This window comes from Eublepharis macularius, chromosome 6 (assembly GCF_028583425.1).
Source record: "Eublepharis macularius isolate TG4126 chromosome 6, MPM_Emac_v1.0, whole genome shotgun sequence".
NCBI lineage: Eukaryota > Metazoa > Chordata > Lepidosauria > Squamata > Eublepharidae > Eublepharis > Eublepharis macularius.
In genome coordinates this window covers 28,736,700-28,808,788 of record NC_072795.1, presented here as the reverse complement: position 1 = coordinate 28,808,788, position 72,089 = coordinate 28,736,700, and the positions used below count along the sequence as shown (strand labels likewise).

The following is a 72,089-nucleotide window of genomic DNA, read 5'->3' as shown; positions in this document are numbered from 1 at the left end:
AACATGTGAATTCTACAGACACATCTAATAATTTAAGCTTAGTATACTCGGCTGGATCCTGACTAAATTTCCCACTCACAAAGCGAATTTTCATCTCTGGAAAGGAATTTCCCTGCCTCCCCATTCCAATCCACTACTCTCCTTGAAATGCTGCCGCTGGGGGACAGGAAAATTGTCAGGAAGCTGTAGGATGGGAGGAAACAGGCAAAACAATGTCCACACGCCTCTTTTCATTATTGGAAAATTTAGCTGGGATCCAAATCCCTGTAATGGTTTTCAATATTAATGTACATTATTCAGAGGCCCAGACAGCTGCACATACAAATCCACTGTGGTAATCACTTGGCATAGATGGTAAGGATTTAGGGCACAACATGCCAATCCCATTAATGGAATTTGATCTTACAGAGATAGATGGGGACTACTGGCTGTGCCAAACATGAAATTGTCCCATAGCTGGAGAAATAAGACATGTTATATACAAACGTATTTCACAGGACTCAACTTTCCTTCCTTGGGCTGCAAAGGTTCATATGGCATGAGCAATAAAGGGCTCCTCAAAGTGCAGACAGTTGTTCAACAGTGTTTCAGAGCTCCAACCACTTGAAAGGATAATAGGAACTTATTGGCTCTCCTTTGCCTAGCAGTTGCTCAAAATAACCCAAAGAACAGTGCCACAATCACTGGCTGGCAGCTGTTAAAAGTGCTCTTTTCTCAAGCTGCTTTTCTTACAGAGCATATCCACTTCTCCCACAGCAACAATGCATTCCACAAAGATTATTTTCTTCAATGGGTCACTTTGAGGCTGGAGATAGACAAAGAGCCTTAGCTAAACACTCCATGAGGAAAGTTGTCGGGAAGCCTTTGTCTCCCCATTGGCTCTCTGAAGAAGCCATTGCGGTGAGCGATAGGGAAGGAGCTTGGCCTCCAATCAATCATGTCTCTGCAGATCTCAAGTTAAGGTTGTGAGGGACAAAAAGTGTGATATGAATGGTTGCCCCCTGGCCCCAGAATTGGGGCTTCATATAAAAACACCCTGAAAAGGGCCTGTTAAGGTGCTGAAGACATTTAGTACCTTTCACATTGTTTGCAGAATTGAACAATGACTTGCTTAGGGATTCCTTCTGTGATGTCCACCTGGGTCCGTAAACATGCTACGCACATGTTAGCTGGGTTTGGTGGGATTGCAGTACCACACTGGCAGCACAGGCTGGAATACAAAAAAATAAAAATAAAGCTACCGTTAAAGCAAAAAACATTTTTACTTCCACTAACAAAATAGTGGAGAACAAAGGTCAATTCCAGGCAACAAATAAAATATAAGCATTGCAGGTTAGGTTGGCTTCAGACAAATTTAATGAACACTGATCTGTACCATTTTTCTAGAAAAATAGGTAATGCCAAAGTTGTTACAGCTCTCTGGATGCAATCTTAGTGTTAAACCAAGAGACCAGAGTTCAAAATCTCTATTGAACCATCACTGTTGATGACCTTCAGCAAGTTAGATCTCAAGTTAAAATGTCTGTGATAGGTACACCAACATCTTTTCAAATAATGTTTTACAGGATAAACAAAGTCTGAGCGTACTGAATGGTGATAAACTAAACCTGTTTCAGCACTTCACATTTCCACTACAAACTGATTTAGATTCTCACTTTCAATACGTAATCAGAAATATTCAAGATACATTACTTATTCCCACCATGTCTAACCCATGTAGTTCTAGGCCACTTACAGTGCTGCTCTTTGTACCTGTTTCTACTTGCTGAATTACCAAATTCATTTCAAAAACACTGGAAACGTCTCCCCTTTGGGATAAGAAACTTGCATACAGTAACTGTAACAATACAATTCCTGAAAGTTTGATACCTGAGATTTTCATAAATTATGATAATAGTATTCAAATGATAAAGAACAGAACACAGCCAATCCAAACATACAGGGAGTCACATGATACCACCTCTAAAAATGGCACATGGAGAGAACTGTTTGTTTCCGAGGACTGGATCAGGCAATGTGCATGAAACTTCAATACATGCTGGGGAAGTAAGGGTGTGCCAGACTTCCGATATTACTCCATGTTCACCAGTCGCAAATGATTTTGGGAAATCAACTGTGTAGTCTGTAGACCCAATTCAGACATTACCCCCACATGGATAAGATCGTAAGACAAGCATTTTTGGAATAGACCAATTGACCCGTACGAACTCTGTAAGAATGCTCAGAAGTAGGGCAGATGTACTAAGTAGAAAAGAATTTGGATCTCACTGACACTCACATGTTTCCCTGGCTGTAGGTTGCAGGCTCCTTCATGTACTCCATTTATTGCCCCACTTGTGGCTCCTGAGAGAGAGACACACATACAGACACCTAGACAGCAAAGACTGTATGTTAAGAGTGCAACTGAAACCAAAAGAGTTGAAGACTGTATTTTAATAAGAGTCCTAGAAGTTGGTATGGAAGATAATGAGTGTGTATACACACACGCGTGCACACACACAAAGCTAACTCATACCAAGTCAGATAATTGGTGTATCAAAGTCTGTGTTGTTTACTATGACTGACAGTGGCTCTCCAGGGTCTCAAGCAGAGATCTTTCACATCACCTACTGCCTTTAACTGCAAATACCATGGACTGAACATGCAAATCAGATTCTCTACCACCAAACCATGTCCCCACTTCACATGGTCAGGGGATGGAGGATCAGTTCTATATTGTAGGAGCAGAGGAAAGAAAAAAGGAGCAAGCAGGGAGGCAAAATTCAATTATACAATGAAGTGGTAGGGGAAACTAAACATTGTATAAAGTAAGTTTAGTTACATATTAGTATCACTTTCCAAGAGCAGCAATGAAGATCACTGCTAGGGAATGAAAGGCGTACAACAGCATACTGGGGTTACAGGCGCTGATAAGCAACATAGATGGAGCTACAGAGCTCAAGATGCAGGATTCACTAATGAAGAAAGTAGGAGGAAGCATATTTAACGATGTTAGCACTGAAAACTCACTGTACAGAAAAAAAGAATTGAGAAAAGTGCTTGTATATTGCAATAACAAAGGCTTACTGGCATGTCACCCAGCTGGCTTCAAGGAGAGGAGTGGGGAATCAAACCTGGTTCTCCAGATTAGAGTCCCACTGTTCTTAACCACTACATTACACTGCCTCTCTCAATTCATTTCTCTCTCTCTCAAAAAAAGGACTACTTATATTGATACCTTCTTCCTTCATGAAACTCAAGATGGCAATATTTGATTGCTGTCACCAAGGATACTGAATCAAGTCCCTTCAAAACCATTTATTAGGATAATGTGGAGAGTACATATTTATAGTGCTTATCAGAGAGCTATTTATAGGGTTGCTAGCTCCAGAATGGGAAACTACAGGATATTTTGGGGTACAGCCTGGAAAAAGTAGAGTTTAGGGAGGGGAGTAACCTCAGCAGGGTGTAACGCCACAGTCCACCCTCCAAAGCTGTCATTTTCTCCGGAGGAGTTGATGTCTGTAGCTTGGAGATCCCTTGTAATTCCGGGAGATCTCCAGCCAGCACCTGGAGGTTAGGAACACTGTCTCTGAAGCACCCCAATACAAGCCATGTAAGTGGCCTGAGCCTCGTGGCTGCCCGGTGATGAAAAAGCGGCATTCTCCACCTTTTCCAAGGCAGGCTTGTTACATTCACACGTTCCACGTCAGACACGTTGAAACAACAAGCGTCAGGGCATAAATGGAGGGTTGAGGAAGCGGAAGCGGGGCCAGAATTGGAAAGCGTCATCGAGACACCGCGTGGCAGTTAGGCCCGCAAGCAGCGGCGGCGGCGGCGGCGACAGGAGGAGGAGGAGGAGGAGGAGGAGAAGGGCCATCACGCGAGCTCCTCGGGCGACCTCGATCACACGCTACTTCCAAGCTCACCTATTGGCTGCCTCAACACACGCGTTCCCTTCTCGTACCCTAGTTTTTTACCTCAAGTCAGCGCGGCTGCACCTTCACTCCCGATTTCCCAGGAGCAAGACAATTCTCGCGAGACTTTCGCCAAGGATCGCGAGAGTGCGAGGAAAGACTTCGCTCTTAGAGATCGATCAGGAAAGCCAACTCTGCAACATGGCGATTATTTCCGGGTTCCATTGGGAGGTCGCCATTTGCGGGGCAAAAGCGTAACGCGCGCTCCCTAAAAGGATATAAGAAAAACTCTCCCCCATCCCTCCCCGCTCCTTTTCTTGGTAAAGCTTCTCAGTTTCCGAGTCTATAAGGTCCCTCCCTGGCTTATGCCATCTACATCCCTCGCCCCTCAGTGTCCATTTGGAACCGGAATTGTCTATATTGCTTTCAGTTGGTTGGGTAGGACTCATCGCAAGAGGAGGCGCCTGTAGATGTGCCTTTGCGATGGACAGCGAAGCTGGAAATGCTTTTGGCACGTGTTCAGAGGCGCCTTCAAGGGACTCTCCCCATCTAATGCAGTGCTCTGAACCGCCCATCATGTGCAGAGCGCATTGCCTTCATTGCAGAATGAGCAGCCAACTACGGATAGCCCTCATACTATAGGGCTGTGGGTAGAATTGCCAGGTGCCCTGTTACCACTAAAGAGGTAATTGGTATAATGGATTATACCTGTACTGCAAAGACCTTTGTTGCTCAATTCCACCATCCTTGGCAATTGCAAGATTTCTAACAGTGCAATCCTATGCTGAGTGGGTTTAGACTGGAGTAACTCTGCATAGGATTGCGCTGAAACTCCGTCAAATGAGTCTATCTTTGCTCCCTTGCTGCCCCTTATGCCTCCCAGAACGCTCCTGGGATGTTCTCTCTCACTTTCATCGTATCCCTTCTCAAAATCATTTCCTTCTTACAGAAACTGCCAATAGGTAGATTTCCAGGGTATGAGCTTTCTGGAGTGAAAGGTCTCTTTCTCAGATACTAATGAAGGGAGCTCTGGAAAGCTCATACCCAGGAAATCTAGTTGGTCTTTAAGATGCTAGTGGAGTGTGCTCTTCTTGCTCTTCTACCTTCTACAGACTAGCACCGCTACCCATCTGAAACTATCTGAATGCATGTAACTGAACGTGTGCCCTTGTTTATTCCCTTCCCATTTCCACATTCCTTTATTGTCTCACTTTTTAAAGATTAAGAGTCCAGTAGCACCTATAAGACTAACAAAATTTGTGGTAGGGTATGAGCTTTTGTGAGCCACAGTTCACTTCTTCAGTATCTCATACTCCACTACAAATGTTCTTAGTTTTATAGATGCCAATAGACTCTTGCTCTTTTCTACTGCTACAGACAGACTAACACAGCTACCCATCTTGATATTTTTAAAGATGGTAAGCTCCTTTTAGATTTTAAATTGTACACTCCTTGGGGCAGGGATCCATCTTGTATTCTGTAAAGTTCCTGTCAAATAAATAAGCACTGGATAGCAACTAAAGTAGGTGAAAGGTTGGTTTAAGTTGGAAATGTGTAAGTGCTTCGAAGTGTGCTCCCTAAAGACCCATTCTGTGTTCCATTTCAAAACTTCTTTTCATTCACATACCTCTTTTGATTGAGGGTACAACAAGCATTTTGTTCAGTATTAAAATATGGTGACATGGTTTGTTAAAACATCCCATATAAGTCAGGCAACTCAAAGGCAAAAATAAAACTTACGAAATGTGAAAGAAACCTATCTTCTAGCGTAGAATAACTCGGATTCACATTTGAAATTGTAGCCTCCAATACAGTAAGGGGATACCAAATATTTTTATTGCTCAAGAGAATGCTCAGTGGCAAAAAGAAAAAAGTAGCAATATCGGTTTATAAAAGAAGTGAAAAAACGATCAGTAGTTTTTATATAATGTATGAGAGAGGAATGCTGCCACAAAAGTTACAAAACTGCTACAAAAAACTGCCACAAAACTGCTACAAAAGTTAAAGAAAGTAAAATGTGCTTCAACATTTTTATTTGTTTACTTCATTTATACCCCGCCCCCCCCGCCCCCCACCCCGGAACCCAAACTGCTTTACATCATTCTCCTGTCCTCTGTTTTATTCTCACAACAATTTTGTGGAATAGGTTAGGCTGAGTGTTACTGGCTCAAGGTCACCTAGCAAGCTTCCTTCCATGGCAGATTGCTGGTTAAGGTGGACTCATATGGACTCTGATCAGATATTTGATGTATCCTGTGACAAATAATGTTGATTAAATCAGAGCAAGTTCTTGAACATCTTTTTGGTGCTACACCTCTGAAGATGCCAGCCACAGCTGCTGGCGAAACGTCAGGAACTACAATGCCAAGACCACGGCAAGACAGCCCGGAAAACCCCCAACAACCATTCTTGAACATCACTGGTGAATTCAGATGGAATTTTTCTGAGTATTGCAAAAATGAAATTTAAGCCAAACAATACTACTGAGCTATTGTGGTGATTTTAAAAGAGTTTGTTCTTTGCTCTTTGTTGATCTGCATGTTCACTTCATTGGATGGCGGTTGTAGTTTGATCCTTCAGGGATGTATTCTTATCTGAGGATCTGGAACAAATGTACTGGGACCCAGGAGCACACAATACCACCCTAAGTTCAAGGACACGAATACCTTGAGCTTAGGGTGGTATGTTGTGTTCTGGGCCCTTGCTAGAAGTGTATTGGTGAGTGGGTTGGGTCCAGATTTCTAACTCAGTCTTGGCCAATTCTCCTGCTTACTACAATCCTCACCCTCCATGACTTTCATCTATGTGGTTGGCACCCAGCAGGAGATGGGGGAGCAGGGACATAGAGAGGGTGCTATTGCTCCAATGGCATGATGTCACTTCCAGGTGAACCTGGCAGTGATGTCATGCTGTCAGAGTAAAGTTAATTTTTGCTGCATTACTTCTCCTGCCCTATCATCATAAACTTTTTTGGTGATCAAAGGGACTCCATCTTCCTTTGCCACCAGCAGAAAAGCATGTTGGATCCAATGCAGTGAGCACTTGTAGGTATGAATAAATGTTCCTTATTTCTTTTATATTTGCTGAGGGTTGTAGTTTTGATTCTCTGCTTTTCACTGTTCGTTTTAAAGGTCATTGTCTTGTATATGCATATTGGTTTTGTACATGGTTAACTATTTATAATAGTTTCTACTCCACAGGGTTCAAGGTGGCTTACACAATCCATCAAAAGCACTGACAAATCAGTATATCTGGCCATCCCTATATGTTATGGACTGGTCATTTAATTTTGTTTCTGCAGCATGCCAATTTGCTTTGCTTGCTGTCTGATGATGTAAAATTATTAACTGTATGAAAACGATAATAAAATCTTCCTGGCATCAAGGTTTGGTTTTGGTGTCTCACTTTGCACATTTTTGCTAGGTCAGGAGTTACGATGTAGTTCAGAAAAGCTGAAAAGCAAAATTTTTGTAGTTGTAAATTGATTGTATGGAATACTGAAAGTACAAAGGTAAAGTGAATTATGCTGGTAGTGATGCTTAGTGGTATGATGTATTTTGTTCTAAGATATACACAAGCATGATCAGTCATTAGAGACGCTTATTTAGTTTCTGAAGATTAACAATGGTAATTAAATCTCTCTCGCTCCCATGGCTATATTATTATGTTTTTATATGAGGTAATCTATTATGTATGTCTTATATGAGGTAAATCTCTATATATCAGATGCTTTAAATCTTAGCATTCAAATTTACTTTGAATTAAAAATGCTTTAGGTTGTGATTCTACCATTATTTTAAATTTTTTTATTTTTATGTTTTTCAGTTTAAAGAAACGACACATCTGAAATAAAACATGTGTTTATTACATTTTTAATATCCTGCCCTTACTCTAAGCAGTTCAGGGAGCCTCTATTTTATCCTCTGTAATTTTGTGAAGTAGGTTTGGTTGAGAAAGATGGATGACTCAAGGTCATCCAGTGAGATTTTATATTTTATCTACTAGTTTCTAAAAATATTATGCATTGCCATATATTAGTTGGACCTTATGTGTTTATTATATAAATATCATTACATTTTAAGGCTGCTTTCTATAGCCTGTGTGTGTGTAATGTGCTGTCAAGTTGCAGCCAAGGTGGTTAGCCATTGCCTGCCTCTGTGTACGGACCCTGGACTTCCTTGGTGGTCTCCCATCCAAGTACTAACCAGGGCCAATCCTTCTTAGCTTCCAAGATCTGATGAGACCAGGCTAATCTGGGCCATCCAGGTCAGAGCCTACACATTGTCATATATTGGTTGCATCTTGCTTATGCATTTGTTTTATTATATATTTTATCCTACTATATAAAAGGTTAAGCATATTCACGACAACTCACTTCCTACCCTGGTGCACCACCAGAGGGTGCTGCTGTGGAGGGAAGCCCAGATGAGGCAGCCAGACCTCCAGAGAGCGCGCCACGGCTGGAAGCCCAGGGTGGGATCAGGCACAGAGCCTGTATTGATAACTGAGGTAACTTGACATGCGTAGGATGGTTTGCTTTTAGAAACTGAACATGAACAAAGCTTATTCAGAAAAAAAATCCTACACTCTGAGGCAAATATTAAGAATAAATCAGTAGTTGTGGGATGTTAGGTTTTAACCAGTATGTGCCTCAGGAAAACCTCTCGGAGAGGTTTTGTAAATACCTCAGAGAAACTTAACCAACCTGAACTTCCCAGAATCTTTTTGAATTTGGATTGGGGCCACATGGAAACAGAAACAAAGTTTTGATCCATTCACCATCATGTGGTTTTACCAAGCACCATCGACTCACTGTACTTTTATAGTCATTTCAAGAAATAAGGTTGGCCAATGATGAGTATTTATTGTTTTTTCTTTTGAGGGGCTAATAACAGTGTGCCTCCCCATTGTGATTCCTGTAATGGCTAATCTCTCCCACCCTAGCATGGTCTTGTTTTGAAGTATAAGCTTTTGAGAAAGCTTATGCTTATGTTACAATAAAGTTGGTTAGTATTAAAGGTACTACTGGACTCTTTACTATTTTGCGACTACAGACTAACATGGGCCGTTTTCACACTACTAAGCTGCTTCTGTAACGTTGCGAAACATTGCACAAAAAACGCGGAAGATAGCGTCTTCTCGCAAGAGTTTTGCGCAATGTCGCCATGGCTAACTCCTTTGGATCTTGTTTTGAAGTGGGGCTATTGTTTGGCTGTCATTCATTTTTAAATAGATGCTGGGAAGTTCTGTCAGGTGTGTCCAGCTTAGTTTTATTTTATAAGTTGTATATTATGGGTTTTGCCTGCTCATTTTCTTACTTGGTATAAGAAAGGAATGGGATTGCAACAAGTGATCCAAGGGTGCTTTCTTCTGGTTTGTCTTGACCATTTCACCCATTTCTAATATCTCTGTGGAGTGAAACTTGAATCTAGGTTGTTACCTTTCCTCATCGGCACTAGAATTGAGTGCTGTCCCAGTTGAACACATTTTGAATCCTACCGCACCCAGCTGAGGGACTGCTGCTGACTGACATGAGATGCTCTTGACTATCCACTTGCACAAAGAAATAGCCGATCACTGCAGAGATTCCTGAGTAGGGATGTGCAATCTGGTTCTGGGATTCAGGAAAAAAGATTTTTGCCAATCCATCTAAATCCGGCTTTCCTGAATCATATCAGAGAATCCCAGATACAATCTGGGAATCTGGATCCAGACCCTCGGATAAATCTGGGTAAATCTAGGAAATGTGGCTTCAGCCTCTGATTGGTTCCTTCCTGAGGCTTCTCTCACTTTTTTCCCAACAGGAGGGGGAGGAGGGAGCATGACAGAGAGGGTGGAGTGAGTGGGCAATCCATACAGGAGCTCTCCATGTTTGCCTGCTTCTATGAGTGACTGGTTTAGTTGGGCTAAGTTGCAGCAGTGTCCCTGCTTCAGTGTGGTTTGGGTGGAATTCTCAGTTTTGTCATGATTCTCTGGTTTGATGTTGGTTCCTTCGATTCACTTTGGTTCTGGGGGAGGGTGGGGTTCCATCCATTCTGTAGGGCTTCTTCTTGCTTTAAGGAGTTTGCCTTTGGCCACTGGCAGCCTTGTCCCTGTGTGTTTCTGCCTGAGAGTCTACTTGAAAATATTTCCCCTACAGGAAACAATGGAGAGTGGATGAACAGCTTGTCCAGGGGGTACTTTGGTTGGGAGGAGGACTTCAGTTTGGTTCTATTGTGCTTTCTCTGGGTTGAGGTTGCATTTGGGACTGTGCCTTTGGCCACTGGCAGTCGTATCCCTGTGTGTTTCTGCCTGAGAGCCTACTTGGACATGTTTCCCCCATAGAAAATAATGGAGAGTGGTTGGGGCACTTTCTTCAGGGGCCCACAGAATTGGACCCTTGGGTCCAATCTTCATGAAACTTGGGTGGTCTTTAGTCAGAAGTAGGATCCCTGAAAATTTGGTGGGTTTTGCTTTTTTTGGTGCACACTCCTATTTCTGAGACATCACAGTGACCCTTGAGATGACAGCCTTTTCCAGATAGGAAATACCTATGGGAGATAGCAGAGCATGAATCTATCTTGTCAAAGAAATTCCAGACCATTTGAGGGGGTCAGATGGAGTGGAAGAGTACGAGCCAGTGATAGCTCAGTTAGTGGCGGGTGACCATTTGAGAGCATCTTGCCCCATGATCACCCAAAACTTGGATCTGGCCATGTTCCACCTTACCTAAATCTTTACTAATATTACATTTCCTCTCATCAACAAGTACATCACTTAGTCTCTGCTAAAGCAATGCTTTTAAAAATCTGCACAGCCAGTCAATACTTCAGTAGCCAATTAGAAGCTATGCTTTGCAAAAGCCCCATATCCTGATTTCTAGCACATATTTCTGATAGAGCTAATACACAGCTTTCTAAGCTGTGGCTGAGAGCACACCTCACTTGGCCCAACCACTTTCCAAAAATGCTTGGCAGGCACAAGAATAGGTGTTGGCGGGCACAATTGTGCCCACAGGCACCACGTTGGGGACCCCCTGTTTTAACTGGTATTAATAATAATGTGCTGGTGTATGGAAATGATTCTTCATTGCTTACAGTTTTTGCTGAGTATACTTAAAGAGTGAGTATGGATTTGGGGGAGGGCATTATTTTCATAAAAGACAACATAAAATCTCTGCTGGATGCTTTATGTGCATATTGAGGTTTTCCATTTTAGTCTAAAACATTTGTATCCTGCCTTTCCTTCAAAAAGCCTAAAGTGACTAACAGTATGCCATAAAATATAATCAAACCACTAACTGAGCCTATACAACTAGCCCAGCATAAGCACAACACAGCCAGCACGTTTCCTTAAAAATCAGTACAGGCAATCATGCCATGAAAATACTCGCTGAAACAATGCAAGTATGACTACCTGTCTGAAATCCTGCAGAGAAGATATCTTACAAACGTCTACAGGAAGAGTATTCCACAGCAATGCAGAGAGTGGATGGTGGTGGGACATGGAGAAAAACCCAGCAAATTCTGATATGAAGAATAAAATTAATGCATGGCTTGTGCAGAGAGAGGCAGTTCCCTGTGATATATCGGCCCCATGTTGTGAAGGGCTTTAAGAACCAGCATTTGGAATGGAACATGGAAATAGATTGGAAGCAAGTGAAGCTCCTTTAAGAGCAGCATGATATTAGAAAAAACCATCAGTCAGTCTGTCCTGGAGCATTTAGAAAAGAAATTAAGATCCATCACAGGTTTCTCAAGAACAAGTTACCTCAGACTAACCATGCCTGCTTTTTTGGGATAGACTTATTACTTTGGTGCATCAAGGGAAAGCTGAGGATAAAGTTTATCTTGATTTCAGTAACGCTTTTGCTAAGGTTCTGGATGACAAGTTGGTATAATGTGGTTTGGATTCTACTGCTGTCGGGTGGCTTTGTAATTAGTTGACAGATCGTACGCAAAGAGTGCTTGTAAATGGTTTCTCATCCTCTTGGAGAGGAGTGCCAAGTGAAGTGCCTCAGGGATCTGCCCGGGCCCTGTGTTATTCAACATTTTTATAAATAACTTGAAGGGATAGAGAGAATGCTCTCTTAAATTTGCAGATAGTACTAAATGAGAGGTAGCTAATATAGTAAAAAATAGAATCAAGGTGCAGTATGATCTTGACAGGTTGGAAAACTGGCCTAAAACTAACAAAAGGAATTTCAATAGAGATAAATGTAAAGTTCTGCATTTAGGTAGAAAAAAATAAATTGCATAATTATAGGATGGAGTGAGACTTGTGTTGGCAATAGTATATGTGAAAAGAATATAGGAATTTTAGCAGATCAACACTGAACATGACTCAGCAGTGTCATATGGCAGCTAAAAAGGCAAATGTGATTTTTTTTTTGATGTGTCAAAAGAAATACAGGGTCGAGAGGTGATGGTATCACTTTGCTGTGGCAGATCTCTTTTGGAGTGTTGTGTTCTGTTTTGGGCACTGCAGTTTAAGAAGGATGTTGACAAGCTGGTCTGGGTACAGAAGAGGGCTACAAAGATGGTGAGGGGTCTAGAGACGAAGCCCTATGAGAAAAGGATGAAAGAGTTGGGTATGTTTTGCCTGGAGAGGAGATGACTGAAAGGTGATATAATAGCCTCCTTTAGTTATTTGAGGGGCTGTCACATAGAGGAATTAGTTGAGTTGATTTCTGTTGCCCCAGAGGGTTGCACTAGAACCAGTGGGTTAAAATTAAAGCAAAATTGTTTTTGGCTAAACATTAGGAACAACCTTTTGATGGAGTGGTTTCTCAGTGGAACAGGCTTTCTTGGGAGGTGGTGGGGTTTCCTCCAGAGGCTTTTATGGAGAGACAAGATGGCCACCTGACAACAATGCCGATTCTATGACTTAGGCGAATTCATAGTTGTTCTATAGTTTCTGTTAATTAAATTCAATTGTTCTTCAGGGCAGAGGACTGTTTTCTACGGTTGCTGGGGTGCTTTTAGTTTATTAAACATTAAATTAAATTAACTAGCAGTGTTTGGGTGTGCCTTGGGTATTTCAGAGAGAGTGGTGAACTTTTAAAACTTATTTTATTATTAGGCTAGTTGTAGGTCTTGTAATCAAAACTTAATTAATAGTTTTTAGGAACCAACAGTGTTCCCCCCCCGCCCTCCCCCTTAATAGGTTTGTTAGGAATTAAGAAGGGTTCAGATGTGTTCTACTCAAATTATTTAGATAAATTGGGCTCCCATAGTGACATTTAACTAGGCTTTTGCTGGTTACCTTTGCTCCATGGGAACCAGGCCAGGCACATTAGAAGTAGTTTTTTTGAGTTTGTCATAGGCTTACCTGTAGAGACGGGATTCAAGGGTAGTGCTAGTTCTGAGGAGAAATTAAGCTGCTGCTTGCTCGTATAGATAGTGCCACATCCCGAAACAGGTCCATCTCCAGGTTTAGACCCACAAGCATGATCAAGCTTTCAGAGTAGGGGTAGGTAGGTTTTAAAAAAACTCTTTGATTTGTATAACACCATTCTTTGCCATTTGTCTCCCCACTGCTCCATTGAGTGCTGATGATGGAAAGGGCTACATCTTAATTGCTGCTGTAGGTCAGTTGCCACATAAAGTGTGAACAAGCAGGGTTAAACTGTACATCTGTGCTCTCTCCTGTTGGTGTTCGCTGTACTAACAAACAGGGAAGGAAGATGTATATCTCCAAAATGCAACGAATATTTTCCAGGGCACAACATGGCCAATTGTAGCTCTGTGATATGTATTTCTGAATGTAGAGACATACATTTGCTGTGGGAAGCAAACCACGAGTGTCTTGCTACCAGAGCTGGATTTATGTAGGAATTAATTAAACTACAGTTTTATAGTGCTATGAGGTCTCTTAAGTTTGATGTCACTTAGGGCCTCAGGTAGGGTTGCCCATTTTGGTTTGGCAATTCCTGCAGATTTGGCATCATAGCCTGGGGAGTGTGGAGTATGGGGAGGGAATGTAATATTACAGAAAAGCTGCCATTTCCTGCAGGTAATTCTAGGAGAACTCCACTCCTCACCTTGAGGTTGGCAACCCTTGCCTAAGTATGTCTGATTCCAGCCCTCATTGCTACCTGAACATAAATTGGCTCTTCGTGAATGTTGTATATGACGTGTTGCATGAAACTGTAGTTCTAAAGATTGACAGCAGGTGGCAGAAGCAACGTGCCTAAGCAAAGCACATTATTGCAGGCTGATTTACATTGTCCCCCCCCCTCCCACACACACACTTTAGTTCCCACTGCTCCATTGAGTGGCAGAAGAAGCACAGAAGACAGAGACAAGAGGTTACCATGGTGGGAACTCCTGGCAAGGCTAGGAAAAGAAGCAGGTGTGGCCAGTTTGGTCTGCCTATGAGCTTGTTGACCTCTTGTTTTGACCCAATAGTGCTATTCTGTCTGCAAACTTGCCTCAAGAATACAGAAAAATGCCAGATAGGGATACTGCAATACCCACAGACCTACAATTTACTCTTGATGGCTCAGCTAAAGCAACTTTATACCATAGCCATTGGCATTAGTGTATTGTTACCAATCTAAACATTTGTCCTGTGGTATATACCATACACTATTTTTTGGCTTCCCTCTCTGATTCTTTTGATGCATAGAAAAAGAAGACTTTCAAATAATAGGCTTTCTCTATCCCGGAATAGAAGAAGAGCAAACTCCATCGTTTATGTGTGCCAGGTCTATTGTGAAGTCAAGTGAGGTGAATGATTTGATTCAATACTATGCTTCCATTACAGATTTATTTTTAACTAACGCTCTTCTGAACTTCTGATTTCCCCAGTACAGTCAGCACATTGAAGCTGCTTCCTCTTGTCATTTTAAATATGAATAAAGCTATTTCTTGCCACCAGGGATTTTTTTTAAAAGCATGCAAAGATAAGAAGCCTTAGGGAAGAAGAGGGGGGGAATACTTGTTTGCAGTTCCTACGGTAGGCTAAAAACTTTGTAAAACAGAGCTTACAGAAGCAATGATGCTTGCCATTGGAAAAATTCTTTAGCTCCCCCCTCCAAATTCTTTGTCACCCAAATGGATCAGTTACAGGATCAAGCAAGAGCCACCAGTATGTCTCCTTACTGATGAAGGATGATGAGGTCAGGGTGCTGTACGTCCCTCTGGTCCATGAGTAATGGTGTGGAAGCCAAAGGAGTGCTTCCCAGCTACCACAGAGTTTAGTGCAAATTTAAAATGGTGGCACAGATGGCTTGATGAATGCTTCCTAGGTCCAACGTGGCTGAACTTTGGAGCTGACTCTTCAAATTCTGGCACTGGAGTAAACCAGGAAATTTAACATTGGATGCAATGTGGGGAAATCCAACCAGAGGGAGGGGTAATTTGGAACAGTAAAATGGCAGATGGGAAAGAGATAAGCAATAAGCACCTCTGCCCTTGCCACTTCTCCATCTGTGATTATCTCTTTTGGAAGTTGTGTCACGGTAACATTGAGACAAGACTACTTTAATGCACTCTACATAGGGCTCCCCTCAAAGTCAGCTTGAAGACTCCAGTTAGTTCAGAATGCCACAACTCAGTTGTTATCTGGAGCTCTATGGAACATGCCTATTACTGATCACTCTGCAGTCACCCCATTGACTGCCCACCATTTGCTGGATTCAGTTCAAAGTATTGGCTATCGCATACAAAGCCCTTCATGGCCTTGGTCCTTCATATCTACAGGACGCCTCTCTCCCTATGCTCCATCACAATATGCAAAACCGAGTAATTCAGGAGAGCATTTTTACACAGGAAATAAGGCTACGCTATAACGGAATGGTTCAGAAAGATGCTTTAATGAAGGGCAAGAGACTAGACTAGACTACTGTGTAATAGTACATAGCATTTGTTGCGTATGTATTATCCTACTATGCAATTTCTGTCTTTCTGAAGAGGCACTTTGGCTCAGAAGTAGAGCATCTGCTTGACATGCAGAAGGCCCCAGTTTCAATTCCTGGGATCCCTAGTTGAACAGCAGGATTTTAGTCCCGTGGCACTTTAGAGACCGACAAGGTTTTCAGATTGTAAGCTTTCGAGAGTCAGAGCTCCCTTCTTCAGACACACACGAGTAGGAATGGAGCTCCCCAGTGGAAAGGATCAGGGAGGATGTGATAGGAAAGACTACTGACTGAGACCCTGGAGTGCAGCTGCCAGTCTGAGTAGACAATACTGACTTTAATGGGCCAATGATATGAGTCAGTATAAGGCAGCTTCATATTTTCATATTTAACATGTTGCATTGATACTTCTGCTTTGTTTCAGCTTTCTGTAGTCCTCCTTACCATTTTATATTCTTATTGGATGTCCCACGAAGAAATGAAATGCCTTGGTTTGGCTGTCTTGGCCTTGTAGTACATTTCACATCCATTTGAGATTCATTTCTAAAGCATATGGAGATTGCTTTTCAGAACCTCAGAAGCCATTGCGATTAGCTAGCAGCCGTCTTCCGCATTAATCCATAGGGGAAGCATTATGAGGGCTCAAAAAACCCAGACGCCCTTTCATACCATTTCCTTAAGAAATGCATGCAGTGAATTGACATTGCACCTATGATCTTGTTGGAGTAAGTTTGCACCAGTTTTCTTCGGTACACAATATCCATGAATATGGTCTACAGCTGGATGAACAATTTCCTGCTGCTGCTGCAAGAGGCAGTGGGAGAAAAGAACTGACCATCAGGCTGATGGTGTGATGTCATCTCCAGGGAACTGTCTTTGTAGGAATCACTTCCAGGTTTTTTTTCTGGAAGTGACATCACACTGTTGCCGACAGGCATCCGCCCATGTCCCCCCCCCCCATTTTCCCAGTGGTTGCTGACCAAGCCTAGCAACCTTAGGCTACAGTGTATCTCAAGACTTCTCCTATCTTAAATCCTCACTTCTGTTTTTCATCCTGTGATAGTTAGTACTGCATTAAAGACAGATTCCCCCCCTCCAATTTTTTTTTATTTAAATATACTTAGTAAACAGTTACAAAGCCAGGAAAAATAGCCATTTTACAATGGTATTAAATAAGTTTTCCACTATATACATTTAGAGTAACTTTCGTGTTATAAACTCAAAGAAGTTTTCTTATAACTGAATGTGTCTTCTTAGTTTGCAAATAAAGAACAATATCTTGGTACCACTAAAAGAGTATTAATTTTCTTAATTAGTATCTCATGTCCTGTCTATACCCCTAAAAATTGTCTGTGTACACATAGGTGCTTATATTTCTTCTTCTTTTTCTTTTTGTGATAGTCAAAATAATAGTGAAAATAACATTTAAGTTAGATTCTATCCTATTCATGGTTAACCAAGTATTATTATTATAGCATGTAACCTTTATGGATCTGCTATAGATAGCAATAATAGAAAAAAAATAGAAAGACGTTGTAACCGTTAATAAAACCTTTACAAAACATGCCAACATAACCCCGCTTTCCCCCCTCCCCCACTTCCCCACCTCCCTTCCCCAATTCCCCCTCTCTCGTGTACCATCCAAAGTAACAATTCTTCCACTAGAAAACAATTAAAGACAGATATTGACCTTCCTGTGATTAATCTGGACAAATGTACTCACAATGTCCTTTTCTACAGCTGGTATTACTAATTTCTTCCTCTAAATTATGACTGGGTCCCAAGGAAAATGCCTGTTAATGGAAAGGGTGGGATATTTTTGTTGATGATCCTTCTCTCCCACTGTAGGCCTCCACACCGCCTCTGCGATTCCTGGGGGTCCCTTGTGTCCCAGAAGCAACATTTTGGGAATCATTCTGAATTCCAGTGGGGTGAGGAGAGTGAGGAAGTACCTCTCTGCTGATGGGAATTCAGGAGGATTTTTTTTTAAATTAAGGGATTTGTAACTTGCTAGGCTCCAGGTAGCTAAAAATGAATAACGAATACAAACTCCATTAAAACATAGAATCCCAGTAGTTAAAACTACATCAGTACCATGACAATATTTACATTACTATCAACATTGCCAATGCAACACAGCAGCTCATCTTAAAATATCTACCACAGCTACAGATTAAAAACCTGTTTAAAAAATAAAATTTTGCAACCTTTATGGAAATTAGACAAAGATGTTGCCTTCCCACAGCTGCAGGGGGTGGTTTCATAATAAGGTGCAGCTACTGAAAATGCTACATTCTCATAATTTTTGATATTTTTTATGTATTTCCAGAGAGTTAACTCCACTTTTGTTTATTTTACAAAACATTTTGCATGGGCGGGAGGGTTTCTGATGGGCTTTCAAACTCATTTTCTGATCACTAGGCAATGCTGTTCTTGCCATCAAAAATTCAACTTAATGGTAAAAGGGATCTGTCAAAACTGAGTGAGTTGGTTCATATAGAGAGAAGTGTTCCTTCAGGTATTTGGATCCTAGACTATAAGAAGATTTAAAGGTTAACATTCGCCTCTGGAATTGAACCTGGAATGTGATTTCATAGTCCAGAAAAAAGGCAAGCAGCCATATGCTGCATTAGTGGAATTAACTTTCAACTTATCTTTAAGTGCAGCTCCATGTATAATGCATTGCAGTAGTCAAGCCTGGGCCGATTCCAGACGGCCCTCCCCATCCCGAAACGTCGTGCGTCGTCGCGCGGAAAACGTGAAATATCGCGTTTTCTCGCGCGAGTTTTGCGCGACGTCGTGCAAAACTCGTGCGAGAAAACGCAATATTTTGCGTTTTCCGCGCGATGACGCGTGACGTTTCGGGATGGGGAGGGCCGTCTGGAATCAGCCCTGGTATGTGACAAGATCAGGTCTGTCTCTACCAGAGGTCAGAGGTAGTTTTGATTACTGTGGTAGTCTCCTTTTCAAAAGGCAGAGCTGGTCCTAAGTCTGTTTTACGTCCTGTAGAGACACAGGCACCGTCACTCTTAAAAGTGCCCATCTTCTCCAGAACATCTGAAATTCCTACCAATGTTACCTCTGTCTTGCCTGGATTCAGTTTCAGCTCTATCCACTTAACTATAACTTCCAGGCAGTCGTCCAAGACAAAACTGCTCTCAGCTGCTTAAAAAAACGCAGCGCTGGATGTCATCTGCAATCTTCTTAGAAGAAGACATCCTTGTGTGTGTGTGTGTGTGTGTGTGTGTGTAAAGTGCTCTTAAGTTGCAGCTGATTTATGGCAACCCAGTAGGGTTTTCAAGGCAACAGAAGATCTGAGGTGATTTGCCATTGTTTGCCTGACCTTCCTTTGTGGTCTCCCATCCAAATACTGACCAAGGCAGACCCTGCTTAGCTTCTGAGTTTTGACAAAACTGTGCTACCCTGGACCATTTAGGTTAGGACCTATATTAAATAGCTGCATATAAATATGAAACAATACTGACATTAGAATATGAACTGCCTTGCAGTCAACCATACAAGAAATCCTCAGGTGAATAGCCAGCATTTCTAATGCTCACTCTTTATTACAAAGAATTAAATGCCAAGTATGTAGATATGCATGTCTGGGAATAGACAGCTTATTATTTGGGGTGTGTTAATAGTGGAGAAGTTGGGAGCTTTGCACAATCCCAGATAATTTCTTAACCCACCCTGCTTTTGTGCACCAACAGCATGGCGATCATGCCTGAAAAAAATTCAACAGGAAGTCACGTTGACTAAATCTGTTTCATCTGGGAACCCTGGAGTTCTTGATAATGCCAAATATTTGTCTACCACTTTGTGATACGGTTCATAATAACACTGGGCCTCGGTTATCATTTTTGTCTGTTTGCTTTTACAAACCTGTTGCAAGTATTTAAATCACAGACTTAATAAAAACAACCCCACACAATGTGAATATCTTTCTCCGTTCATTTGGTTGCCTGAGGAAATCCAAATCAAGATCTTTGAGGAAAGGAGGGGCTGGTATGTTTCAGGGACAGGCAAAGCACCAGAGGGAGCGCATTTAAACAGGTGGCAATACAGGAGAAATGTGAACTTTCAACTTTATCAGGCCTGACGGTCATAAACCCAATACAACTATGTAACTTTTGCATTTGACAAATATTTAGTCACAGGTTGTTGCCTGATTTGCAATGCGATAAGTAGCACAACATTTTTCTATGTTTAGGCAGCCAGTATGGTGTAGTGGTTTGAGTGCCAGGCTACAATCTGGGAGACCCAGATTTGGATCCATACTCTGCTATGGAAACTCGCTGGGTGACCTTGAGCCAGTCACACACAGTCAGCTTAAACAACCTAATAGGGTTGGTGGAAGGATAAAATGGAGGAGAGAATGGCTTAAGCTGTCTTGGGTCCTTCTTTGGGGCAGTAAATGATGTAAATATACAATAAATTACATATATGGACAAAAGCCAGGTAGGACAGGGGCTGTAATAATTTGATGAGACTGTGCTAATAAGTGGGCTGGATCCAACCCAGAACCATCCAACCAGGCCATTCCAGTTTCCTCAACTCATTAAAAGGACAAAAGAACAAGAATGTCAATTTTGGGACTACATTGTTGAAGGCAGTCATTTGTTATTTTGAAAAAAAAAGTTAAATGGTTTTTTCCCATTTTTTTTTGCTTCTTGTCAAGCACACTTACCTGGGAGTAAGCATCACTGAACTCAGTGAGTCTCATTTCAGAGTAAGCAAACAAGTTTGGCTGTGTAAATTCCATATTAATTGCCTTCATGCAGAAGTTGCATGAATCTTGGATCCCCATCCCTTTCAGCTTAGCCTACAAACCACAGGGTGTCCATACAAAATTTCTTGAGCTCTCCTGCTAAACATCAAAATAGGTATGGGGATTCTTGTTCTGTAGAGGCCTGTCCTGTTCTATAGAGGCCTGCCCTGGAAGAGCCAGCTGCACCCTTCCTAGGCAGAAAAAAATCTTGTCACTGTGGTGCATGCCCTGGTAACATCTACATCAGTCTACTGTGATACACTGTATCTAGGGCTGGCCTTGAAGACTGTCTAGAAGTTACAGTTGGTACAAAATGCTATGGACCTTGACTAGAATGGGTCATAGGGACCATACCACTCCAGACTTGTTCTGCCTACACCAAATATGCTTCCTGGCCCAGTTCAAGCTATTAGGGACCTTTAAAGCTCTCTATGGTTTGTTTTGGGCCAGCATACCTTAAAGACCACGTGTTCCTATATGGACCCACCTGACCACTCCAGTCATCTTGCTTTGGATGCACCTATCATCTGAGGATGCCAAGCCGCAAAAGGTCCTTTTTGGTCAACTCATGATGCCAAAACTCTGGACCTCCTTTGCCAGGGAGATTTGTCTGTCTCCATCGTTGGCTTCAACAATCAGGTAAAGATTTTGTTTTGTTTTGTTTGGCATTCTTTCACTGACTCCCATTAGCTCTCTTCCTGGTTGGTGAGTTTTACATTCTATTTAATAGTTTTAAATATAAATATCTTTCTGTGTGTGTGTCTTTATTTTAAACAATGTTTTGATTGTTCGCTGCATTGCAGACCCTAGGTTGGGTGGAAGGGTAGCATACAAATATTTTAAATCAATAAATAAATTTCAGTGGACAGCTAGACCTCCTACTTGAGATACTTCCCACTAGAACATCATGCCAAAGATTTAAGAGATGTAAATCTGTCTGGCAGAAGAGGTGGCCATCACCCTTCCTTGGGTCTCTGTGCCGATCAATTCCCAACTCCCCAAAAGCTAAAATTAGGGATTTGATTTTCTAGATCTGACCTGGATGGATCAAGAGGCAGCAGATCTTGGCAGAATGATGCCAAGTGATATTAGACATAAGGTGAGGAGCCAATTAAGAATAATTTTTGAAACACCCTGTATTTGCACTTCAGAACTTGAGAGCAGTTTTCCTGAAATAAATCTGCTGTATGTTCTGCTGATGAAGAGCTGAACAATGTCATATTATATAATAGTAGCCACCATACTAGCATACGCCAGTCCCTTGCAGCAGTCTGGTTGCCATCTTTATGTTTACCATTTGTAACTCAAGCATCAGGTTGTCATTTGCATACGTGCATGAGCCTTTGCAGTTCAGATAACCACACAGAGAGAACTTTCATATAACTGCTACTGGAAAGCTTTCCAGTGAAATTGGTTGATTGTTGATACATTCAACTGCTAGTCAAACAGCACTGAATAATCCAGTGACAAGAAATCACATTGTTTTCCATGCATCCTTGTACACGTATGTAGACATAGGCACAAAACGGAAAAAGCCTGAAACAAGAGTTTCATGTTTTGTCGCGATCCACGAATCGCAAATCGTGAAACTTCATAAAATTGACACATTTGCCAAAACGATTTGTTAGTTTCATGATTTGTCAGAACCCGGGGCATTTCAACACCCCCCCCCCTTTATACCTGGAGATGCCAAACTTGCAGGGAGACTTCAGCAGGCTCTCCTCCACCCACCCTTCCAGTTTGCAATATATTGATCAGGAAGGGTGGGAAGGGAAGTGCTGCCAGAGTGCATGACTGAAATGGGGACCAGGAGTTGATGGATCAGAGGAGGACAAAGGACTGGCCGTGGTGGAGATGGGCTGGAATGGGGTGAGGGATGGGGTGGAGGAAAAAAGGTACCCTTACCAAAGACCTTCCCACAGCAAGGCCAAGAGCTGGAAATAAGAGGCTTCTTTCAGTTTCTTTAAAGCAGCAGCATCCAAAGGCACAATTCCAAATCCTTCCACAAACTCTCCCACTCCAATCCCAGCAAAACGGTGACATAGATCAGAACAGGAGGTCTGTGGTTGGCTGACAGACCTGCCTAACAGGGTTTGGAAGGGTGAGATTGGTGTGCCCATAGCTACAGAAGGCCCACCTCCTTGGTTGCCTAGGGGATTGACCCCCAGCTCCTGGCTGTATAGGGAAGAATGGAAACTCTCCATATTGCTAAGGGAGTTGCCAATCAAGGGTAAGTGGGCTATGATTGGGCTTTCCAATGGCAACAAAAGGTCTGGGCTCATTGTTGCCTAGGGAATCAATGGATTGGCACCAGCCTGTCTGCAATTACGAATCATTCATGAAGCTAATGAAACGGGCCAAAAAGTTGTGAATTTCATGATAATTTCATGATAACCGCGGCCCCACAAAATGCTGTTTTGTGACATACGAAATGGCCCATTTCATGATGAAATTTGCTTCGTATTTTGATTCGTGCCCATGTCTACACATATGCCCTGGCCATGTACCATGTTTTTATGGGCTGGGCATGCCCAGTACATCCAGACAATTCATATAAATAATAGGAAGTTCTCCTGAATTTACCTAGGGGCACGCAGGAGCCCATTCCTCCACAGATTTGTGGTATGAGGCCACTCCCGGGAAAAACATGAATAGAACCACATGCTGTTTTGGGGCAAAGGAAAAGCTGCTGAATGCTCCTAGTTAAACATGGAGGAAGGTCCTCAGTCTGTTGTGAGTTATCTGGTTGTCTACAGTGTCTTCTCACATTCTCTAGGAATACACTTTATGGCATCTTTACAGTAATTTTGCAGCATTGTGATTCACCTAGAGAAATACTGCTTGCTTTCAGGTATCCAGTTTCTGTTTTAGCTCACAGATGCAGGAGTGAGCTAGGCCCAAAGGTTGGAAATACGTGTTTTACGTCATCACTATGGACATTTCAAGTTGTGCTCCAGATCTTCCAGGAACTTAACTGGAAACTGATCAGCTCTTCATGCTGTTCTTAGAACAGCAGTCAGGTCTGAGCACAGGCAGCCTGATGGTAATTTCAGAAGACATGGGGAAATTTATAGAGACCCCCCCCCCCCACACACACACCCTGACCATGGGAAGTTTCATCCCCTTTTCTCTCTACATGTGGATGGCAGGAATTGCAGACCCTGGAAAATAATACACAGACCTGTTTTAAGCAATTAAATTTTATTTTGGTTTCTGCAAAACAGCACACATGTTCAGATCTTCTAAACCTTCAAGACTTGTTTTATGTAACAATTGAAATAGCAGCACTTGCTTTAAAATAATAATAATAATAAAACACACACAAAGTCTTGTACAACCTGCATAGAAACAGAGAAGGTATTCATATTGCATGTAATTGTGCAAACACTGTTTGAGAGCTATTTACATTTGATACTTTAAAACTGCCTTCACTGGTAGGTGTGTGAGCTGTGAGAAGTAAATTGGCCATGTGCACAAGCAGTGGTGTTCTTTGGCATTCACATTTCATTTAGATAAAGGATTGCATTGGCACTTCTTTTTTTAAAGCAATCATGCGCATCAGTTTAGCAAGGGTTGCTTTTGATTTTTAAACAAAGCCCTAGAACTGAATCCTCCATATAAATGCATTTAGAGTTTCTGCAGTTATTAGGATATTACTTCTACACTCTTATAGCACAGTTGTCCTTATAGCTTTATTTGCCTCTACCCAGTGAAGATTAACAGTATTATTTGGCATTAACACTACTCTGCAAAAATCACAGTAAACATCAGATACAGTTCTGAACATTCCTGAAAAATGCAAGAGATATTTTGAAAAAACTCCTTAATATTGCAATTGCTTCCCACCCTCTCCAACCCACCCACACTTCCTGCTCATCCATAAAAACCACAGCATGGTAAAACAACATACCTGAATACAGGCTCTTGCTAACCTCATATATTTTCAGTTCCTACCACAAACATATATTTAAACTTTAAATCCAGAGTATTCAAGAAGATATTTCCAGGATAGTACAAGGAGAACTGGAGAAAAAAAAATCCCAAAGAGAGTAAGTTGCTGGATCTTTATAAAAGCATCATCTTTATAAGGAAAGTTTTAAAACATAGTAACGGTGATTAGGTTCTGTTTACGCCTTCACAAATATGTCCAAACATTTGGACACTGCTAAAAGTGAATACTCTTATTAACAGTGCCATTCTAAACTTCAGGGACGTAACTTTGCTTAGGACTTCCCGACAAAATAAGGGTGCAAAATAATGGTGCAAAAGGCATGCGAGCCTAAGGATAAAGAAATGGGATAAGGAAACAGATTCTCAAGGCATTTCATTGGAGACCTGCTGTGTGTGTGAATGCAGTCCCTATGGATTTAGTAAAGCAACCCAGTCCAGAAGGATTGTGTTACTAAACAGGATAAAAGGAGAGCTAGCCAGCCCATAGGTAGGGTAACGGCCTCTACTGGATAAGTGGAAGCAGTATCTGTGGGCACAATCACATGTGCATCTTTCAGAATGACTTCCAACACATATAAGAGATAAAGGTGAGGAAGACAACATTTTTTATGGGATGCAAAAATTGCTATCGTTGCCAGCAGTTTCAGTTCATGAGCAAAACAGTACTTTCAGGTTGGCTTCCAAACATCTGCGAGAAGAACTCAAAAGCCAGGCGGACGTGGATGGGAACAAAGACATAAGCAGTGTACATCACCATTGCAACCACTGTAATTATGATCATGTGGAACATGGATCGTTCCCAGGGCTCCAAGACATAGCTGCAGGAGATCAGGAGATACTGGTAATACAGCCAATAGATGTAATCCTTCACTCGCTTAAGGTCCATTGCTGGGTCAGAGCGGCTTTGGGAAATCTAAACTTAAACAGAAGAAAGATCATCAGTGCAGGGCAGAGAGAAACCTTAAAGAGAAATAAATGCAAGTCTTGTCACTCCTTATAGACTAACAAGTTTTTATGCTATAAAGTACTTGCTTTATATATCCTGCAACAGTGTGCAGGTCTGTTCCTCTCGAAAAGAGTGTTACCAGTGCTCTTCACAATGCAAAGGTGCTGCCGTTCTTATGTAAAAAAAACAGAACAAAGACAGGCCAGTGTGTGGTGTGACAAACAGAACTTGCAACAGGAGATCTCGGACTTCTCCACACCACATTCTTTCTGCCCGGCCTGTTATACCACGTTGTTACAAGACTGTGAGGACATGGACAGCTAGCTTATTTTTTTGTTTATAATATTTTAAATGCACCTTTCTCCTGCAAAGGGCTCAAACTAGTTTCCAGTGATGTTGAAAAAACAAGAAGTTACAAAACAATAAAAAGAACAGTATCCAAAGGCCAAAACCACAACCATCCCTAACAACTGACACAAAAATCCTCCTGATTTTCAAGAACTGACAACAGAAGCCCTCCTGAACAATTCTTCCTTACGAAGTTTCTCAAAAAATCAAGAAACAGCGGCGACTTCCTGCCATAATCAGGAAGGGCCGTTCTGTGGCTCTTTCCTCCTCTGAAGCAGGCTGCCTGAGAGACAGAAGAAAGAAGGAGGAGCTGTAGCTCAGTGGTAGAAAAGGAAGCTTGACGACTCACCGGCAGGCTGGATTGGCACCGGGTGTGAAACGCAGTGGAGGTGGGACTAACCTGGAAGAGGTGGAGCGTCCATCCCTGCTCCGGGCCAGCCTTGTGATCAGAGCCACTCCACCTGAGCATCCTCAGGAGCAACAAGTCACCCTCCCACCCTCCGCTATTCTGCACTGATGGTGGGGGGGACTGTCACAACTTTATGGGTTTGGCCGTTTTGCGGCATTGGGCTGGATCCCAACAGGGTGAGTGGGCCTTTGGGACTGCTCACCCCGAAGGATCTGGAAGCAAGGGTCACCGGGCAGGGCCGGCGACAGAACGTGTGCCGAGGTGTGCTAGCAGGAGGCTGGCGGGAGATGCATCGGTCGGCAGCCAGGCCCCCGATGCCAGTGTCACTGAGAGATCTCTGTCTTTTGGTGCTACACCTCTGAAGATGCCAGCCACAGCTGCTGGCGAAACGTCAGGAACTACAATGCCAAGGCCACGGCAATACAGCCCGGAAAACCCACAACAACCATCAATCTTCATATTTACAATCAAAATGAAATACAACAAATGTAACAACATGAAATACAGTCAATATTTCCAACAATCTATATCACAAGTGGTCTATTAATTTTTGAAAGAAAAAATGAATCCTCCAATGAAAGAATGGAAAGAAACTGTCCTTTCTTGTATAGAGGTGCTTTCTATTTTCTTCTCTTTCAGGTGGAATAACAAATCAAAGCTCCTGAGGGGCTCCCCTGCATTGCCCTCCTTCCACGAGTCTCAGGAGAGAGAGGCAGAAAAGTTCAAAATTAATTGTTCCAAAAATGCTTCAGTGTAAAGCTGCTTTCTCTTTTCTTCTCTTACAGGTAGGTTGTGAAGAATATGGGAAGCTCCCAAGGGGCTCCAAAGACTTGCCCTACAAGCGGCCAGCAACAAATAATCTGCTTGTTTCATACAATATTAATTTCTTCAGAGGCCATTCCTTCCCAAGGAATACCTCTTGTTTGTTTGTTTATAGTGGAAGGAAACAGAACATGTTCCTCAGGACACCACTGGGAGGGGTCCAAGCCAGAGCTGCCGGGGAGCTGAATCTTCATCTTGGACTATTACAGATTGCTGTTGAGGTCAGGGAAGAGCTTACACATTCCCAGGCTACTTATCCACCTTTTACTACGAGAATGGCTTATATAAGCCACAGTACACAGTACACAATGTGTATTCTGTAAAGCGCAGGGTGGGAGGTAGGGGGGTGGGGAGAGAAGCAGAGCTTTACATGGTAATAGCAGAACTAAGTAATCATCCTGGATGCATGGAGATAGGTGCAGAGGTTGCAATTACAGTAATTTATGAAGAGGCAGCAACAGAATAAAACAGGCTGAGTTCCCTGACAAAGGCAAAATCTCTACATTGTAGAAACCATTAAAGCGATAGGATCAGTGAGTGTCTCTGTGAAACATTGATCTTAGATTGGGGGAATTATGTAAACTGGCCCTGAAAGGAATGCCTGCAGTGGAGTCCTGACTACTGAGTGCTTATGCTGCAGTGTAACAAGAAGGGTTGGGTACTCTGAAGAAGATTAAAGCAAAGTTACATATCAGGGAGGACTTTCAGTACTTTAAAGCCAGGAGTGTTCCATATACCTATAAATAATGTACAAAGTATGAAGATGTCCTACAGCCATATACCTTGTACTTTATTTATAGGTCTGTTTGTCACTAGACTATTGTTCTTATCATTAGTGTTCCATATACCCTCAGAAACGAGTGAAACTGAACTGGACAAGCTAGAGAAAGAAGGCCTAATCCACTCCTGTGCAAACTACCATGTGAGGAATCTGGCCCAGTTACTGATAGGCAAGAGACTCTCCTGATGTGTCTGATTATATAGGGGAAAGAGCCAGTTTGGTGCAGTGGTGAAGTGCAGCAGGACTCTAATCTGGAGAACTGAGTTTGATTCCCCACACCAGCTAGGTTAGTCACAGTTCTCTTAGAACTATCTCAACCCCACCTACCTCACAGGGCAATTGTTGTGAGGATAACAACACAGTTTGTAAACTGCTCTGAGTGGGTGTTAAGTTATTCTGAAGGGCCTTATATAAAATCAAATGTTGTTGTTGCTGTTGTTGTTATTGTTATTATTATTATTATTACAGACAAACCCTTCAAAAACACAACTACCATATGCCAAGGACAGAGTACTGGAGGCACAGAATCCTGACCACACCAAAAGTTTTAGTAGCAGTCTACCTACCTATGTTCCAGCTAGGAGGACCTGTGAAGAAAATCGGCCATTATCTTTTAAGATCTGGCTACACAATGCTTGGGTAGTCAGGTGACATCTAAGACATGTTCTATGTGCATCCAAATCAGAATGGAAGTGTTTTAGCTAGTGGGGGAGATGAACGCATGTTGAGGAATACAGAATCCCTGTAATGTTACTGAGGTATTTGAATCACCTGTAGCTGGAGCAGCTGTAGGAACAGAGTCTTCCAAACCAGCAGAATACTGGGTTTTTGAGGGAAGCCATTATTCAGTGAGACAAAGAAAAACTGGTTGTTTAAAGCAGTACATTTCCAGCTGCAACTTAAAAAGAGAGGGCTGTAGTAATGTGAATACTAAGGAGTTAAATGTATAGCCTTTGTTCTGGGGTGGAGCTAGACTCCATCCTTGGACTTACTCCTTTCAGTTTTCATATTGTCTCAAGTAACAAAGCCGTTGGGTTGCAACAGAACAGTAGATTTGTTCTTACATCTGGAAGCCCCAGGGCTGGATCAAGGGGGGGGTAGGGGGTAGCCTGCCCCCGGCAGTGCCAAAGAGGGGGCACCGGGCGCAGCTGCCAGCTGCCCGGAAGCATGACATGGCTTGCCGCATGGGAGGCTGAGCACAGGGTTGGGAGGCCCTTGCCAGCCCTGCTGATAGGGCGGCTGGCTTGCGGTGCACGCAGGACCTCCCAGCCCTGCGCTTAGCTACCCGTGTGGCAAGCCAGCTGCCCCAGCGCATGCCCTCACCACCACCACTGCCACCAGCTCCGTGGCGCACCATGTGCTGGGACGGCCAGCTTGCCACGTGGGTGACACAGGGCAGTGGGGCACGCGAACTGTGCAGAGGGCCTCCTAGCCTTGCGGTCAGCTGGCCGCACAGCAAGCCAGCCACCCCAGCACACGGTGCACCATGGAGCTGGCGGCGGCAGTGAGGGAGTGCACCGGGGCAGCTGGCTTGCCATGTGGGTGGCTGAGCACAGGCCTGGGAGGTCCTGTGCATGCAGCAAGCCGGCCGGCTGCCGCAGCGCATGCCCATGCTGCCGCTGCCGCCAGCTCCACGGCTCACCGGGTGCTGGGGTAGCTGGCTTGCCATGTGGGCGGGCATGCCTCCTGCCCTGCATGATGATGTCATGAAAGTGACATCATCACACAGCACCAGGAGCGCGCGCGCAGAGACCCAGGCAAGGGTTGCACCGGGTGCCCGCGCCCCTAGATCTGGCTCTGAGAAGCCCTGTGCAAAACTAACCTACCTTGAAAAGGAGGTTCTGAGGATAAAATTGAGACAGGGTGGGAGCTCTTGGCTTCTTTTGGAAAGGGTGGGATTTTAAAAAATATAAAATAGTTGCTAAGTAAATCCATGTCAACTCAATCAAATGAAGCTAGTAGTAGATTCACATGTGGCTCAACGAAACATGACAGCATGCACTGCCATTTTAAGACTGGAATTTTCTTCTTTCAAAAATGCCACAGGAGCCCAGTCCTGAAAGCCAACTTGACAGCACTCCAGCTGTGTAGAGAACCAGACAGTCTCGCACGGTTGAGGAAGCTTGAAAATGGCAAGGGGAGGGGCAGGGAGAGGCAGCAGTCCTGGCGACAGGAGCAGAGATGAGTGGAAGTGTTTGCCAGGCGATGAAGCCAGGAGTGGAGACTGAGATATTTCCATTGCCAGTAAGCACTCTCACCTTCCCTGCCACTGGGGCTCCTGTCTCCACCCCCGCCACCATTTCCCACCTGGATTTCTGCCCAGCTGAGGTGCCATCGAGCTGGCTTTCAGTTTCAGCTCCCCGTGGCAGTTTTGAAAGAAGAAAATCCCGGTCTTGAAATGGCAGCTTGTCCTCATGCCAGACTTGGGGTCACATCTAGTTAAGCCTGATCAGAAAGCAGAAATATTCTGAAGACAAACCAGCCTAAGAATATGATGAGTTAGAGAAATGCCTTATTTATTGCAAGCGGCTTCGAGTCTTTGTGAAAAGAGTAGGGGGGCAAATCCTCCCAATAAATACATGTATTGTACCAAGTAACACAATATCAAAGTAGTCAAAATAATCAGGCTCCGGCCTGTCTGGGGCAGTTAGCCAAATTTGAGGACTGGAAAAGTTATACTTACATCATCAGAAACACACAGAAGAGAGACAAATCCTCAAGTGTCTGTGTCACACTCCATTGCATGCTAAAGCTCAGGTTCTATTACTTTAGTTAAATACCTATCACAGAAGGCAGGGCTGCAATCTCAGTGATTCAATTTTTTATTTGCTAAGGTGGATTGTGAAGGCTGAAACTTATCAGGATATTATATTAAACAGGGAAAGTCAAGTTAATCAAAGTGAAAGCCTATGCAGCAGATAAAATGGGCAATGGAGAGTTCAAGTCCCACCCAAAACTGAGGGAGACCTCCAACTGGAACAAAGTTGCCTGAAAGCACCTGCTATTGGGAAGAGAAATGTGGCTTAAAAATATTTTAAATAAATAAAAAATAAATAATGTTACCAAATTATGTTAAGCATGATGTGGTATTAAACATAAGCTCATCTACATTCCTAGAGATAAGCATTATATCACAAGTACTGCTTCTTCCTGTCGCTCATTGGGTTGGATTTTGCCAACTTCTTTGCTCAATCTTTTTCAATTGCACTCCATGCTACAGATGTGGTTTTTGTGCAAGCTGGTCTCACATTCCTTGGCAAAGCCTTTTTGTGACCCTCCAGTGGTTTTCACCAGTGGAAAAGTTGATTGGATCAAATCCATTCATTTCAATGGCATTTCTATGCAGGTAACTGACTGCTATGTAGAAGTTTGGGTAAAGAATTCTTTGGCTTTGGACTCCCAAGATCTCTGTAAGTGCTGACTCAACCACCATCTTACATATTTGCTATGGCAACTCCTGACACTTCGCAGCATTTCATGATCTGAAAGATGATTTGTTCCTCTTGGAGATTTTTAAATTTGGAAGCACACCAAGTTGTAAAAGTATCTTAGGATAATGGGATTCCACATACATTATTTAGAAACAAGGATTTAAATTTGGAGGCAATAGCTAGAGTCAAAAGCACAGATACCTAAACCAAAGGCAAGAAACAACAATTCTGTCTATGCATTCTCATTGAAGTAGTTGATGTGTTAAATTGACAGAGCCTTCCAGGAGGTGAAGATGAAATTAACAACTCCTGCGAGGAGCGCTCTTGCTGGCTCTGTCTTTTTAAACTACCCTGGTGCAGAGAGGTGAAATTGAACTACACTTCCTGGCTAACATTGTGTCTCCCCGCACTTGAGAGTCTCCATGTAAGTTGTCTCATGTAGAGAGACTCTGAGAGATTACAGCATCTACATCAATCCAAAACCATTCCTATTCACAATCTAGTTCTTGAGAGCTCGCTCAGATCTCTACTCACATGCATACATCACACATTGGGTAGGCTTAACCCGCACCCTGATGGTGTCCCTGGCCTGAATGAACACCCCTCTACATTTGCTGCCATTCACTGGTGGAGCAAAATATTCAAAACAGCATTAGGGTTGGCTGTAAACCTGCTGTCTGCCCTATGATGGCAGCCATTAAGAATTAAGCCTCCTTCTTGACTTCCTCCTGGGCCTGTTTCTTGGCTGTGCTATCAGCAGGGCTATGTTGGGAACCATGTTTATAGACAGGAAGGTAATGCATAGGGAGTAGGAAGGCAGGTGGCTTTCATATGCTAACTACTCTTGCTCTTGCTACATTTCCCAACCATTATTTTGTGTGCGTGCATGCACGCACACATGCGTGCACACACATACATGCCTAACACAGATATCAGATTCTCCCAGCTAGCAAAGCTATTTGATGGGGAGGAGGGAGTGAGCAAGGGGAGAGAGAATTCAGGGTTTACAGGGCAAGTGTCAGCAGTTCAGCTTAGTGCCAGAGGGAGAAAAAAAAATTCTACCAGCTATCTATTGGAAGACCATAAAAGTGCCAAACCAGTATTGGAGAAAATGCATGGAATTTTCTTGCGCAAATTGCTCCTGTTTTTAACATTCTTCCTTAGGGGTATTTTTTTATCTTTGAGCAGGATAGAAGTGAAACCTGAAAAGCAGCTTCACCTTGTTCTGAACAAAACCTGATTTTCCCATTTGTTTGATCCGTATCATTCCTCAGATTAGTTCGGTCTACAGCAGTAAGAACAGGTGGCTTCTGCCCAAAGAGAAGTGTTGCCTCTTGTTGACTGCTCGGCTCCATAAGGAGGGCAGGAAAACACCATTCTTACCAACATCCATGTGTTTTGAGTTATTCCTAGGACTAGGCATGCATTGTGGCCTTTTTAATTGCAGGAATGTTCCTTCTTGGTTTGATACCCTAGGTCTTTTCCCCTTGTTTTGATTTTTGAGAGCATTTAGAATTTCCTCCAGTTGCTATGTGGTTCCTTAAAGCCTTCCCCCAAAACCCAATTGGAAGTCAAAGAATATTCCATCTAATAATCCAGTAATCTATTTCCCTCCCAGAAATGTCCTTAGGTCTCATTGTAAGTCTACAGACAGACAGACAAATTGTGAAGTTGCCCAATTGTGGTTCATAATTTAGATAGATAGATAGTAAATTGGCCCTTAGTTCCAGAGATTTCAAGGAAATTTGCTTCAAGTACGGGCGCTTTGAATACATAGCCTCAACATTCTATCACACTATTCTTAAATGAAAATGAGCCAGTAGACTAACCAGAAGAGCAAGAGCACAGTGGACCGTCAGTCATTAACATAAAGGCTGCTTCCACTTGGAGGATTTGTTTCTGTTCCATGTCTCAGCCAGAGGTGGTTTCTGAAGCATCCACACAGTGTTAAAGGTGTGCATTAAGAAAATGTGTTTCAGTTGCAAATCTGGGGATTTCTGACCAAACTACTTACTGTTATTGGTGTTTTCTGCATGGGGTGTTGCCCATTTGGTTGAAGTTTTTTTTTTTTATCATGAGTTTTGGACCATTCTTTGCAATGAGGCCTTTGAGGTTCTTTGTGGCAGATGTTTTTGTACTTAACAGCACCAAAATCTTACAGAATGTAGTCCTCCCTCTAAACCACCAACCTACTGAGCTTAAGCGCATACAGCAATGGGATTTAGTGTTTATGGATGCTAAAGAATGCTTGGGGACGGCATCAAGGCAAGTGTTGGCTGCACACATGCACACTGTTATTTTCAAGGGAGTTTTGGGGGGAAATGAGGCTCTGGGACTCTGGGGGGAAATGAGGCTCTTTTCATGCCTGACCAACAACCACGTCAACCATAAGTCCCTCTTCCTCTAAACCATTGATCCATTGAGTTTTTCCAAAAGTACACCACACACATACAAGGACCCCGAAGAAGGGTAGTGTCAGAGGGCACAAAGTATGGTGGAAAACTGGCACAGTGATAGCAGAGTGGTGATGGTGGGCCATGCTTGAGAGCTTTTGCAGTGGCCTGGGACTTGGAGCCCTCTCCCTTCTGAAACCTAGATGATGATATGCTTGAATAGCCATTGGTTGCCAGCCTTTCCTTGTATTGCACGTAAAAGCACACAGAAATGGATGATGGTCAATGATGTTGGGTCAAGCGATGACACCATCACGCAGTGCCGCTGGGGCCATTGGCTGGGGCAGCATGAGGAGGCTGCCCGCGCTCCGCACGCTGCCCTGGCCACCTGCCGTCTCTGGTCCATGGCTGCTGCACCCGGCCAGGGGCATGTGGTGGCAGCGGCAGCGGCAGCGCAGGGCTGGGCAGCGGCGGCGTGGTGCAGGTCTCCGCCCTGGCACCCCCTCCAACACTGCGGCCCCCACGGCCCCCGCCTCACTGCTGGCGCTGGCCCTGGCTCCAAGACCTTTCCTTCCAGAGGAGCTTGCAAGGACTTCATATGCAGGGAGACAATGCCATTGTCCAGGGAGCGCTGCACATTCCCCCTCCCCTCCAATGGAGTTAAACAAATGTTTCAAAGCCAATAGGCAGGGAGCAGTCAGTGCTCCCCCTTGTAAGGACTTGATTGACAGGGAGACAGTGCCATTGTCTGGGTAGTACAAAAAATAAAGAGGCACTCATGCACATTGCAGACATTCTTCCTGCCAACAGAGTTAGTTAGGTGGTATAACGTAAGGGCTCTATTCCCTTGGGATCTGATTGGTACAATGCTGATAAGGAAAAGAAGATGCTGCCAGCCCAGTGCCTGCCTGCCTGCTCCCACTGTGCAGTAAGAACCAAAATGAAACACACAAACTTTTTGATGGGAGGCGTTGTTATAACTTGGTTTTCTGGATTTGATTAATCATTCTGGATGCTGCTTTAATGAAACAAAACAGTGATTTCCATGTGTATTTCTGGCTTGTTTGTTTTGTCTTGCATCCCCCTACCCAGCATTTCCCCCAAGTGCCTACTTTCTATGACTCCCTCCTTGGCCCCAGTTTTGCTGTAGTCTTTTTAAAGCCTGTTTTGACATGATCTTAGGAAAGATCACAGTTAAAAAACCTTTGAACATTGTTAGAATGGGAAGATGTGCATTTTTGATCCCACACTGGCAGCATGCATGTTACATCAGTTCCCCACACTTGGAAGACATTTTTGAACCTTTTAAAAAATCAGCAATTGACATATTACTATATTGTTAATCTGTATGTCAATTATCAATATTAAATGCCAAATGATATGTTACCACATTACCAAATGATATGTTACAGAGATATGTTAATTACCAACTATAATTGACATATTGCTATAACTCAAAACTGGTATATGACATACAGGGTAGCTTTATTAACTATATCAGTATACTGCCAAAGAATGCAAAGAATTTATTTGCAAAGTACAGCTATATTTTGTGAGCATTGGGCAATTTTTGTTATGCATTGGAATGAAAAAGAATAAGAGACTAACAGTGTATGCCTAAACAGAGGTGCTCCAGTAACTCTGGAGTAACTCTGTTTAGGATTGCACTGTAAACTTAACTTTGTGCATTTTATGCACTGTTATCAATGCCCTTCTTTTTCTTTTATGAATTAAGTCTCTATATGATATAGTTTACATATCTGTAAAAGTCTAAACATTGGTACTTGATGTATAACTGAAGCTTAATACACTCATGATATGTCAGTCACTATTTTTTTTAAAACAGCCCCCAAAGCCTGTTGTTGGTGTGTGTGTGAGTGAGAGAGAGTGTGAGAGAGAAGTGGCAGTGGGGGGAGCTGGGGCAAGCAAAGTACAAGGTAAACTACTATATGGATGGCCACTGTGAATGCTTATGCAATGGAAGGAACACAGAAAATCATTGTCTCATGAATACAGCCATTAAAGTCCATAGAAGGTGTAGACCTAAGTCCCAATTTCCCTTCCCCCCACATTTTTGTCTGTATCTGCCCCCAGAGGCAACAGGGACTGTAGATCCCAGAATACAACTCAACCAGAAAGCATCTTTGTGCCCTTTTCAGCTAATAAGGGCCAAGGAAGAATTCCCTGAGTCACTGGCCAAGAGTTCTCCTCTCTCCATCTTTGCTGACTGAAGCATTTTTTTTTTTTACTAAAGTGGATGTTTGTGACACACTGTTAGAATCCATAGTTTTGTTTGAAAATGGACCATAGATCTTTCTTGGCCTGCCCCACCAGTGGCACTGAACCTATTTGATTGGATCTCACACTTCCCTTTGGCTTTAAGCTCATGCTGAACACTCTTTTAAAAAACTACCAAGTAACCAGAGTCAGGCCTGGAAAAACTGGGGGTGAGGGAAGAGTAAGAAAAAGCAGCACTTGAAACCAAACCATTTAGCTTCTTGGACACAACTTTTTGGAGGAAAGGTCAACTGGCTCAATTCCTTAGCCAAAGAATCACCCTCCTACCAGGCAATAAGATTGTAAAAAGACCGAGAGAAGAATATCCTGTCCCTTTAATACAAGGGTCCAAGAAATGGGCAGCTGAAGATAACATCCCATTAAGCCTTTATTAAAGAGTCAGGTTATTGTTTTCCTCAAGGTAGTTAGCAAACCTACCCCTTTGCACATCAGCCTGCACAATCCAGACCACACATGTTTAAAGCATGTTTTTGTTTTTCCAAAATGTAGCCACCAAAGATTGAAACTCAGAAGAGCAGCTGTGAGGGAGCTAGATAAGATCCTTAAAGATGTCTCTCTGGGAACCAAGATCAAGATAACCCAGACTGTGGTGTTCCCCATTACTATGTGGATGTGAAAATTGCATGGTGAAGAAAACTGACAGGTAGAAAATTGATTCATTTGAAATGTGGTGCTGGAGGAGAGTTTTGTGGATACCATGGACAGCCAAAAAGACGAATAAGTGGGTTCCAGATAAAATCAAGCCTGAATTCTCCCTAGAAACTAAAATGACAAAACTGAGGCTATTGTACTTTGGTCACATCATGAGATGACAAGATTCTCTGGAAAAGTCAATAATGCTAAGAAAAGCAGAAGGCAGTAGGAAAAGAGGAAGACCTAAAACAAGATGGCTTGACTCAATAAAAGAAGCCACATCCTCCAGTTTACAGGATCTGAGAAAGTCTGTTAATGATAGGACATTCTGGAGGTCTCTCATTCATAGAATCGCAATAGGTCAGAGGCGACTTGACGGCACATAACACACGCAGCTGCAATTTGCAGGGTGGGTGAGGTAGAAATGTTGCACAGGGAGAAGTCTCTTAACCTATTCCCTCAGGCCATGTTCCCTTTACAAACTGTCCTACCTAGCTGCTTTTAGCCCTGTTGAGGTGAAAAAAATGAATACTATTACTTTTTATCTACTTATCTACTTTTTATCTACATTTATCCACATTTCCCCCCATTGGAAGAAAACACACTATAGCTTGGTAGGACAAGGGCCAGGTGGAAAGGGCTAATGTTGTCCCCTGCAGGCCAAATACTGACTCAGCAGGGAAGATGAATAATACATCTTAGGGGGAAAGGTTAACCTTCTTTCCCAAACACCTAGTTCATCCCACTCCCTCTCCATGGCTGCACTGAACTTTTTTTGGGGCATAGATAGGGATTACAAGTCACAAAGGTTCTGCCATAGTAAGTTTCCTACTCACCCACCAGGTTTGTGGTACTTCATACCTGTGACTTCCTCAGTGGGAGGGAAGGCGAGAGACAAAGAAACTTGCATGGTGGCTGGCTGTGATCAGCTCAGAATCATCTCTGCATTACCCTCCCAACCAGAGCACAACACGCGCTCACCTGCAATATGTGTGTTTTGCCATTCTGTATGGATTCCTTCTGATGTGGTTGTGATTTAACCTTTTCCCATAGATTATGCAGCTCAGTTTTCTCCTGTGAGCTGTAATCAGTCCCCCCCCCCCATTTTATTCAGTTATAATTTGTTCCTGTCAGTCATTTTTCCTTAAGGTTTTCTGTTAATCTCCTGTTGGGTCCATTTCACCTCTACAGTTGAAGGGCCTGAAATTCTTATTAGTTACACAATTGTTGTGCACAATTCCATGATCTTAAGTAAAGTGTTTTTACTTTATCTTATCTGCAACCATGGTAAAAATGAACAAAGTGATTACTGCCAATCCTAAATCAGTGAGACAATCTATACTGGCTTCTTGTTTGCCTGGAGGATTAAGTTTGGTGTAGCCAGTTTGGTGTAGTGGTTAAGAGTGGCTGGACTCTAATCTGGAGTAGAGATGGGCACAAACTGAAATACGAACCAAAATTAAGCACGAACCAGGCCGGTGTGTAGTTCGCGAACTGCGGTTCATCAGATCCCATTTCTGACGAACCGCCACGAACTTTAGGCTGGTTCATTTTTTGGTTCGTGACTGCAGACAGCCTGGTGCTAATCAATCAGTTTCCTAGGCAACAGGGGATGGACTTCCTGTAGACCTTCTGCTGACCCGGAAGTGATGATTTTCTGACCTGGATGTGACATTTTCACGAACCAAACAAACTGGTTCGTGAACTGGGGCAGGTTCGTGAAAGTTTGTGGTTCGTGGTTTGTAGTTTGTGAAATTTGACAAACCATGAACCGCATGGTTTGGGTTTTTTTCTGGTTCGTGCCCATCTCTAATCTGGAGTACCGGATTCGATTCCCCACTCCTTCATTTGAATCCATCTTGAGTCAGTCACAGCTCTTTCAGAGTTCTCTCAACTCCAACCACCCCACAGGATGATTGTCATGAGGATAATAGTGCTTCACACTCTGTGAAGCGGTATGAGTGGGTGTTAAGTTGTCCTGAAGGGCAGTATATAAATTGAATGTTATTATTATTATTAATAACATCACATGCAGTAAAAGGTACCATAAACCATTATACAGTAATGGATACCTGTGAAATGAATGCCTATCACACATCCTGTCACACAGCCAGTTCCCTACAGGGATAGATACCAGCAATTAATCCGACAACAAAATGGCACACTGAAAAAGATTTATACAGTCAGCATTAACACATGAAATCAAACTGTTTTCATAATGGGCAAGCAATTCTTTGCAATCTATTTTTTTTTTGGCATTTCACTGTTCTTCCTGAGACAGGAAGGTGATTCGCTCCAGATGCATTGTCTTGAGCTTCGTTATCAGTTGCAATTCAGCAGTCTGCTGAATCTACCTGGACTGAATAGAGACATAGGCTTACTGTCTCTTTACCAATGCTGATTTCTCCACGCTGTATACCTCACCCTATTCAATCATGCCTGCTATTGTCATTCACTGGCTATTATCATTTGGTTTTTGTAATCACTCCACTCTCTGAGATACAAGGACAGATGAACTCACATTCTAGCTGTATCCGAAGAAGTGAGCTGTGACTCACGAAAGTTATACCCTACGCCAAATTTTGTTAGTCTAACGGGTGCTACTGAACTCTTGCTATTTTTAGTTCATCCCAGCAAAGATTATTATGACTCTGTTGCTGTTTGGGGCTGGTATATAACAGCTGCTCAATGTGCAATTTTATCAGAGTATGAGCAGAACTGGGTATGTGTTTTACAGAGTATGACCCAGTACAGAACTGGGTGTGTTTTATTTAGTGGCTGCTATAGACCTGTGAGCTGGTGCAGCATCCCAACTAACAGAAAGATTTGGGAGTCACTGGTTCAAATCTTTCCTCTGCCACCATTTCAGTCTTTCAGTCTCAGCTCCCAAAAGTTCTGGGAATTCAGGATACACATATTGGCCTTCCTTTAGGGCTGTTATGAGGATCACAATAAGATATTGTGAGCCAGTTTGGTGTAGCGGTTAAGAGCATGGGACTCTAATCTGGAGAGCCGGGTTTGATTCCCCACTCCTCCACGAAGCCAGCTGGGTGACCTTGGGCAAGTCAGAGTTCTCTGGAGCTCTCTCAGTCCCACCCACCTCACAGGGTGATTGTTGTGGGGTAATAATAACACTTTGTAAACCGCTCTGAGTGGGCATTAAGTTGTTCTGAAGGGCCGTATATAAATCGAATGTTATTAAATCGAATGTTATTATATTGTAAGCGAAACCCTTTGAAAACTGAAAGTGCTATGAAAATGCTAAGTAACATTATATCCATACTATTATGGCATTGAACTTAGGTAGTAGAGTTTTATTGGATTCAGCTGAGGCCGCAAACAAGGGTTGGGCTCCTAAAACCATTTTTTAAAAAAGATTCTGTCAATTGACCAATAAAAATACTATCAAATAATCTTATGGTATTACTCAGACAATGGAAAACATCTTCAAGTTGATCCTTATGCTAATTATAACCCCAACCCCCAAATTAGGTATCTCTTATTGAGAAGCAATTAAAATTAAGTTTTTAAAAAATTGTAATGCTATGATATGGTACAGGATAGAGGACCTTTGAAACAATTGCTATCTCCAATCCAAACTTACCTTACAGAGTTGTTGTGAGGATAAAATAGAAGAGTGGACATACCACTGACGGGAAATGTGAGCTATTTTCTGAAGTATTCGTCTCTCTTGCTTTTATTCTGGAACCAAAGTTAACCAATCAAAACAGAAAGGTGTTGCTTCATTTCTGCCATGTGAGCAAGATGGAGACATGGGGGTATCAAGACCATGATCTTTGCCACTGATTACCGCTTGCGTTCATCTGTAGAGATGTCTGACATTATGGCAGGTGACTGGCAGGCGCAGCACTGCTGTGCTGCTAACTTTGCCACTTACAGCTGCAGGGCCAGAGGGCACATAGCCCTCACTCCTGCTGTTGCCAACAAATAATAGCCAGGATGCTCTCAAAAGGCAAGCTGACACCTATAGAGAAGTCGCCTTACTTGAATCAGTGTGATGTAGTGGTTAGAGCTTTGGAATAGGACTGGGAAGGCCTGGGTTCAAACCCTTGCTTGCTATGAAACTTACTGGGTGACCTTGGACCAGTTTCTCTCTCAGCTTAACCTTCCACACAGGGTTGCTGTGTGGATAAAAATATAGGAGAGAGAAGAACCATATGCCCTAAACTGAGCTCTTTGGCAGAAAGTTAGGATATTAAATGCACTAAATAAATACATTCATTGAATATCTGAAAATATTTTACCACAGTCAAATCATCAGTGGTCAGATGACTGGCTTGCTAACTTTATTGCCAACATTTCAGAGAAGAGCCAGTCCACTAAACATTCCTGCTTGCGTACAAGACACTTCTCTTCTCTGCTTGCAAGGACTTTGAACCCTTAAAAAAAAATTGTTCATTAAAAGGTAGGATTCTCTGGTGCTGAATTTGGGGCAAACTAGATGCAACATTCTGCTACAAGTCTGATCTGGGTTCCCTCCACCCAACTCTTATACTGTCACAATCAGAAAGCAGCTGCTGAGATCCAAGTTCCCAAGCACCCATAGTGGTGGTGGTGGGGGGGAGGCTTTGGCCGTCCCTCTCACCCTGTTTTCCTGATGAAAATAGCCATGGGGGAGGGGTGTCATTTCTTGGGTAGGGGCCTGCACAGGCAAGAGGAGTGCACAGGCAAGAATCTAGGACACTTTGATATCCTAGAAAAGTTGGTTTTTAAAAGCAGGAACTAATTGAAAAATTGCACTTGGAGACACAGCGAAAGCTATACAAATCTTCTTTGTATTGTTCTGTTTTGAATTTTAAAAATTCTGTTGTAAATTAATTTGTCTTGGACGTGCTGTTCTCGATTCAGCCTCACAGAGATCACGCAGGCAGAGGTTAACTGCTCCCAAAATTCCTCACAGTAGCTACCAGACAGTACAAGCAGCTTTGATAATGCGACACAGTCTTTGCAACACAGTATTTCACCAGCCAAAGGAAAATTATAAACTAAAAAAATGATTAAACAAGTTTCAACACCATAAAAACAGTGGATATTTTCCACTGTTCCTTATGGAAAAGGAAACTTTTTTTAAAAAAACCAGACTAGGCAAGGTTATGATGACTGTACATAGTAAGTCAGTGAGCCAGTCACACATTCTCAACAGGTTTGCTATGAGGATAAAATAGAGGAAAGGAGAATAATGTAAACTGCTTTGATTCTCCATGGGGAGAAAAATGAGGTGTGTATGTAAACAAATGTAGCTGAAGATTGTGGGCATATAAAAGATAGGTGGGTGGGTGGGTGGGTGGGAAGGAGAGAAGGAAGCAGAGAAAGCTAAAGGGCTTTCAGGAGCAGGGAAAGAGGAAATAATGTGAAAGAGAGGTGTCCCCAGTGAGTCTTTGTAGGTTCCCCTTCATGCAACTGTGCCCAGCACTGGAACTACACAATTTAGCCAGAGTTTTCCCAGTGAAACGGAAAGCGGAGGACAGGGGAGAAGATAAAGGTTGCTAGTGGGTAGGAGGCTAGAGAGAAGCAGGAAAAGGGGGAGTGGCTATGGGGCTTTCAGAAAAGAGAAAGAAGAAATTGTGGGGGAGGGAAAAATGAGATGCACCTGCAAATCTTTGCAGGTCCCAGCTTGTATCACCTCATAGCAGGGCTTTTTTTTCTGGGAAAAGAGGTGGTGGAACTCAGTGGGTTGCCAGCACAGGGGGCAACTCTTGGCAGGAGGTAGTTCTCCTGGTACCACATGCACGTGTGCAAAGTACATGCATGCTCCAAGGACTGCACAATGACATCACTCTAGGTCAGCTAGAACAAGAAAGTTAAAATTGCCCTCGGTGAAAATGGTCACATGGCTGGTAGCCCCGCCCCCTGATCTCCAGGCAGAGGGGAGTTTAGATTGCCCTCCGCACTGCTTCGGCACAGAGGGCAATCTAAACTCTCCTCTGTCTGGAGGGGGCGGGGCCACCAGCCATGTGACTATTTTCAAGAGGTGCCGGAACTCCATCCCGAGTTCCAGCTGAAAAAAAGCCCTGCCTCATAGTAATAGAAATGGTGCCAATTCTCCATGGTGCAATTGCACCAATATAATTTTTTTTAAAAAATGGAAACCCCAGCAGGCAGACTGACTATTAAAGCTATCCTTTTCTGTCTTGCCGCTCATACTTTAGAACTCTTATAAGGCTGGCGTCCTCTGATGCACAAGGGCATAGAGGAGACACCATTTTACATCTGGCCAATAACCTGCAGTCCACAAGGAAATAAAATGCCAGTCCCCTGATGAAGTAATGCAAACTCCAGGAACCCACAAAGAAATGAAAGCTGCTGCAGCAGCAACCTTTATTGGCATTACATCCATATTAACAAAAACACTCAACACAATCAAAACTCAGTCTACAAATACACAACTCGCCTCATAGATGCAAGATACAAAAATTTAGCTACAGTTTTGCTCAGTTTTTGGTTCTAAGTAGCCAGGAAGATAATTTTACATTTATCAGATTTTCCAATTTGCTCTCTCAGCAGCGGATCAGTAAGTGTGAGATGTATATCACAGTAATAAGTACAATACAAAAAAACATGTTCCAGGGTTTCTATGTCTCACTGAGCACAAGTGCATAACCTGTTAGCATATGGTGTTTTATGGAAACTCCCATAAAGTATCACAGAAGGTAGCACATTAAACCGTGCTAATGAATAAGCTCTGCAATAAAGTGGGGCCATTAAACAAGTAAGACGTTCTGCCCTATACCCATGGGGTAAAACCCAGGGGTGAACATCTGCCTTTTGCAAGACTCCTGAGATTCTGAATCTCGACATCAAGGAGTCTTTGATCAGTGCATAAGCTGATTTTTCTGTGAGGGAAAATAAATCTTCAATATTAATCCCTATTGAGTTAATTTTTTTTCTACGTGGTTAAGCCACATGGAAGATGGAGACTCCATCAGCATATGAAAGATGAGGTTATCCTCATTATTCTTAAAATGTTGATGTAACCAAAATTTGATAGTATTAATCCATGTTTTAGTCTCAAGGAGTCTTTGATTGGTTTCAAGGCAGATGGCCGCATAAGATACACACATGGGAAGGCCCAGTATTTTCCATAGGATTGTACTCTTTCTGCTTCCTTGTTGAAAGCCATAATCCATATCAGTACACCATACAACAGTCCTGCACTAATTTTGTGGTTGAATACTCTAACAGCTGTGGGCACAAATTGATTACCCTTGGTGAAAAAGAAGCGAGTGAGTGCAAGTACGTTGCAGTTCATAGATTTTATCAGTTCCCTTCTATGCAGAACCCAACTAGCTCTATAATTGAAATGGATTCCTAGGTAACAAAAACTTTTGACCTGCTCAATCCTGTTACCTCTTATATTCCAATTTAAAGGTTTCCATGTTTTTTTGCAAAAACCATGATTTTCAATTTCTCAAAATTCAGGGTCAGTTTGTTTATTTCGCAATAATCATGAAAGCGTGATAATAATCTTTTCAAACCGATTGGGGAGAGAGAAAGTAAAACTGCATTGTCTGCGTCTAAAATTAGCGGAATATGGATTGCCCCAAATCTTGGGGTGCGGCCATCTATATCCTCCAGAAAGGGAGCCAGATGAGATTGAATAATAGTGGGGCTAAAATACAGCCTTGTTTCACCCTAATATTTATTGGAATTTTGGGGGGTTAGATCGCCTTTGCGAGAGCATAACCTGACAAGTGGCGTTTTGATGTAATTTTTAAATCAAAAATAACAATCTCTTATCAATCCCAGCACTTATAAGCTTCTTCCAAAGTAGTTCTCTTGAAACAGAATCAAAAGCACCCTTGAGATCTCAAAAGGCCACGAACAATTTGGAGCCCCTTGCTTTAATATATTTATTCACAAGATGGCTTAGCACTACACAGTGATCTAGAGTAGATTTCCCATGACAGAATCCAACTTGTTCTGGTCCTAAAATTTGCCGCTCTGATACCCAAGTGCTAAGATTATTTTCTAAATGTCATGCATAAAGTTTCCCTGCAATAGACAGGAGGCTAATGGGTCTGTAATTACTTGGGAGTTGGCAATTCCCTTTTTTGAATATTGGCACCAATACTGCGTTTGTCCAAGCGTCCGGCATTAATCCTGTCTTGTCTACTTCAGTAAACTGAGTGGCCAAAAAGGGAGCCCACCACTCTGAGAATGCCTTGAACAATTCAGGTGGAATTGCATCAGGCCCGGCAGCCTTCCCAGGCTTAAGGCTTTCAATGAGGGATTCTGCCTCCTCAGCCAGTACCAGAGGCCATTCAGGGCAATCACCCAGACTGAGAGGAGTTTCCTCTGATAAGCTAACTCCACTGTTATAGAAGATTGACAGGAAGTAATCATGTCACTTATTTGCAGTAATAGGACTATTTAAGGCCACCTTCTTATCCAAAGAGTCTGAGACCAAAGCCCAGAATTTCTTTGTGTCATTATTTATTGTGGCTTAAAGAAGAAGATCCCAACATTTCTGTGTAAAAATTCTTTGTTTGTTTCTAAGGGTTTGATTTAGTCGATACTTTAGCTCAAAATATATTGATGGTGGTCTTGATAAATTCGATACTCTATACTGCTTGTATACGGCTTGTATATTTCATTTTTAAGCATTCATTACTGAATCACCCTGCAAATCTTTGCAGGTCCCAGCTTGTATCACCTCATAGTAATAGAAACGGTGCCAATTCTCCATGGTGCAATAGCACCAATATAATTTTTTTAAAAAATGGAAACCCCAGCAGGCAGTCTGGAGACTGATTACTAAAGCTATCCTTTTCTGCCTGGCCGCTCTTACTTCAGAACTCTTACAAGGCTGGCGCCCTCTGATGCACAAGGGCATGGAGGAGACACCATTTTACATCTGGCAGATAACCTGCAGTCCACACGGAAATAAAATGCCAGTCCCCTGATGAAGTAATGCAAACTCCAGCAACCCACAAAGAAATAAAATGCCAATCCTATGATGAAGTAATGCAGGTTCTATGAGAAACTATGCCACTCAGCCTAGAAGCTTATCTTGTGATTCTATGAGATCATGCCCGGTTACGGTTAGGAAGGGGTGGGGAGTAACATTCCTTGCTAGAACGTCCTTAGACCAAGGTTTCTGTGGAAAGCACCCAGGTAATCAGCTGCCATCACTCAGCTACTTCCAGAGAACATCTAGACTGACCCATTCCAGCTCAGTCCTAGCAAAATAACAAAGTAACAGGATGGAAACCCTGGAAAACGCCTTATAGCAAACTATGTAGCACCCAAGTGGTCTGGCATGTAGGAAAGAGCGTCAGAGAAATATATCCCAGAGAAATGTACTAAGGAAGCCCAAAGACATCTTTATAGAAAGGAGGTTTATTATAAAAAAGGGAAAATGGTGGATGGGTTCAAAAAAGGTAGCAAAGGGAACAAAGTACAAAATATAGGGAAATGCACATTATCAAACAGCACAGCCTCTCAAATAAAAGCAATAATGTCCACCTTACTCAGCTAAATACACTTCACCTAGGTTGTAGCAGGTTCCTCAGAGCATGTACAGAGTTCCGCGCAGTACCAAGGTAGTGAAGGAGTCCTTAACCCTTGCTCACTGAACTTGGGGTCTCCAGATGTTCCAAAGTTGGGACAAGAGAAAAGTCTACAGCTCCCAGAGATTTATGGTAAATTTGGTAAAACCGATTAGCGGATCTAACCAATCTCCAGCAAAGCTCCATCTCCGATGACAGAGACTATTGCTACTAATCAGAGATTTATTACAGGATAGTTCTGCCATATTAATGGCTCTATACTTCCATGACAAAAAGGGAATCAGGCCACAAACAGTTGTCCTTTGTCAAAAAAGATTAACTTGGTCAGGTAGCCCCAATGTGGAAAGAAGGGTAAAGCATTATTCTCATGTGAGCCCCAGGAGGTATTCTTGAGCCCTAGTCTCAGGGTTCTGTCACATTCCCCAGTTCTGAAATCACAGGATTTCTGTCACAATGTTTATGAAACGTCAGCGAACATCTCAAGAATACTTAACACATCTCCAAAATAATGCCCACTCATCAGTTATAGCACTCAAGGAGCACTCCTAATTGAACTTCCAAAGTTAGGACCATCTCCTGTACAAATTAGTAGAGTTTCTAGGATCCCAAGACCCACCCCCTTTTCAACAGCACAAAAACTCAGGATGAGTATCACAGTTTTCAGCAACAGACTATGTTCTGTTTTACTAAGCTCTCCTCTACAACCTCAACAGCAAGACTATGCTGGCTGTTCACTACAGGCAAAGTACGACTTCCTATTCCCCTCCCTAATTCTTCCTTGGCCCAGAAGTCTCGGCCCAACCTGCTAACTGTTAGCTCCCTTCCTTGCCTCTGATCATCTCCCTCCTCTTAGCTGTTGTCACCTACATCCATAGCCTTCGCCCATCCTGGAGTCTGCTAGGCTGTTCCACCACCTCAGACAACCACTGGTGCTCCAACAGCCATCACCAGGCCCACCCTCATCCTTCCCTATCTATAATCCTTTGCTTCTTTGGGGTGGGTGGGTGGGTGGGACAACACCTGTGCCAGTTTGGTATAGTGGTTAGGAGTGGCAGGACTCTAATCTAGAGAACTGGGTTTGATTCCTCACTCTTCCACTTGAAACCAGCTGGGTGACCTTGGGTTAGTCACAGCTCTTTTGAGTTTTCTCAGCCCCCTCCCCCACCTCACAGGGTAGTTGTTGTGAGGATAATAACAGCACACTTTGTAAGCTGCTCTGAGGGGACGTTGAGTTGTCCTGAAGGGCGGTATATAAATCGAACATTGTTATTGATGATGATGATGCACGGATTTCATCAAACCTAGCCATGGATTTCGAATTTGCCTCTTTTTCCTTGCCTTTGCTATTCCTTTTATAGTCAGTGAAACCACTCATTACTTAATTCGCCTCTTGTTTCTGTTAAATATCAGCCCAAGGCATGCTTGTGAATATACAGACTCAAAGGGTTCCTACACAAGGGCTGAGAGGGAGGCAAGTGTAAATGGTGCCCTTGTTTCCTGGGTAACCACCCAAACTACATGCGCCAGAACACAAACCATCCTGTGACATGGCAAAATAGTAGCACAAAGTCCACCAACACACCATACAGACTGCAATTCTATTTTGCACTATAGCAAAAAAAAAAAATTACAACCAACCAGCTCCTAGAAAAATGGGACCATATTGCAGAAAGAATTAGAGAATAGTGGACTAATGACAATAACCTTTTCTATAACTCTGCATACAACTGTGCACTGCATACATTTCACTAGTGTAGGTTCACCCAGGGACAGCTCTATCTGGCATTTTGCTGTCTGTCAGTGCCGTTTTCAAAAGCACAGGAGCTGAAAACAAGAGTGACAGCAGCAGCCCAGCAGAGCAGCTAGATGAACACCAACCGTCGCAGCTGTGGGTTGTATTGCAGGCTCAGGACATGCTTGGCAATGAACTGCGAATAAAGTCTGTTGTCTCTGCAATGTTGTAAGACTGCCTGGAAAGAGCCAAAAGAGACAAAAGGTCAGAAGTGACGAACAGCACATGGGCTTAAGTGCTTTGTATGTGGTGTGAGCTATGGATCTGAAGGAGTGGCTCCATCTTTATGCTCTTCTCCTTCTTATACCTCCCCTTTCCCCTTGGGGATTTCCATACATTTGGATTCACCTATTGGTAGCATACTATTGTCATTGTCAATACTTAACTGCCCCTTGTAGGGAATTGCCTGCAAGTTTCTGTTTGGGCTAGTCCATGACCTGCAAGGCAAAAAGGAGCATGAATGTTTGGTCAGCAGTAGCAATGGTTAGAGTGTCTGGTTATGCTCCTTGTTTCCCCCACACGCAGGGGAGGGGGGAGGTTTCAATTGGCATGACACTCTACAGGCATCCCCATGTCATACCAGCCTATTTGCTTTTTCTTTTTTCTTTTGCACTGTGCATATTAACCCTGTACCATCTGCCACTCCTGTATAGGAGACACTGTTAGCAACTGTGGAAGGAAGATGCACAGGGGCTATATGTCGTTTGTGTATGGGGAAGACATTTGCAGCAGTCTGAGGTTGTGGATCACTCACTATTGCTTACCTGCGTGGAGTGCATTGTCCTTGCATTCAGAGATCCAGAGCTGAAGGTCTGTTTTTTGCATCCTGAGTTGGGGTACCTATAAGGTTCTGAACAGATCAGGGTTAGCGATTTGTTCTCATTTTTTGATAGATCAAGATGGGTAGCTGTGTTAGTCTATCTGTAGCAGTAGAAAAGAGCAGTAGCACCTATAAGACTAACAAAACCTGTTGTAGGATATGCGTTTTCATGAGCCACAGCTCACTTCTTCAGATACAGCTAGAATGTGAGTCCATCTGTCCTTATCTCTTGGAGAGTGGAGGGATTACAGAAGCAGAATGATAATAGCTGGTGGATGACAATAGCAGGAGTGATTGAATAGGGTGGGGTTTGCAGAAGGGTAGAGTGGAGAAATCAGCATTGGTAATGAGACACCTATGTCTTGATTCAGTCCAAGTAGATGCATTGTCTTGAGCTTGAACTTTGCAGCCTCCTTAAACATAAACAGCTGGGGTGTATATATGTCAATGGGAAAATGTAATAAAATGCTGTCTTGCTACAAATTTCTTAAAACAACAGAAATTACTGTTGAAGGCTTTCACGGCCGGAGAACGATGGTTGTTGTGGGTTTTCCGGGCTGTATTGCCGTGGTCTTGGCATTGTAGTTCCTGATGTTTCGCCAGCAGCTGCGGCTGGCATCTTCAGAGGTGTAGCACCGAAAGACAGAGATCTCTCAGTGTCACAGTGCGGAAAAGATGTTGGCAGGTCATTTATATCTACTCAGGAAGGGTGAGGTTGAGCTGAGTCATCCTGTAAGAGTTTCCCAGGGTGTGGAATGCTAATGGCGGGAGGCTTCACTGTATCCTGAGGAGGTTCTTTTGCATATGGATTGGTGCTTGATGTGCTAATCTTCTCTGCAGGGCTATTGTCGGGAATAGAGTGTTTTGTTATCCTGGTGTTTTTCAGAACTGGAAACCAAGCTCTGTTCCTGTTGAAGTTTTGCTTATGCTTGTGAATTTCAATGGCTTCCCTGTGCAGTCTGACAAAGTAGTTGGAAGTGTTGTCCAGTATTTTGGTGTCCTGGAATAAGATACTGTGAAAAGCAATCAAACCCAGGATGAATCAAACAACCAAGGAAAAGCAGTCTCCTACAGGAAAAGTGTTTTTGCCATATATCAAAGGAATTACTGATCAGATGGGAAAGCTTATGAAAAAGCATAACCTTCAAGCAGTATTCAGACCCACCAGAAAAATACAACAGATGCTATGATCAGCAAAAGACAGTAGAGACCCCCTCACCTCTGCAGGAGTATACCATATACCCTGCAGCTGTGGACAAGTTTACATCGGGACCACAAAGCGTAGCATCCAGACAAGAATAAAAGAACATGAAAGATACTGCAGACTTGGACAACCTGAAAAATCAGCAGTGGCTGAACACAGCCTAACTCAAACAGGGCACAGTATCTTATTCCAGGACACCAAAATACTGGACAACACTTCCAACTACTTTGTCAGACTGCACAGGGAAGCCACTGAAATTCACAAGCATAAGCAAAACTTCAACAGGAAAGAAGAAACCTTAAGAATGAACAGAACATGGTTTCCAGTTCTGAAAAACACCAGGCTAACAAAACACTCTATACCCGACAATAGCCCTGCAGAGAAGATTAGCACATCAAGCACCAATCCATATGCAAAAGAACCTCCTCAGGATACAGTGAAGCCTCCCGCCATTAGCATTCCACACCCTGGGAAACTCTGACAGGATGACTCAGCTCAACCCCACCCCTCCTGAGTAGATATAAATGACCTGCCAACATCTTTTCCTCACTGTGACACTGAGAGAACTCTGTCTTTTGGTGCTACACCTCTGAAGATGCCAGCCACAGCTGCTGGCGAAACGTCAGGAACTACAATGCCAAGACCATGGCAATACAGCCCGGAAAACCCACAACAACCAACAGAAATTACATTTGTTTGTGAATCAAAGGGTGTAGCCCATATTGCACAGATGAACTAAAAATATTTCCATTAATTTTAACAGTACTGGAATTCACTTCATCCTTTTCTTTAGGAGGAACAGTTCCTCTGTATTAAACTGCTTTCAGCTTACTTCCAACCAGTTCTGGTATGAATTTCCTAGTACAGACTAAGATCCATGAGACGTTGGCAATTCCACTCTTGTTTCATGATGAATATAGCACCTACTGAACCACAAACAATGCATACTATCATGGTGATGCTTTCACCCTATGAGATCAACTCATCATTTTTATCTACAATATTTGTCCTCAGCTCTAGCCCAGAGAGAAGAGTATGTTTTCAAAGCATGCACACACACACAAATGTGAAAGGGTATTTAGGAGTTAGCATACAGATAACTCAAAGAAAAAGGAATTTTTGTTCGGGTAACAAGGGCAAAGTACAGGCTGATCTGAAAAAGAGCACTTTACTAGAAACTAGTCAATGTTAAGGGAAGATTGTTTTAATATACAAGATCATATTATAAAAGTAAAATCATAGTTGGTTGTTGGGGGTTTTCCGGGCTGTATTGCCGTGGTCTATTGCCAAGACCACGGCAATACAGCCCGGAAAACCCCCAACAACCATCGTTCTCCGGCCGTGAAAGCCTTCGACAATACAAAATCATAGTTCCCTCTACAGTATTGCCTATTCTGGCTGACAGTTACTGTTGATGGTCTCAGGCAGCCAAACCAAGATCCCTTTTTAAAAGAGAAACCTTTAGCTTGAACCCAGGACTTTCTACACCCTATGCAAGTATTTTGCAACTGAGCTGTGGCCCGTCTTCTCTTTACTACCTGGTTATACATTATGCTGCAGAACCTGTCTAGTCACACTCTGCCCCTGTCATCATCTTCTACTCATTCAGCACATTCTATGATGTCTGAATACTCTCAAATGTTTATATTAAAAAACCTGTAGCTCTTCTGTCATGATCAACTTTGATTTCAAGAGTCTGCACAATAATGCAATCTAGACCTAATAATGAATTATAGAAGAGCCAAGATGGCTTTTTACTCAGATAGAAAGGCTGTACTGTAAAGAAGTGGTATCAAAGAGATGCATCAGGAAAGAAATAGGAAACATTGACTTTACCATTATGTACTATCTGTTGCTTTAAGTATTATCCTACTGGGTAGTTCTACGTTAATAATAATAATAATTATAGGCTGTCCTTCTGAACAGATTGGTGCCCACATAGAGCGGTGAACAAAGTCAGGATTATTATTATCTCCACAATACAGCTGGGGACTGAGGCTGAGAAGAATGGCTTGCCCAAGGCCAGCTGCAGAGCTCATGGCATCAGTGGGAGTCAAACCAGCAGAGAGCTGATTTGCAGCCAAACCACTTAACTGCTATGCAGTTCTTCAAATCTGTACTAGATTCCTGCTGGCTTTAAATCTTTGCAAATTTGCATTTATAGATCCTGTTACAATGTTTATTGAAATGTCCTTGAAATTGACAAAACTAACTGACACTGTGTAATCCACCTTGAATCTCAGTGAGAAAGGCGGACTAAATAAATAAATAAATAAATAAATAAGTCCTAAACAATTCCTGCTTTCCAAAGCTGCAAAATTTATTATGAGGTCGCAAACATCTCTTGAAGAAGTATGCAAAAGTTTAAGACAGATGATCCCCTCTCTCCCCCAGAACAATTAATTAAAATATTTAGATCATTGCCTTCTACAAATAAGAGAACTCAGTCTTGTGCACCTTGAAGACCATAAATAAATAAATAAATAAATAAATAAATAAATAAATAAATAAATAAATAAATAAATCTGATTTGTCAGAGAAGATAAAAAGAACCAAAGGACAAGCTTTCAACAGGTCAGATGTCAAGTGAACTTTTAAAAGGATTTTTTTAAAGAAAGAAAAGCATATTACAAACAAAAACTACAGAGCTCCTTATAGATTTGTCCAGTAGCACCTTAAAGACCACCAAGATTTCCAAGGTATAAGCTTTTGAGAGTCAAGCTCCCGTTGTCAGAGCTCCTTATAATTATATTCCACACATGAATAACTTACTTTAAAACATCAAGGAAATAATTCTTACCATCTTAACCCACCTCCCCAAATGACCCCAGAGATGGAGTGATGCTTTGCTGTTTACTTAGCTCCCTGACTTCCAGTTCTTCCCAGCATCTTGCGCTAATTAACAGTTCTGTCTGCATCAGTTTGCTTTGCTTGAATTTCTGCCAGATCTAAGCTATCATCTCATGTCTTCGCACAGCCGAAGCACCTCTAACACTTCCAGGATTCTGTGGCCATCACTTACTCGGAAATTTGGCTCAATCTGTTTCTGCTTTAAGGCAGGCAAACAATGTTGTTTGTAACAGTTGCTGACCAAAGGAGACAAACTCTCACCTCAACGCTCCTGACAGCGTTGCACAAACGAGGGGGATGATGCTTCAGCCTCCTCCCCTGGCTCTGCTCCTCACTGCAGAGAGAAGTGCGAGAACTGAGTGGAGTTTCTCCACTTTCCCTCATCACGGCCCCGCCTACCCTCCCCGTTTCTGTAACCTGTCGCAGCCAACCTAATCCCAGTCATTTAAAGGCAGGAAGCGCCCACCAGTTTTTTTGTCTATCTTCACAGGCAAACAGCCTGGAGACGCAGTTGCACTCCTCCTCTCTTTTTCAGAAACAGAATTCTTCATTGGGCTTTTCTGAAGTAGACAATCCAATCCAGCTCTGCATCCTCTAAGCTACCCAGCAAGGTGGGCTGCCTGCCACGTTAAGAGTGGAACCTGAGCACATGGAAGCATTGTGGCCGCTTCTGCGGTGCTGCAAATTTGAGGGGGGTCGGCGGCGGAATCAGAACCACCAGAGGGAAGAGAAGATTCTTTCTTCCTCCGCTACCAGAAATCAAAGGCGGTCCATCAGGTGAGGCAATACCTTGTGCCTATCAGTTTCCACTTGAGAGAATCACCAAGAAGATGGCACGTACAATGTACAATGCATAATATTCTTTTTGAAACCCCCTTTGTCTCCCCAAAGCACCCGAGAAGCATGCTTGAAGACACGGACGGAGAAACTGGCCTTTGAAGAGCAGCGCGATCCTGGAGCAAGATTCGAGTCCGGGTGCACCTCACAACCCAGCTCCCATTTCCAGGGCTTGGGCGTCCGCGAGTGAACGCTCTCTGTGCGCCTCGACTCGAGTCTTGCTCTGCTGCTGCAATGCTAAGCGGAGCTACGCCCTCTAACGGACTTCGAAGGCTGCCAGTGGCAACTCTGCTCAGGATGGCATCGTACGCGCTCCAAAGGGAGCAGTTGTGCCCTGCAACTGTCCCCCCCCCCCCAACACTGCAGCACCTTTGCAGACAAGAAGAAAAAGCAGGCAGGCTGGTCCCCCGCCGAAGAGGCGGTTTGGGGCTCGAGAAGCATCGGTGGCCAGCGAAGGCGAGCGCCGGGCCATCTCCTCCCCGAAGGGAAAGCAACGCAAAGCGGGCCGAGCTCGGAGAAGGCTGCCACCGCAATGCTGCTGCTGCGTGCGGCATTCAAAACAAGAAAAGCAAGCCCGCTCCCTCCCCCGGGAAGCCCCTCGCCTCTGCGGACCGGCCGGTGCTCCGCGCTCTTCGCCCACCTCTACGAGGCTCGCTCCATGCCCGAAGGAGCCCTCCCTCCGAGCGGCTTCCGTGCCACGGGAGCCGCGCCGCCACCTGCCTCCGAGTCCGCCCGCTCCACCGCTTGGTTCAAACCCCGCGTGCTGCAAGAGGCGTGTGGCGGGGCGCGAGCCTGGGCGCGCGCTCCCCGCGGCTTCTGCTGACTCAGGCCGCCAAAGTTGCGCCTAGGAACAAGCCCTCGCTAGGGTTGCCAGCTCCAAGTTGGAGCCATCCAAGGAGGGCAGGATTGGGGGCGGGAGGGACCTCAGTGGGGTTTGATGCCATAGAGTCCATCATTTTCTGCCAAGGAACTGATCTCTGGACTACAGAGATCTACTGTAATTCCACAGGTCCAGTGGCACTTTAGAGACCAATAAAATTTTCACTTGGCTCAGGGCTCTCCATTCCTACTTGTGTCTGATGAAGAGAGCTACTCTAGAAGGCTTCCACCCTGAAAATCTTGCTGGTCTCTAAATTGCTCAAATCCTGCTGTTCCGCTGCAGGCCAACACAGCTAACCACCTAAAACTGTAATTCCAGGAGATCTCCAGGCCCCACCTGGAGGTTGGCAGCCAGCAGACCAAGTGATTAATGTAGCCATCTTTAGAAGCACGTCTCGCCCTTTTGGACAGCCCTGGCTATTTAGGAAGGCTGTAGACCTGTGGAAACTGCTTCACCATGCTCTACACACCATCAGTACAATGACTTGGCTGGAGAATGTGGCCCGGCAGCATCAGGTCAGCATGTGGCCAAGGAGTTCTAAGACCTTTGCCTTGCCCGCCCAGTCCATGGTGCAGAGTAGCGCCCCATTCTTTTTGTGGCTCCAGGCGTAGGGTTGCCAACTCTGGGAAGGAAAATTCCTGCAAATTTCAGGATGGAGATTGGGGAGGGTAGGATTTGGGGGGAGAGCAGAGATGTGATACCACAGAGTTAGTCTTCCAAAGCAACCATTTTCTCCAAGGAATTTGATATCAGTAGTTGGATCTCAGTTGTAATTCTTGGACATTTCCAGGCTCTACCTGGAGGTTGGCAACCCCAGGAGGTGGGATATGGGACAATTCACACATTGTTGAGAATGGGGCACTTACATGCACAGGGGTTGAGGAGAACTCTTGACACAAGGTTGAGAACCCCAAACCCAATTTTTTTTCATCATAATGTGTGCATTGGCTGTTTGATCTCTGAACTCCACCACTCCTGTTCTAGCTCTAGTCTTGTATTTTGTGGCCTGGCTTATGCATACGAGAGAATGAGGTCATTCAACATTGAGATGGTAGAATAGAAGGTACCATTTGGGCGTGCAGGGAATGGATTCCCACTCTGACTGGGCTTTTACATCAAAAAGCTCCATGGAAAGAGAAAACCAGAACAGCAGTGTTCTACCTGGCTTGCTAAGCACGCTTTTGGTTTGCAGGGAATTTATACCACTGGTGAGCATTCCAAAGTGAAATGCTGCGCCTGCAACCTGTTGTGGTACAGTCTTTTGTACCCGCTCAGCATTCTACCACCACAAGCCTGGTGGCAGACTGAGTTATACCACTTTAGACTCCAGGTGGTGGATTAGATCTTCATGTTAAATCTCCCTGCACTGGAGCATGCTAAGAGTGACCTGATTAACAGGCTAGCCCCCCCCCCCCCACATCTTCCCCTACCTCATACAGCCTCACATGCCCCAGCTGGCAGCTGCCACGCCTTTCCAGCCCCCCGCCCCGCCCCACTGCTTGAGCCTGACTTGAACAAAGTGGGAAGATCTTTCCAGCCCCGCCCCCCTGCCCCACTGCTTGAGCCTGACTTGAGCAAAGTGGGAAGATCTGAGGCTTGCTATGGGCAGTTGCTGCAGTCAAGCCCAATATGCTCTCTGATAAACCTGCTCAACATGAATTTTGCAATATCACTAATCTTTATAGCTTGAGGTGCAGATGTTAAATAACCCTAATGTTTAGTGAAATACTTCAGTGATATACCAGATTCATCAGAAGTGGAAAGAGCCATGTGATTAAATGGGCTGAGCAAGATGTACCCTCAGGCATTATATGAAAAGTTCAAGTCTCAGAGTTCAAGTCTACTACTGTCTTTGCAACAAACTATCTTCATATTGTGTGGAAAGTTGCAGATAGGAAAAAGAAATCGATTAGTATGGGTTTTTGTTTTTAGAGGTGGCCTTCACAATCACTGATAATTACAACGTCCTGTCATTGACAGCTTTGCTCAGGTCTTGCAAACTGAAGGCATAACAACAATAACAACAGCATTCGATTTATATACCACCCACTCAGAGCGGTTTACAAAGTATATAATTATCCCCACAACAATCACCCTGTGAGGTGGGTGGGGCTGAGAGAGCTCTAAGAGAGCTGTGACTGACCCAAGGTCACGCAGCTGGCTTCAGGTGGAGGAGTGGGGAATCAAACCTGGCTCTCCAGATTAGTCTTGCCACTCTTAACCACTACACCAAACTGGCTCTCTGAATCATGGAGTAGGATGCAATTTGGAAACCCAACTCTACAAAACCTGTCCTTCCAGGATTTTCTAAAGAGCAGGCTCTTTCGACTGCACATGCACTTTATTATTCATCCCCTTGTGAGGGGGTGGGGTTGACATATATGTTTAACTGCTGTAATACTATGTGAGTATGGACTTTAATTATATTTTAAGAATGAAGGTTTGTGTAAATGTGCAAGTTACTGTACCTTTGCAACCTATAGGATTGGAAGAAGGATAACGTCAGTACCCAATTGTGCATCATCTTGCCATCTTTGAAAAAGATCTGAAACGGCTTTCTACACAGGAACCGGTCCAACCATCAGATGGCATGTCCTTGATTGGACCGCTCCTTCCCTGGCGACACCTACGGGCTGCTTTTTTGCAGATTATTATCGAACTTTTATAGGTTCTGGGAGACACAACGTGCCTGAATGAACATACCTCAATAATTGCAGTTTATTTTAATAATATTATCAGTACTGTATGAATATAGGTATCTGCACTTAGCACTTTATGTGATCTCTCTTAATTGATTAATGCATTGTACTGCTAATTGTGGCGACCGAGGTGTGGTTGGTTGTGTGTGTGTGGATATTGATATAATTTATGAGATACAATTGATATATGGTTGTTGTGGGTTTTCCGGGCTGTATTGCTGTGGTCTTGGCATTGTAGTTCCTGACGTTTCGCCAGCAGCTGTGGCTGGCATCTTCAGAGGTGTAGCACCAAAAGACAGAGATCTCTCAGTGTCACAGTGTGGAAAAGATGTAGGTCATTTGTATCTACTCAGGAGGGGTGGGGTTGAGCTGAGTCATCCTGTAAGAGTTTCCCAGGGTGTGTGGAGTAGATACAAATGAGTAGATACAAATGACCTACATCTTTTCCACACTGTGACACTGAGAGATCTGTCTTTTGGTGCTACACCTCTGAAGATGCCAGCCACAGCTGCTAGCGAAACGTCAGGAACGTCAGGAACTACAATGCCAAGACCACGGCAATACAGCCCGGAAAACCCACAACAACCATCGTTCTCCGGCCGTGAAAGCCTTCGACAATACACAATTGATATACTTTGAAATTCTGTAGATACAAATGATGAATTTTATTGGTCTAGTAAATACTTAGTATTAGTACTCTTTATTGGTGTTGCTAGTTAGTTTTCACGATATCTCCTAGTTAGTTTTCACGATATCTCCTTGGCTAATTGACTAATTTCGTGATACTCTCTGTTTTGGTTACCCTGTAAAACTCCGGGCAATCCTGACCTGAGCAGGCTTATTTTGCCTTCTCTATTTCTCACCTTTAGCTGAGAGGTAGGTGCTCTCAGCACTCTAATGATAGACAAACCCCAACTTTGTCTGTGGCTGGTACCATTTTGTGGGTCTTTGTCATCCAAACAGGGCCACCCAGTTTACTGAGAGATACAACAAGTGGAAACCTGCCAGTTCTTGTGGAGCATGGAAATCCCACTCTTTCCCTGCCACTGGCTCTCCTCCCCATGTTGACTGCTGCTTTCCTCTTCCTTCCCCCCACTTCTTCTATTCCCCACTTCTCCCCACTGTTGCCAGCCCTTGATGCCTTCATCTGTTCTTTCCCTTCCCCCTGTCTTGGTGGCTTTGGCTCCACTTCCTTCCTTCTTCACCCTTTCTATTCCTCCTAGTCTCCAGCTGCCATTCTTTGCTCCTCTCGTCAACTCTCCTTTCCCCTTCTCTTTACTTTGGGGGTGGGGCATCTCTTCTTTCTCCTTTCTCCTGCTTCCTTCTAAGCTCCTTCTGGTGACAGCCACAGCTGCTGCACATTAGCGTCCATCTTTGGTTGGTATGGCAACCCAAAATGTCACCCAAATCTATTCCTCCATTATTATGAGTTTTTAAAAAAAACATTTAAAAAGATTTATTTCTAAACCTGAGTCCCTGCCCCCAGGTTTGAAGAAATTGTTGAGTGATTTTTTTTTGTGATCTTCATAGATATGATGATTGTACAAGACACTGAGTTGTCTAACGTACTCTGGGTCTCAGACGTTATTTTAAATTTTTTACTGAATTTATACCCTAACTTCTCCCTGATGGTGACCCAACGGAGCTAACGTTCTCTCCTACATGTTATCCTCACAACAACCCTATGAGGTAGGTTAGGCTGAGTGTGTATGACGGGCCCAGCAAGCCTTCATAGCAGAGCGAGGAATCAAACCTTGCTTGCCCAGATCCTAGTCTACCACTCTAGCTACTACATCTCATTGGTTCTCAGATACTCCTATGGTTAGATAACCTACAAGATGCTTGTGAAGGAATGAGAGTCTTCTTGATATTAAACTACAGTATGCCAGAGATACTGTTTGCAAAAATATGCAATTTTTTCTTGCTTTCTCCAAGGCTCCAGCAGAGCCATTGTTACAATTTATATAAAAATCCAAGACTTCTTGTATTCCAATTATACAGTTGGTGTTGGAACAATTAATTAAGGAAGAAAGGGAGGAATTCCCACTAGACTGGTTTTGGGCAGAAAACAATGCCTGAACCTGTTCTTCTGAGAGCAAATGATATTCCTCAATAGGATTAAAGAACGTAGCTTAGTAACACAGCTATCTTTAAAAGATAAAACGATAAAAATTGGGTACAAACTAAAGTACACTTCTGATAAAAGTGTAATAAAATTATATTAAATGGCAATGGCCCAAAAGTGTAGAGGGATGCCTTACTTGAACTACTCAATTAAGAGGAAACAGACTGGCTTGGCTATTTCCGGCTATTCATTTTCCTGTTTGTTATGGGGCCGAGAGCAAAACTTTATCCCAGTTTGGGAGACAAGATAGCCTTCTTGAGGCGGCCTGATTTTGACAGATCTCCATTCACCAAACAATTTCTCTCCTGGTTACAAATTTTGGCCCCAACTACATAGGATGGAAGAAGTTCCATGAATGTATCCTCTGCAATTTTTTAAAGCTGAGAATTGTAGCTGGTCAAAGCTTGATTCAGATCGGGTCTTTTGCTTGCAAGCAGGGTTTAACTTTTTCTCCCACTCCACTTGTATAAGCTGACCCGCCTCCACAGATATATTATTTGACTCTGATGGGAAAGCACACAGATATAGGATATGGTACCTTGTTTTTTCTCTCTTGTTGGGGGCAGATTTTAAATCTTGAAAACAGTATACGGGGTCAGCTCAGCACCATGGTCGAGAGCTGTATTTCAAGTGAAAAATATTGGGGGACTCATTTATAGATCTCCCATCCTTATGTGTAGATTGGTTCTTAGGATGCAATCTCACAGATGCTTGAGAATTAGGCCTACTGAACACAATGGGACTTGCTTCTATAAACATGTCTAGGCGGTGCATTGCTTTCCTGTACTGTGACCTCTCATGACATATGCTATTGAACCTCATAGCTGGGTCATATATTACCAAGTCTGCATGGCGGATGCGTGGCCACTGCAAGGACTTTGAATCAGACATGCATCTAGAATTTTATGCTGGGAACTCAGTTTCCAGGTGTGTGAGGGCCTGATTCAGACAGGGTATGTGGAGAGAAAGGGCTGATGCTTAATCCCAACAAGATGGAAGTGCTGCTGGTGAGCAGAAGGTCTGACTTGGGATTTAAGGTGCCACCCATTCTGGATTGAATTGCACTCCCCTTGAAGGGATAGATCCATAGTTTGATGGTTCTCTTGGACCCTATTGATGGATGAGCAGATGGTAGCTGTAGCTAGGGATGCCTTTCACTAGCTTCAGCTAGTTAGCTAGCCAGGGCCTTTCCTGGGCAGGAAAGATCTGGCCACCGAGGTGCATGTCTTGTATACATCTAGATTAGATTACTACAATGCAGTCTATCTGGGGCTGTCCTTGAAAAGTGTTTGGAACCTTTATTTGGTGCTGAATGGTTCCACTAGGACGTTGAATGGAGTAGATCGTAGGGGCTGTATCATTCCAGTCCTGGCTCACCTACACTGGTTTTCAGCTTGTTTCTGGATACATTTCAAGTTGTGGATACTGACAAATCTCTGCTTGACAGCTATTGTCAAATGGCTGAAAGCAAACAAAATTAAACCCAGCTAAGACAGTTGACCATGGCTGACTCTGTTAACAGTCTAGGGGTTATATTGGATCCAGCGCTGCTGCTAAAGAAGCAAGTAAATGCAACTGCAAAAAAGGCTTTCTCCCAACTCAAGCTAGCTGGTAAAATGGCCACCTGACAGCTGATCTGGCTGCCTGATTCCTGCCATGGTAACATCAAGACTAGAATACTGTAATGCACTCTACATAGGTCTTCCCTCAAAGTTGACTTGGAGATTCCAGCTGGTACAAAACATTGCAGCTTGTTTACTCTCAGGAGTTAGACAGAACACGCATATCACTCCTATTCTGTGTCACTTGATTGGCTTCCCATCAAATTACCTAACTCAATACAAGATCATGACTATCATATTCGAAACCCTTCCTAACTCTGACTCGTAATATCTGTGCAACTGCCTTGTCTCTTATGTTCCGCCATGGTAGCTTTGCTCATCTGGTCAGGATTTTCTGCAGATACCACTTTGGGCAAAATCATCAGTTGCCCGCACATGTGCTTTCCCTGTGGTAGCTCCACCTTATGGAATATCCTGCCTGAAGACATCAGGAAAGCTCCCCCCCCACCACATCTTTAGGCAAATTATGCAAAACTATGCAGGAGAGCTTTCTACTCAGATTGTAATGCTGTGTCATAAGAAATAGCTCAAAGACATATCTTGGTAAGGGGACTATAGACCATGCTATCGTGTACTGTATGCTGATGTAGATATGCTCCTAAAGGGTAGTTTGATGTTACTAAAGATATCATGTTAATAAATTACGCATTGTTTAGGAAAGGTGTCATCTCTGTGTTTAGCTTTCTGCTAGTTTTCACATTTGCTGCTACCATACCCTATTGTATTTGTTTTCACTGAATTCTCTAACTGTTGATCATATTGTATTTTGCACAGTGAATGCCCTAGCTATTAATTATATTCTATTTACTTGCAGTTGTTAGGGAATTTTTAATAAAGACCCCTACCATTTTAGTTTTGTGAGCAAGAAACTTTGCCTAGCATGTGAAAATTATGTAAAACATTTAAACAGCACATTCCAGGTCTCTTGTTGTGATTGTTGCTATGCTGCGGGTCAGTATGACATTACACAACTTTGTAAATATTCATTCATTCATTCATTCATTCATTCATTCATTCATTCATGGTCTGCCTTTCTCACTGAGGGCCAAGCTACAAATGACGAATGACACTTGAACGGCAAGTGTATTTCTCCCTGTTCACTTGCTCTCCACTCAATCCACTTGCCGTTCAAGCGTCATTCGTCACTTGTAGCTTGGCCCAGAGACTCAAGGCAGATTACCCAGTGTGAGATTAGTACAGTCAAAAGATCAAAAAGGTTATTACAAACCGCTTAGACTTCATTTTACAAAGAATGATGGCGCCATTACTTTGAATGACAAGATACACTCAAAATACTTATTGCAAATCCTTTCTGGTTCCTTGTGGTAAGGCTAGAACATAAACAATCTGCAATATGAAGTGTCCAAGGCTGAATGCGGAACCCTTATTCGAGATAAAAATTGCTTAGTCCTTGAAATTGACTGTATTTGTAATAAGTATTTTGATTGTATCTTGTCACTCAAAGTAATGGTGCTGCCATTCTCTATAAGATGAAGTCTAAGTGAACTGTTTGTATGGAAAACGTATCAGTGGAAAAGTGGAAAACGTATAATCAAACGTTCATGTCTGATTGTGTGTGTGTGTTATGTGCTGTCAAGTTGCCTCCAACCTATGGACACCCTATGAATGAAAGACCTCCAAAACATCCTATCGTTAATAGACTTGCTCAGATCTTGCAAACCGGTGGATGTGGCTTCCTTTATTGAAACAAGCCATCTCATTTTGAGTCTTCTTCTTTTCCTACCACCTTCAACTGTTCCTCCTAGCATTATTGACTTTTCCAGAGAGACTTGTCCTCATTATGAGACTAATATATGACAGGTCTCCAAAATGACTGCAAAACTCTCCTCCAGCACCACGTTTCAAATGAGTCAATTTTCTTTGTCAGCTTTCTTCATAGTCCGGCTTTCATATCCATAAAGAGAAATGGGGACTACCACAGTTTGGATTATCTTGATCTTGGCCCCCAGAGAGATATTCTTATCTTTAAGGATCTTTTCTAGTTTTCTCACAGCTGCTCTCCTAAATTTCAATCTTCTTCTGATTTCTTGGTTGAATTCTCCCTTTTGGTTGATGATTGAGCAAAGGAATAGAAAAACTTGAACTCATTGTCAACTTTCATCATTGTCAACTTTAAAATTGTGTAATTCCTCAGTAGTTATTACTTTTATCTTCTTGATGTTCAGCTGTAATCTTGCTTTGGCACCTTCTCCTTTAACCTTCATCAGTAGTCGTTTCAAGTCTTCACTATCTTCTGCCAGTAACATGGTGTCATCTGCATATCTCAAATTGTTAATGTTCCTTCTAAATCTAATGTCCTTCTTCTAAATCAAATCCATCTTTCCTTATGATATGCTCTGCGTAGAGGTTGAACAGGTAGGGAAATACCCTACCTGCCCATGGGAAACCATTCTGTTTTCCCATATTCTGTCCTAACTGGAACTTCTTGTCCAGAATAAAGGTCGTGCATCAAAACAATCAGATGTTGTGGCACCCCCATTTCTTTTAACACCATCCATAGCTTTTCACAATCCACACAGTGAAAAGTTTTGCTGTAATCTATAAAGCATGAGCTGATTTTCTTCTGAAATTCCCTGGTATGTTCCATTAGCTACTGTAAATTTGCAATGTGATCTCTAGTGCCTCTTCTTTTTCTGAATCCAGCTTGAACATCTGGAACTTCTTGTTCCATGTATCACTTGCCTGCATGGGAAATTAACGGTCTGATAGTTGCTGCACTCTTTCTTTAGCATCCTTTTTTTGGGGAAATTGGAATGTAGATTGAGCATTTCTGGGCTGTGGGTCATTGTTTTGTTTTCCATATTTGTTGAAAAATTCTTCTTAATATTTTGATGGACTCAGTTTCTGTAGCTTGAAATAGCATTGTTAGTATCCTATCTACTCATGGTCAATGATGTCTTCAGATTGAGTCCATGGCCCTCGGTTATTTGTTCCCCACAAAAAGGAAATCCAACACAAGATACGATTGGATATGGGAGGGGAAACATACAGGAACCCATATGATACCTTTATGTTATTAATGTCCACCCCCCTCCCCAGCTGCTATTTGCTTCAATGGGGAAATAAAAACATGGTCCAGAAAAAAAGAGCTAAACCCCCAAGCACAGTGGCCCCTATTCACATCAGGCCTCCCCACGGCTCCAAAATCATAGGTCTCCCAGGTCACATCTACACTGGCCTTTAGTTAATCCAAATAAAGGCAATGCCTGTTACAGGCAGCCTGAACAGTGCCACCCTAGGTAGAATTTCCCCTTATTCTTCTCATGGAACAATGCTGCTAACTGCTTCTTTTTCTTAAATGCCAATTGTACTCCACCATAGGGAATCACATCTATTCATACTGTTTTTAGAAAGTCATCAACTACCTTTTAAAGGTGAGGAGAGAAAGTGAGGGAGACATCTAGAGGGAACATGCCGCTCAAACACCTCCCAGCATAGACTGCAGGAAAAAGCAGGCCTTCAAAATCACACATACTGAGAAGAACATGCCTGCTGACCCAAACATCTTCTCATACAGCAGAATGTCTGCACATGCCCTAATCATGTAGTAGGGTAAATTAGGACTCTGCTTCCACCCTTGCAGATAAAGGGTGCAAAGTCTATGGGCCTACAAGTGCAGGAATTACTGCAGACATTTGGCAGATGTCCAGAGAGCCACCAATGGCCACAATTCCTCTTCTCTCAAGAAGCATACAGCTTATGCAAGTTTGAATGCATGAAGAGGGTTACTGGTTTCAGGGTGCGGACTTATTTACTTTTTCTGCATATTCCACTTTCCTTGGGTTGTCAATCTCCAAGCGGGTTCTGAAGGTCTTCTGCAATTATGACTGATTTCCAGACCACAAACATCAGTTCCCCTGGAGAAAATGGCAGCATTGGAGGGTAGACTCTATGGTTCCTCAAACTTTTCCTTCCCTAGGCTCCATTCCCAAATCTCCAGGAATTTCACAACATGGATTTGGCCCTAGTGGAACCATGGTGGATGGGTTTAGGTAGACTGAGGGAAGAAGATAAAGGAAGAAAAGTGAGTAAAAGAAAATGGGGAGGGAAAGGGTTATCTTGAATATTTACTTGTTTCACTTTGCAGCCATTTGAAGTACTGCCTACTCCTATATGAACCTACCCGACCACTGTGGTCATCTTCAAGGGCCTACTGAGCTCCTTCCCCTCTCTAACACAGAAATATAGTATCCAATCAGGATAAAATAAAGGAACAATGGAGACAATACACTGAAGAATTACAGAAGAGATGGAAGAATGATATCTTTGAAGAAAAATCTTTTGAAAATTTAAAAGTGAAAGCTACATTCAAAGCACTTGGGAGAAACAAAGCACCTGTGGGGAATCCCAAACTGGCAGATTCTGTACAGTTTTAACTTTGTCCCTCAATTTGTTTATGCTGGGATAGACACAAAACAGATCTCAAGCTGCAGCCGAGCATAATTAATGCTATGCACAAAGGGTGATCTCCCTTTGAAAATTTAAAATCCAGCAGCCTCTGAGATTTTCAAAGGGACAATAGCTGATCCATGTTCATCCCAGTAGCCTTGGGTGCAGCCTAAGATTTCTTTTGCAGTCAAGCCAAACTAGTCCAATTAATTCTGTTCCATTATAAAACTGTTAAAATCAGCTGGCTTGGCCTTCCCTGGCATTGTTCTGTCCCCCCCCCTCTTTTTAAAATTGTCTCAAACCAAACTTGAATAAGAGTCTTGTCTGCTCCCTAGAAGTACACTGTACATAGTAATTGCCTGGAATGCCAAAGCAAAGTCTTCCTAGAAAGGTTATACCCCCAGTCTCCTCCCCCCAGTTTAAACGGCAGTCAGTTGCAATTGGTGCGGAGCTGCAGAGCGTGAAAGTCCTGGAAGAGATGCAGAACCGAGTTTCTCAAGGTCGGTCAGTTCCCAGCCCCAGCTGCACTGATAACACCTCTTGACCCAAACAAAGTGTAGCAAAGACACAGTGAAGCAAGAAAACAACTACACTACTACCCACCCCCCCTCCAGTAAATAGGCATTCACAGGTATGGTAGGCAGGCAGGCTGTCTTGCCTGTCTGACACTCATCACTATCCACATGCAGCTGTGTCCACCCAGGAGGCATGCACTTTGCCATCTCTCTTGTAGGCTTGCCCTTAGCCTCCGTCTGCGGTGTTCCAAGGGTGGGGGCAATGCTGGAGGGCTGGGAATGAGCGACTGGGTTGCACCTGTAGCTGTAGGGCTGGGAGCGCTCAATTGGGATACTGCATCAGGGCTGGGGGGTGTCAGTGGCTCTGTCCCAGCTTCTGGCTGTGAACTTGGATTGGCCTGATCAGCCGGCAGCTATTCTTTCTGCATGCCAGCTTCTGCTGACTCAGAGGTGGTTACCTGTGGCTCCCCTTCTTCTGAGGAGTCCTGGGCTACACACAGTTCCTCTTCTCTCAAGGAGTCCTCATTAATACTGAGCCCAGGCTGGCTCATGACAGAGAGTAGTGTTGAGCGACCAGCATTTTGCGGCAGGAAAATGAGAGGCTCAGAGCGGGACCACAAGTGACGCCTGACACAGGTTGGACACTAGTCAGCTTCCCTCAAGTTTTGATGGGAAATGTAGGCATCCTGGTTTTGCAGCTTGACTCTCTGACTGCTGTCCAATAGACTTTTCAACTGTCACTTGTCCAACATTCCACCAAGCTGCCTACATTTCCCGTCAAAACTTGAGGGAAGCTGGCAAGTGTCCAACCTGTGTCAGGCGTCACTTGTGGTCCCACTCACAGATAGGAGTCTGAGAAAGGATGCTGTATCCAAGGGCATGCACACAACTATGATGGAAAGGTAGTCCAATTATACTGTGGAATGTACCCTGGGGCAGGATTGCATCTTCTGCCCCCAAACATTAGCTTAATAGCTGTCTCTGGGGTGAGACAAAAAACCTGGGAATCTTTGATTAAACCTTGCTGGACAAAACTAAAGTTATCAGTGATGACTGATGACCCATGATGGCTGGATGGGAGTGGCTATCAGAGCCCTGAATAGCCTGGAATGGGAGAATGGATAAGGGGAAGATAGGAAGGGTGTGTTGAGGCAATTAATTCAAGAACTCATGGAAGACTCTATTGTCTTAGGGTCTTTGCACATCTCTGGGGGCATGAGGGCTGAAAGCTTGTTTCACCTGGTGACTCACATGCCAGTAATTTTCCAGCTCCCAGCCACAAATTGATAGCCATTTCCTGCCTTGCTAGGCAGCGTTTCCTGCCACGAGGAGAGGGGCGTATGATATTGCCATATCCATCCACCTTATATTAATGTGAGGGCAGGTCTGACTGCTAATACGGGTTCCAACTGTGGTCTTCAGGCTGCCACCTAGTAGGTGTTCCCTCATTTAAGGTGGTCCACCTGGCATCAACTAGACCCCGTGACTTTTCCATTGCAGCTCCCACTTTGTGGGGGTCTGAGGATGCAAGGGGAATGCATTGTTAGAGATTGTTAGGAGGTGCTACATGAAACTGGGCTTTTAAGGAGAATCAAGGTTCTTTGGGGAGGAAGGGGAGATCTGGGCCTTTAACTTGTAAAGTTCTAACTGTGAGAGCCACACAGACAGGTGGGACATAACATTTTAATAAATAAATAAATAATAGAGAGAGAAAATAGATTTTTCATGGAGTTGGAGGGATGCAGTTGAGTTGAAATCAAATGCAAGCACCTGAATTGGCTTAGAAGGGAGAAAGGGGGAAGGCCTGAATGGGGAAGAGGCATACTTGACCGGCAACATCCAATGCAATAGTTATAAGCTGAGCCCACTGAAAGGTCCTTTCTGTTGCCAAAAAGGAGACCAGAAAAAAACAAGGCATTGAACTTTGGACTGAAATGTTTACAACAGTGGCCCAGGAGCCACAGGTGGCTTTTTGACGTGCCAGGTGTAGCTCCTCTGAGCATGTGTCCCATGTTCCTGGAAAGTGGGCAAGACCATAGCCTGGCCGGGCTTGTGGTACATGCCTCAAAAGGGCCACCCTTAGAGGGACTGGAAGACAGGTAAGCTGTAAGGCTTCCTGAGGTGCAGGCCCCATGATGGAAGTAAAGGGGGCCATCCTTTCCAACAATCCCCACCCTTCTCAGCTGCCTCTGCACTCTCACTCAGCACTCAGCTAGAAGGAGAGTGGCCTGGCCTTTGAGAAGAGACAGTAAAACCATCACCAAGACATCTGGGAAAAGCTGGAGCTGCCACAGTGGAGGGATGGCAATTCTATTAACCTTTCTCCATAGTAAGCATGCTTTCAGCTAGGTGTTTTGGCAAGCTCACACTCTAGAATGAGCTGTGGCTGTTGGCAATTGTGAATGAGGCTCTTTGTGGGCCATAGAGTGATTACCACTGGTTAAGAATAATAGTTACATTGCCTAGTGTGGCTAATCAAGTCATCGCTCCAGGCTTGTCATTTTGTGCCAAGGCTACACCTTCCTATGGCTGAACTAACATTTATTCATGCAAATATGGTCTGTTCCTAGCTTTCCTCTAGCCACTCTAACCTTCTTTGTTTTGTTCCCATATACCCTCCAACAGAAGTTCACCTGATTTTTTTGGTAAACAGTTCCTTAAACAAGGGCTGGCTAGGCTTCTCTAAGGTAGCAGGGCAGTGGGACCACAAAATGGAGGCAGAATAGTTATGGGTATACTATCATTATGACATACGTTAAACATTTAAGTCATAAACTAGAGTGGAGGCATATAGGGCAGCACTGGTTTGAAAGCATGCTGAGGGAAGTTCCCTTTTTATTCTTTTTTGCTTTGGAACAGTTTTTAAAACAAAGTTTTATTCACTCACTCAATATATATAGGATGAAAAAGTTTGAGGACACCTCCTCACCTATTTTTTCATCAGAAAAAAGTAGGAAATGAGTCAAATGTACTAAGATAGCATTTATTTACTTAAGCCCCTTCTGCACCGGGGGACATAACTCCTCATTTTCCCTGCTGTCAAGCCGAAAGGCAAAGAATCGGCTTGTATGTGGCCATTTGCACTTCTCTAAAACTCGATATTAAAATCTTTGTTTGTGATACCCAGATATTTAGCCCCCTATACAATATTCCCACCCATGCCAAAGCAAAAAGAATAAAAAGGGAACTTCCCTCTGCCTGCTTGCAAACCTGCGTTGGACTTAAACATTTTTTTTTTCAAAAAAAGAGGAAAGAGGGGAGCAGGGAAGAATAGAAAGGAGGGGAGGGGGAGCGGCTGGCTAGATGAGAGTAGCCAATCACAATGCAGTGGGGTAGCAGGGGGCAGGAGAGTGAGGAAGAGGGTGGAACACCAAACATGGAATAAAAAGTATGAATAGGGAAACAGACTACTACAAAGCAGATTTTTTTCAAAAGTCAGGGTATAAGCACACCCAGGAAAGCTGAGGAAAAGCTGCATAGTGGCTGGAGTGACTACTCATGGCAGAAAATCTGGTGCAGATGGTCACGAAAAAAATGCTGAGTATGGGAACTGAACTGGCAAAACTGATCCATGCAGACTCTGCTTTACTTACCTACTTACTTATTACTTTATTTATATACAACTTTTCTTCTCAGTGGGGACTCTAAATAGCTGATGTCATTCTTTTCTCCTTCATTTTATCCTTACAACCCTGTGCCATCTCCCACCTACCTTGTGTAAAGAGAAGGCCACTGACTTGTGGCTTCAGCTGTGGCTCTTGCCTGCCTTGAGTGGGGATGGGGTGGCCCTGTGAAGAGGGGGAACAGCTCTTCAGTCTGTTGTCCCACTGGGACTGTTCCTGGCAGCCTTAATGGCCAACATGTACCTTGCCATACTGATTTTTTTCTCAGTAGGCATTGTTCCTCTCTGTACTTTATGATTTTGTCTTTAGTAAGTGTTTCCATCAATTTACCCCAAAAAGAGTCTTACTAACTTGTAATTTCATGGAACTAGGGTTGCCAGTCCCCTGCAGGGTTACAAGAAACAATACCGGGAATATACAGTCAAAATTTTTGGATTTTTATAACAATATATTGGTGCAAAATGTGCAAAAGTGCAAAGTGTCAACAATAAATACAATCTATAATAAATACAATCTATAATAAATACAAGGTAACAATTATACAAGGTAACAGTTGTTTGTCCGTGTTTTTGTAATGTTCATAAAGAAACGTCTGGGTGAGAGCTGCAGTAGAGCCTTCTTAGGAATGTAGGCAGACAGTCCCACAGAGGAGGGTGACCACAATCCAAATCAAATGAAAATATTGATGTGCCGACGGGATTATGCTTGCATATTATACCATTCCCGTTTCGTATACACAACTTCTTCCTGGGCACAGTTATTGGACTGTGGACATAAAGTCAATGTGTATTAAATATATTATCACATATAAACAATCAGAAATTGCATCTCATATTAAAAATATATGACTCACTGTACACCTTCCTAATGGTCTTCAATTAGAACAGCTCACCACATGATATTTTCATTACTGGCATGAACCACCATTTCAGTGCAACGGACATTTATAACAACAAAAGGGGGACTCCAATATATACAAAAGCTGACTAGCTAATTAATTCCCTTTAGGACATAACATCTCTTAAAGATACAGTTACATCCATCATCCAACAAGCATCAGAATACAAACATACAACAAGGGCTCAGTTTGAATGACTCGATACTCTCTGTGATACAGCCATTAGGAGAAAAGGCAAAACACACTAATCTAACCACTAGGACTTACTATCTTAAAAAACAGAATAAACAGTCATATTATTGAATCAATTTGCATAGCTAAACACCCTCTGTACTATGGCCATAATGAAAAGAGGCAAAATACACTGATCTAACCACTAGGACTTATTACCCTAAGAAACAGGAATAATCAATCTCATTGTTGAGTCCATATGGTGCCAGACTCTTTAGTTTGAATATCCACTTTGTTTCTAATTGGAGCAGCTTTCTGGGGCTATCTAAAGTGTAAGGTTCCTGGATCATATCCACTACCGTGATCTTAGATTCATGAAATTTGTGCTGACATGCAGTGTAATGTTGTACCAGTGGCGCCTCAAGTAGATAGCTGGGTGGCACAACCGCGTTCTGACCGTATGGTGACTTGCCTGCCTGGTGCGATGGTAGCGGACATTACGCGTGTTATAGATAGGCTGTTAGATAGTGCTGGGGAGGAGTCAGCGGTCGTGGTCCATGTTGGAACCAACGATGTGGGGAAATGCAGTCGTGAGGTCTTGGAACAAAAATTTAGGCTGTTAGGCAGGAGACTCAAGGCCAGGACCTCCAAGGTAGCTTTCTCAGAAGTGCTACCTGTTCCATGCGCAGGGCCAGAGAGACAAACGCAGATCAGGAGTCTCAATGCGTGGATGAGACGATGGTGTAGGGAGGAAGGGTTCAAGTTTGTTAGGCACTGGGATTCTTTTTGGGACAAGCGGGAGCTGTACAAGAGAGACGGTCTCCACTTGTCCCGAGAAGGAACCCGGCTGCTGGCACTTAAAATCAAAAAGGTGGCAGAGCAGTTTTTAAACTAAATGCTGGGGGAAAGCCGACAAGAGATAAAGTGTCTCTGGTTCAGGATGGTTCATCTCAGAGAGATGAAGGGCTAGGTATAACACTTCTACAGGGAGATAGATTAGAGTTGTCAACTGAGATGGAGACAAACAGTGCAGATGACCTAACTACGTCTCGAGGCAAAGTGTGCCGGGGAAGTTACAGGTGTTTATATACAAATGCTAGAAGTGTCCGAGGTAAAATTGGGGAGCTGGAATGTTTAGTGTTGGGCGAATCCATAGACATTGTGGGCATATCAGAAACTTGGTGGGATGAGGAAAATCAGTGGGACACGGTGATTCCTGGATATAAATTATATCGGAAGGATAGGGAGGGAAGGGTTGGTGGTGGGGTGGCTCTATATGTCAGAGAAGGTATACATTCCAGTAAGATTGAGAAGGTAACTGAATTAGATTCGCTTCTGGAAATGCTATGGGTTGAAATTACGGGCCCAAATGGAAACTTAACTGTGGGAGTTTGTTATCGCCCTCCAGATCAAAAAATAGAGGAGGATTATAAAATGATGACAGGATTAAAGATGGCTGCTAAACAAAAAAACTGTGTTGTAATGGGTGATTTTAACTACCCACACATTGACTGGGCCAATGGGTGTTCGAATCGGGGGAGAGAAAGTGAGTTTCTAGACTGTCTCAATGACTGTGCTATGGAACAGATGGTTAC

General features: G+C 43.2%; 2 protein-coding genes across 3 annotated transcripts in view; both read right to left on the bottom strand.

Moving 5' to 3' along the window:
• Window positions 1-4,044, bottom strand: part of NMD3 (NMD3 ribosome export adaptor) — a 20,496-nt gene extending 16,452 nt beyond the window's left edge. The window contains exons 1-3 of one of the 2 annotated variants that reach the window (XM_054984081.1): window positions 3,960-4,044; window positions 2,279-2,370; window positions 1,076-1,210 (exon numbers count right to left, since the gene is read on the bottom strand). In XM_054984081.1, coding sequence (XP_054840056.1) covers window positions 1,076-1,210; window positions 2,279-2,322 — 179 coding nt within the window. In that variant the 5' untranslated portion in view covers window positions 2,323-2,370; window positions 3,960-4,044. The remainder of the gene's footprint in view (window positions 1-1,075; window positions 1,211-2,278; window positions 2,371-3,959) is intronic. The other variant, XM_054984082.1, reaches the window with a different exon arrangement.
• A 19,682-nt stretch (window positions 4,045-23,726) lies between these two features.
• Window positions 23,727-53,043, bottom strand: SPTSSB (serine palmitoyltransferase small subunit B). Its single transcript, XM_054983660.1, has 2 exons — window positions 52,976-53,043; window positions 23,727-25,370 (listed from the first exon to the last, which is right to left on the bottom strand). Exon 2 carries the CDS (start codon window positions 25,341-25,343, stop codon window positions 25,101-25,103), a length of 243 nt encoding a protein of 80 aa, XP_054839635.1. The 5' UTR covers window positions 25,344-25,370; window positions 52,976-53,043; the 3' UTR covers window positions 23,727-25,100.
• Between the last annotated feature and the right edge of the window lie 19,046 nt (window positions 53,044-72,089).

Coding starts and splice junctions, on each gene's coding strand:
- SPTSSB (XM_054983660.1), bottom strand. CDS start 25,343: ATGGACCTTAAGCGAGTGAAGGATTACATCTATTGGCTGTATTACCAG.